We start from the raw sequence: 72089 nt of genomic DNA, 5'->3' as shown, positions 1-72089 counted from the left end.
TTTCTATAAAATCAGATTGAGGCAAAACTGTTTAAAGGTTTGTACAACCTCATGATACATAGGCAGATATTTTTCTTTTTCCCTGTCTTTCTATCCCTATTATGTTTTCCAAATATCTGCATCAGCAATTTGCACAACATTTAGAAGAATGTGATAGTGATAATTTTGAAATGCGGTGATATAAATCTTACAACATTCTGCCGAAGTGCACTGCTGCTCAGTTCAGCTCATCTGTTGTTTGTTCTGCAGGTGTACACAAGCACTACTGGATTCAACCACATATTATCCAAATCTCTGTACAGAAAGTCCCTTTAGATCTATGCTAAACTTAAAATACAGTTAGAGTACCCTTTAATTGGCCTTTCTCCAAACGACAAAGACAAAAGGACCATTTAAACCACAGTGAAGCATCAAATCTGAGACTTTACTTGATTTATGACAGAGGGTAACAGAAAAATGTCATCTGGAGGAGACTTCAGATATTTGGAGGAAAAATCTAAGGTTTAACTAGACTACATTATAAGTTTTTCAACTGAATGCTGAATGTGTGGCATTAATCAAACACTTCACAGTGACCAGGTCACACTGTCTATTCTGTAAATTATGTGAGTGGCACCATCATGTTAAGGGGTAGTTTTTTAGTACATCCAGGGGATAACATTCATGTGAAAAGATGAATAGTGCACAATGAAAAAATACTAAACCAAAAAATAATCCTCTCTGCCAGGAAACTGAATCTGGTTAAAATGTTTGCGTTTGAGAAGGGCATGAACAGAACAAAACTACTTTTAATGTCTCTGAGCTAAGTCCTGTCCGAAAAGTGTGGCAAGATCTCAAACGTAATGTCTACCATCATTCCCTAACTATCTGATGCAACAACAAAATGTGTGCATGTTGTAATGGATGAATGTATAAATATTTCACCATCATTGTGTACACAGCTAGTAAAGATTTATCACAGTTGATTCAAACAAAATATGGAATTTAAATATATACATTTAAATTTTTTTTTATATTTTCTTCCTTTTTTGGAATTATCAAATTGTGACACACAAATACAATTTTCCAGTCTTGTACTGCATATCAGTACCCCAAGCTGTAAGACCTGTACATGTGAAAGAAGGAATTTGACTAAAACAATTTTCAAAGTACTTTAACCACTTACAATTTAAATATAATATTCTTTATAATTACTCTGTTTTAGATATCTGTACTGCTTAAATGGTAGTTTTTAATGCGTATTTGAAAGTTACAAAAAAACAGTGTAACTTTTAGTCATGTTTACTTGTTGCACCTTTATTTACATCAACATACATCTATTTGGATGTGAAGAAGATAAGTCTGATTGTGTAGTCAAATGGCAGGGATGGACATAAAAAGTTAAAAGAACTCCAGGGGTAAGAAACTGAAGAAGAAATCCCACATATTGCCATGACCTGCTTATATCACAAAATACAAAATCTTGACGTGAAGTGCCTAATAACCAAGGCTGTTGCTAGCAACAACTCTTCACAAAATGGTGAAGCAATAAATAAATACAATATTCACATGCTCCTAAATGTTATTAATCAAACTTTTTACAACACTCACAGTCCTAAGTTTGAACTAAATTTGTTTGTAATTGAAAAGATTGATCAGAAATACAGTATATACCAAAAATTAGCCAGCAAGTATTTCTGACAGATTTTAAATATGAGAAAGTGCTACACAAATTAAATAATGATAGAGAAAATACCACAAGACAACTGTTAAGCTATGTCTAGTGCTTTTCTAGGCTACCATGCAAATCCAATAAGATGTACAGAGTAGTAGACACCGCACTTAGTGAATAAAAAGGGAATATTTAAATCTCATAAAAGAAGACACCACAATTAAAAAGGCACAAAAAACAAGTGGGTTTTCAGTCTGAATGTGAATGCTAAGACAGAAGGAGCCTTATAAAAGACCAATCAAGTGCTAGTATTTCCATGGGAGGATTTAAGAACAGCAAAATGACCTGCATCTTCACATGAAATGTAATACTTTATATATTAAGGCCATGAATTTATGAGAGAAACTATGTCTGTAGTACTAGGGTGTTGTACCGTGTTAGCCATTACGAATGTAGTGTGAAGTCATATGTTTTAGCCAATAAAAGGTGTCATTTTGCTTGATAGAAACTATGGTAAAGTATTTCAGCCTCTGATCTAGAGATGTAGGATCGGGCAACAAAAAAAAAATTACCTGAATTAAATCAAAATACAGTTTAAACCAGTATTTCACATTTTATTTAATTTCTTTTCTTTCCTGTAATGTAGCATTATTTGGGAAAAGAGAACAGCATCATATCAAACAGTCACAAGTTGAGTAAAGAACAAGTGACTGTTGTGCTAAACGGAATAAACTGCTACTTTAAATGTGGGATTATTTTTCAACTATAAAATTACCATTTCATAGGCAGTTTTACTCCGGAAGCCAATTAGAGTTGTAATGTTTAGCTTCAGTGCAGTAATGTGAGATGTGCTTCATCACTTGCCCATTATTTCCAGTCAATCCATTAGGCACTGCTCAATTGAGGGGCTTCCTTTGTGAAAATTAAAGGGCTCACACTTTGGACACCGAGGGCCTCCATCCATCATCTGACTTCGATGATACTGTTACCTGCTGGGTGCTGTTTATGAAAGTATAACAGCGCATGCTCCGTACACCAAGTAAAAGTACATGAGATATACACAAAGGGGAACCGTTTGTGCTACTGAAGGGCTCTGCACATCAAGAAGATGACACACTGGTCACTGAAGCCTAATAGTACCGAGTACCAGTTATGGACAACTGGGGGTGACATATGTCCACCCTGCCTAGGGTTGCAAATGGGCTTTGACTGGCACTGCTTGGCACCATGCAGTTGCAACAAAAAGACAGTAGTGGACATTGAAGTTAAAAATGGGCATGCATGTATTAGAAAGCACTCAGACACACCAGTGTTAGGCCGTGTTTCAGACTGCTGTTGAGGAATGATTGGCAGATTTAGAATAATTAGAAGTGTTATAAAGAATGACTCTTAACATACTGCTTTGTGCTAATCTGCTATATGAAGAAATAAATATCTTAATTTTCATTATGTCTTTAAACACTTGGTAAATGCATATTAATACTGTGACATTATCCTGAAAAATGCTCATTTTAGTTAGCTTAACCTAGAAAGACAACACATTTCATATTTTTTGTGCATTACATAAAGTTATGCATCCAAAAACTAAACAAAGAGACACATATTGGCTTTTTCACATGCATGTGTTATGTATTAAAATAATCTTAGATTTTACATAGATTAATGTGATTTAAGGTAATTTTGTAATTACCTTAATTAGCAGTAAATTAGTTGTAATTACCTTAATTAGTAGTAATTGTGTTTTTCTTGACCCTTTGAAGAGAGTCACTTTAATTTTTACTGAAAAGCTTGCATGATCCTTTCTATTACTTTATCATATTGATTATGTTTATTTTTTATTCATATGAATTAACAGACTCACAATTTCTTATTGAAATCCTAAATTAAAAGGGTAAGTCTTTATTAAAAAATGGTAAGCTTTTTAGCTTAAAAGAGTATATTGAGTTTATTTTTCCTTGGTGTATTGTTTCATAATAAAAAGCGTACTTAAGTGGTTTGAACCCGCTTAGTTTTTCCTTTTAAATGACATTTTTCATTGGATTATCTTTGATATATTTTTTGTTGTGTTTATTGTGATTTATACAAAGAATATAGTGCAATTTATTCATAAATTATTACATCCCAAAGGTGACAACAGGCAATCCTGAGGTAAAATATTATTTAAACAGAGGGGATTAAAATATTATTTCAACAAAGGGTATCATACTAAATGACATTAGTTTTACAATCAATAAATAACTTGTCCACTAATGTCAGTTATATTACTCAAAATTTGTTTCTTTAATCTTTCCACAGCAACACATGTATATTGTGCAAACTACAGAGTAAAGCTAATAGTACACTACCACAGCAATTTTCAATAAACATGTTGCTCTTCAAGAAAAGGATACCAGTGTAAAGTAGTGAGTTTGGATAGAACTCCCAATATTTAGAGTTTTAATTATTTACAGTATTTGTTTATTTTTTTATTGCACACATCAAGGACAGCCAACTCTCAGTGTTCTGTGGACCGCTTAGGAACTCTGGTCCTGTGTTGCAAATAAACTCGGTGTGCCATCACCTCCTTAGTAGGCCTTGCGGTCACCTTAATCCTCCTGGGTGCCATTTGGTTACCTTCCCTGCCCAACTTGTTTCTTGTTTCTTTGCTAACCACACCAACCATTTCCATTTTGTCTTCTTTGCTTTGCAGTGGAGTGGGGGTTGCTGTTAATGTAAAACAGAATTTAAAAGCAAGTCTTCAGCTGGATGATAAGCCATATATTAGTAAGGACATCTGCATTGATCTGGAAAGAAGTACAGAAAGAGGCCTTATTTTAGAAATGTGCTATAGACACCCAAATGAAGACAGTAATTTCAATGTGCATCCTTTTAATAATATTTAAAAGGCAAGTTTACCTGGGGATATTATATTCATCGGGGAGTTTATCTTCCCAAATATTAACTGGGCTATCCTTGCAATTAGTCGTGCAGAACAGCAGGAGCTTTTAGATGTAATCAGTGACTCTTTTTTAACACAGTATGTTAAAGCACAAACAAGGGGGAAAGCCTGTCTAGATTTAGTATTTTTCAATAATTAGTATAGAATTGAGGGTGTAGAGGTGATTGTACTGATAGGATCAAGTGATCATAATATAATACAATTCTTAGTGTTTTGGAAGAGCATGGATGCAAAGACTAAAACTTAAGTTTAACTTTGGTAAGATAAATTTTGAACAGATGAAGAAAAATCTAAAAAGGATAAACTGGCATAAGCTACCAGGTGTGAAGACAGTCGAGGAGCAGTTGAATAGATTAAAAATGATTTTACATTAAACACAGAAGAGGGCACATCCCAAAATTTGGAATTATCAAGATATTTAAAAAAATGTGCAGGATGTAAGTAAGAAGTTAAAAAACAAGGGGCAAAGGAACAAATAGTTGTACAGGGCATATAAGACTATTAACTCCAGTGCTAACCATTGGGCATATGACAGCATGAGGGAAAAAGGCAGTTGGAAAGGAATATAGCAAATAAGGCAACAGATAACCCAAAAACATTCTTTCGGTATTTTAGTAGTAAAAGAACAGTCAAAGAGTGGTGAATTACAACAGAAATGGTAAAAAGCAATTTCAGTTTGCAGACAGTGAAATTGTACATGTTCTAAACTTGCATTTTTCTGAGGTCTTCACATATGAGGAAGTGGAGAACCTCTCAGCAGTAACATGGAATACTAAGGAGGCACTGAGGGATTAGGAAATTGTAGAGGGAGAAGTACTGCTGAGATTAAACAGGCTAAAATTAAACAAATCACCAGGGGCCTCATGTATAAACGGTGTGTACGCACAGAAATGTTGCGTACAAACTTTTCCACTCTCAAATTGCGATGTATAAAACCTAAACTTGGCGTAAAGCCACGCACTTTTCCACGGTACCTCATGCCCTGGCCTACGCAATTTCTCCGCTCGGTTTTGCAGACTGGCGCCACCCAGCATCAAAGCAGTGCTACTGTTCCTGTGTGGCCACCCTTTCTTTCTTAGATCCACATTCCTGACGCGGCTTTATAAATACACTGAAACTAACTGCATATTGTTTATTAGTGTAATGCATCTGATTGTAATTAACCTGCAGCAATATAATGGTCCAGGGAATAGCCATAGTATTCTGAATACCATAACTGCTTTAGCGTTGTAACTCTCACTGCATCTTCTTCTTCTTTCAGCTGTTCCGTTAAGGGTTGCCACAGCAGATCATCTTTTTCCATATTACTCTCACTGCACCACTCAGAGTATTTATATCACTGTATCTGAGTGGGGAATCACAGCAGCAGCTGATCGGAAAGAGAATTATCGGTACACAGCATCAAGCAGACGCTGCCTGAGCCACGGCAAAACGCTTCAGAGACTTCCCTGTACGGACTTCGCGGTTTAGAAAAAGATTCACAACAAGAACTATAAACGCACTAAATCAGTCCATCAAGTGCTCCTTGTAGAACTGTTTGGACTTATAAATACAATTACCTCATTGTAAACTTGCACTACAGTTATAATATTGCACAACCTGCGCCACTTTATAAAGCGTGTATTTACATATGATGACGATATCATTTTTAAGATGAAATGCAGCAAAATATGTTGATTATATTATACAGATAAAACTTTAACTTCATTTAAATAATCTGTATTGTTAATAATTAAACATGTGAGGACACAGTGCCACAGCGCTAGCTAGTTCAGGGATTGTTCCTGCATTGCGTTGTATTCTTGCTGGTGCTGACGCGACACTGGAAGGATAGATGGATAGAATAATTAAACACGTACTACGAAGATATTTCAATGTTCCTTAAAAGTTTTGAAGAATCTGCGTTTTAAGCTTACAGATGGCTTCACGTCTATTACATAGCTGATTGTGTGGCGATTGGGTTTTTGGAGAAATAAAAGTAAAGACAGGAATTGGAGGTTAGTACGTTTGAAAGAGACAGTACTGCTATGATAAATTATTTCATTGAAGGTCGCGCATGGCGCAGCAAGCCTCTTACGTGAGACATGAACAAGCACTGCTCCACCGTGTTCCCATGTTTAATAACATGTTTTCATTCCTATCATCATGAAAAAGATATCACGTATACATCTCAGTATTTTAATTATTCAGAGAGCTGTAATATCACGAATGTAATGGATTATGTGTCCTGTCGGAGAAAGAGAAAGCCCATTTAAGAAGCAGGTAGTGATTCACACACATAGAGCACATAGAAGATCAAATACAGAACAAAGCTTTTAACGTGCCACTTTAGTTACAATGGGATTTGAGAAACTAGTAAATTAAATGACTTTAAGATGAAGTTTATGATGTTCTACTTTAATGGCAAAACAAACTACGTGATTAAAGTGGAAATTTCGAGATTAAAGTTGACATTTCGTGCTTTTTTCCCCACTGTGTGCCTATTTTTTTTGTCTGTACCCTAATAAGCTTTCATATGACACTCAGACGGTGGGCTACGACTCGAACTTTTCACGGCGACTTTGATATGTGATTTCTTTTTTATTTCGGGCACTGTGCGACTTTGTGAACTTGAGCCTTCGAGTTTCTCTGACACTGTCACTCGATCAACTTCCTTTTGTTGATTATACCACTGTTTAAACCAACAAATAGAACGTTTTTCCTTTGACTCCACTTGGTATTTGCTGAAATTCTTATATTTCCCCCTGTGCTTTTCCCATTGTCTTTTAACAGAAGCTATTTATATTGATTTGCATATTCAAAGAGGCGTAATTCTGGGAGGAGTTGGGGCGGGACTTAAGGCGCGTGCACGTGCGTTACTTTTCACGCTGATCGGGATTTATGTAGCGGAAGAACGTGGAAATTTGCATATGTATAGATTCCTGCATCTGGATTTTTCTGTGCGTACGCACATTCCCGCTTTTGTGTTTACGCCATGTTATAGTGTGAGTTCTGCACACGGCATTATACGTGAGGCCCCAGGTCCAGACAATATTTAACATCAAGTTCTTAAGGAGGTTAGTGAGTACATATATAACCACACATATTTTAGGAAGTCACTGCGCACTGAGGAAATTCATATAGACTGGAAAAAGACTAATATTATCCCATTATATACTGTAAAAAGTGTGATGGGGCAGATCCAGGTAACTATAGGCCGTAAGCTTAATGTACATCCATCCATCCATCCTCTTCCGCTTATCCAAGATCGGGTCGCGGGGGCAGCAGCTTGAGCGGAGATACTCAGACTTCCCTCTCCCTGGCCACTTCTTCTAGCTCTTCCAGGGGAATCCTGAGGTGTTCCCAGGCCATCCGGGAGACATAGTCCCTCCAGCGTGTCCTGAGTCTTCCCTGGGGCCTCCTCCCAGTTAGACATTCCCGGAACACCTTACCAGGGAGGCGTCCAGGAGGCATCCTGATCAGATGCCTGAGCCACCTCATCTGACTCCTCTCGATGCGGAGGAGCAAAGGCTCTACTCTGAGCTCCTCCCGGATGACTGAGCTTCTCACCCTATCTTTAAGGGAAAGCCCAGACACCCTGCGGAGGAAACTCATTTCAGCCGCTTGTATTTGCGATCTCGTTCTTTCGGTCATTACCCATAGCTCATGACCATAGGTGAGTGTAGGAACGTAGATCGAATGGTAAACTGAGAGCTTTGCCTTATGGCTCAGCTCCTTTTTCACCACGACAGACCGATGCAAAGCTTGCATCACTGCGGACGCCACACCAATTCGCCTGTCGATATCACGCTTCATTCTTCCATCACTCGTGAACAAGACCCCGAGATACTTGAACTCCTCCACTTGGGGCAGGATCTCGCTCCCAACCCAGAGAGGGCACTCCACCCTTTTCCAGCTGAGGACCATGGTCTCAGATTTGGAGGTGCTGATTCCCATCCTAGCCACTTCATACTCAGCTGCGAACTGATCCAGAGAGAGCTGACGATCACGGCCTGATGAAGCAAACAGGACAACATCATCTGCAAAAAGCAGTGACCCAATCCTGAGTCCACCAAACCGGACCCCCTCAACGCTCTGGCTGTGCCTAGAAATTCTGTCCATAAGAGTTATGAACAGAATTGGTGACAAAGGGCAGCTCTGGCGGAGTTCAACTCTCACTGGAAACAGGTTTGACTTACTGCCGGCAATGTGGACCAAGCTCTGACACCGGTTGTACAGGAACCGAACAGCCCTTCTCAGGGGGTCCGATACCCCATACTCCCGGAGCACCCCCCACAGGATTCCCCAAGGGACACAGTTGAACGCCTTTTCCAAGTCCACAAAACACATGTAGACTGGTTGGGCAAACTCCCATGCACCCTCCAGAACCCTGCCAAGGGTGTAGAGATGGTCCACTGTTCCGTGACCAGGACGAAAACCACACTGTTCCTACTGAATCCGAGGTTTGACTATCTGACAGACTCTCCTCTCCAGGACCTCCGAATAGACTTTTCCAGGGAGGCTAAGGAGTGTGATCCCTCTGTAGTTGGAACACACCCTCCGGTTCCCCTTCTTAAAGAGGGGGACCATTACCCCAGTCTGCCAATCCAGAGGCACTGTCCCCGATGTCCATGCGATGTTGCAGAGGCATGTCAACCAAGACAGTCCTACAACATCCAGAGCCTTGAGGAACTCCGGGCATATCTCATCCACCCCTGGGGCCCTGCCACCAAGGAGTTTTTTGACCACCTCAGTGACCTCAGTCCCAGAGATGGGGGAGCCCACCTCCGAGTCCCCAGGCTCTGCTTCCTCATTGGAAGGCATGTTAGTGGGATTGAGGAGGTATTCGAAGTACTCCCCCCACCGTCCCACAACGTCCCGAGTCGAGGTCAGCAGCGCACCATCCCTACCATATACAGTGTTGACACTGCACTGCTTCCCCCTCCTGAGACGCCGGATGGTGGACCAGAATCTCCTTGAAGCCATCCGAAAGTCGTTCTCCATGGCCTCCCCAAACTCCTCCCATGCCCGAGTTTTTACCTCAGCAACCACCGAAGCCGCATTCCGCTTGGCCTGCCGGTACCTATTAGCTGCCTCCAGAGTCCCACAGGACAAAAGGGTCCTGTAGGACTTCTTCTTCAGCTTGACCGCATCACTCACCGCCAGTGTCCACCAACAGGTTCGAGGATTGCCTCCACGACAGGCACTGACCACCTTACGGCCACAGCTCCGGTCAGCCGCCTCAACAATAGAGGCACGGGGACTCTGTCAGAAGTTCCCAGCAGACCCTCACAACACGTTTGGGCCTACCAGGCCTGACCGGCATCGTCCCCCACCATTGAAGCCAACTGATCAGTTGAAAGCTCCGCCCCTCTCTTCACCTGAGTGTCCAAGACATGTGGCCGCAAGTCCGATGACACGACCACAAAGTCGATCATCAAACTGAGGCCTAGGGTGTCCTGGTGCCAAGTGCAGATAAGAACACCCCTATGCTTGAACATGGTGTTCATTATGGATAATCCGTGACGAGCACAGAAGTCCAATAACAAAACACCGTTCGGGTTCAGATCAGGGGGGCCATTCCTCCCAATCACGCCCTTCCAGGTCTCACTGTTATTGCCCATGTGAGCATTGAAGTCTCCCAGTAGTATGAGGAAGTCCCCAGAAGGTATGCCCTCTAGCACCTCCTCCAGGGACTCCAAAAAGGGTGGGTACTCCAAACTACTGTTTGGCACATACGCACAAACAACAGTTAGGACCTGTCCCTCCACCCGAAGGCGGAGGGAGGCTACCCTCTTGTGCACCGGGGTAAACCCCAATGAACAGGCTCCAAGTCAGGGGGCAATAAGTATGCCCACACCTGCTCGGCGCCTCTCACCGGGGGCAACTCCCGAGTGGTAGAGAGTCCAGCCCCTCTCAAGGAGATTGGTTCCAGAGTCTAAGCTGTGCGTCGAGATGACCCTGACTATATCTAGCCGGTACTCTCAACCTCAAGCACTAGCTCAGGCTCCTTTCACTTTAGAGAGGTGACATTTCACGTCCCAAGAGCCAGCTTCTGTAGCCGAGGATCGGACTGCCAAGGTCCCCGCTTTCGGCCACCACCCAACTCACAAAGCACCCGACCCCCTTGGCCCCTCCCATAGGTGGTGAGCCCATGGGAAGGGGGACCCATGTTGTCTCTTCCGGCTGTGCCCGGCCGAGCCCCATGGGTGCAGGCCCTGCCACCAGGCGCTCACCATCGAGCCCCAATTCCAGGCATGGCTCCAGAGGGGGGCCCCGGTGACCCGCATCTGGGCGAAGAAAAATGCCATCCAAATTTTTTCTTCTTCATAGGAGGTTTTATTGTAATCAATGTACATCACAAGTAAATGAGTTTAAGGATATATTAAGGAAAAGATTGAGCAACACATGTGAAGAACAGAAGTTTTACTGAACAGTCAATATGGGCTTAGAAGAAGAAGAAGATAATTTTTTACTACTCAGAAGCAACAAACGTATATGATCAAAGTGATACATATGATATTACTTATCTTGACTTTCAGAAAGCATTTGATAAGGTCCCACATGAGAAGTTGGGTATTAAACTAAAAGAGGTAGGAGGGAGTTGAGGGTCTAAATGGGTACAAACTTGTCTAAAATACAGGAAGCAGAGGGTTATGGTATGAGGAAAGGTAAGAAGTGGTCAATTGCGGGGCCACTGCTGTTCTTAATATATGTAAATGATTTGAAAAGGAACATAAATAACAAGCAATTTAAGTTTGCAGATGATACCAAGCTAGGTGATTGCCAGATAATCTAATATTCTATTGAATCATTAGGGATTGATTTAGACAGCATATAGTCTCGTTCAGTTTTATGGCAGAGTAAATTTAATGTATATAAATATAAAGTATTAAAAATAGGAAGTAAAAATGTTAGATTTGAAAATTGATAGTACAGCTTATGAGAAGGATTTAGGAGTTGCAGTGGACTTGTCGTGATCAACTTCCAGACAGTATTCAGAAACCATTAAAGTGTAAAGTGCAAGTCAAAGGAGGTTATGGTCAAGCATTGCGAAACACTAGTGAGGCCTAATCTGGAGTACTGTGTGCAGTTTTGGCCTTTGAGCTACAAAGAACGACATAGCAGCGCTAGACAAAGTCCAGAGAAAAGCGAGTAGGATAGGATTAGCTATCTTTGTTGGAATGAATGGTCTATTCTTCTGTAACTTTTGTAGTGTTCTAATGTTCTTGAGCTATGTGTCTCTGCACACACACTCATTGATCTTATGGTTGCGGAGTGTAATAGTGATTATGCACCTTTGCATGGATCTCAGCTGTTGGTATGAGAACCACAGATAATAATATGTCTCTGAGTCATAGACAAGAACCAGCAGCACACAGGAATGGAAGAGGCAGTCCTTGAGTTTCATCAGAGTGCTTCTCTTCACAAAGAAATTATTTTAGCAGTTAAATAAAGCCAATGTACTTGGATTCTTTGCATTGTCTTGCATTCACTGATTGAGATACACTGGCTGAGATACATGAAGCTCAATACAATGTATGCTTGTTGGCAGTTGATGACAATGCTGTGTTTGAAAAGAGATGTAAAATCGAGTTCCTGACTCTCTGCAGTTATAAAAGATACCTGGGCATCTTTTATAAAGAGTAGGGTGTTTCCTATGTCCAGACTAAATTACCAATCACAGCCTGGTCATTTTGGCCTCTTAATCATCCTTCGTCTCTAATTGGGTAACTACCTCTCTCACCTCTTCACCAACTAATAACTAAAGTGTGTTCAGTAGCCAAACTTCATGGCCGTTAGACCATGTTGTGTTGCGTCTATTTTCACTGGCTAAACCTTGCAGTCCATTGAATTCATCATAATTTGAGCTTGTGCAGGCACTCTATTAATTCACAGTTGGCTTATGCCTCTATTCATGATCACGATAAACACAAACAGCTTAATGACTTTTTTGCAGTTGGAACACAGGCAGGTGAAGTGGACTTGGTCAGGGCCATAATGTTAAAGAGAGATGGGAACCTAACCAGCAACCTTGTGGTTTAAGTCCATTGACTTTACTGCTGCACCACATTTTCACCTTAGGTGATTCAACAAAATATGTTTGGATTTGAATGGATGTAGTAGTGTGAAAGGGACAACTAAATTCTCTTGCACGTGTGTGCTATTATCTCATTTCTTGGTACTTTAGGGTACTTAGAAGGATTAATTAGAGGTCTATATTCATACCTGAAAATGCACCAAATAACATCAAGTACACTTTAAAAAGTATTATTTATTTTTGAATTTATAAAGAAAGAGAAATATTACCATAACATGACAGACAATTTGGAAGAACAAATATTTTTTTTAATCTTACAAAAGTTTGCAATATACATTTTTTTGCAATAAAAATGTCAAAATTACTTTTGTCAAGGTCAGCAACAGAACAACAATGTTGTTATCGAACAAGTTATAAATTATACATCATTCAAAGTTTTCCATCACAACATTTATTTTTTGATTGCTTTATAAATGGGTTTTGGTCAGAGGCCAAACAGGTCACCTGAAAGTGAGAAATGAGGAGAAATATGAGGATTCAAAGTTTTAGTATAACAAGGAATAAAAAAATAAAAAACAGAAAGAGCACCATCTAGGCACTTTGCCAACCAAACACTAAATAGATTAATTTTAGTTTATTATTTTATTGTGCTCTTCTCTCAAGACAGACTCAGAGTGTTTACACTGATTTATAAATATAAAACTGTAACAGATTAAAACAAAAATTAAATGCAACACTTAGAGATATATGTAAGCCTTCAATCATGTCTTAATAAAGTAACAGAACATTCTATATACTTTGTCTTGGCTGCTACCCAAAGAGAAATTTAGGAAACATCAATTGATTAAATGAATTAAAACTTAGATGTAATCAGGATGGAATGAAGAAAGTAACGTCAAGGCATTCAAAATATTAAAATGACAGTGCTATTTAAAATAAAGATATAGCCTAGTATGAATAAGCAGAGGACATAAATGATCAAAATTTAAAATGAACAAACAAAAAGCGTTTTTGGTTTAGCCTTAAAATATTTGCTGACTCGGAGGCCCTCGCTTCACAGATAGCTTCTCTTTGTGAGGGAGTAAAATAAAAAGGAGTGGGTCCCTGAATGATTTCTCACTAGTGACAGAGGTGAATTGCAAACTCAAGAAGATGGTATAAAACTTGTGGCAAAGAGCAAGCACTTATCAAGAAAGTGTAGAAATACAAACATCCAGATTATTCTCTGAAGTACGGATTAACATGCTTAATTATTGAATAGTTATGAGCGAACTCCATGGTGTTTGCTTCATCTCGAGTTTGGAGAAATCACGTGTTTGCGTGTCAGGTGTCTGGTCACACTCACAGGTAATCAAACTTAGACACCATTAAAATATCTGACTACGCCATCCAGTTTTATTAAGAGATTGGGCACTCTTGAAATTTACTGATAATAGCACACAGGTTTCTTTAAATTGGGCAGTGAGCAAACACACAATGAAAGACACAACAGTAATTTCAGGAAAAGCAACAATAACTTCTATTACACAAGACAATAAAGTAATTTAAAAAGATAAACAAACAGAAAAAATCTAACAATATCAGGAACGAAATTCCTTTTTTAAAAAAGGAAAGCACACAGTCCACACTCTAAAAGTTCATTAAAAACAAGAATTGGAGGATACAAAACTTTAGTGGTGCAGAGTCCAGTTTGCGCACTGTGTTACCCCAACCATTAATTGTACAACTGTCCACGGATACACTCTGTTCACCGGACACTCATTTCCCAACAGAAGTTTTGTCAAAATCGTAGAATCCCCGTCAGCGTCTCTTCGTCGTTCTTTTTTTCCACTCTGGGCTCCTTGTGTTGCTGCGACCTAGGCACGCCTCACTTCTCGTCCACCAGCTTTGCTCGGTCCTTTCATGCGGCTTCCCTCTCTCACTGGACCCACTACCGTCTTCTTGTGGAGCTGTCCCTGGAAGTAAGTGTTGCCGTCCTTGTGGCTCACGTCATGCCAGCCACATACCCTTGTCTGCCTGCGAGCCCCTGTGCTCTGTCCTTGTGTCTTGGCAGCTTTCTCAGTGGACCGTCCCTCTCTGACATGTGAATATCGCCAAACTCAGCAAAATGCATTGTAGTCAATGGGGAAGGATTTATTGAACAAGATTTGACTGGATCATAATGGTGCGATCATCTTTAAAGTGTTCCTGAGGGCTAGGAAAACATCCATCCATCCATCCATTATCCAACCCGCTATATCCTAACTACAGGGTCACGGGGGTCTGCCGGAGCCAATCCCAGCCAACACAGGGTGCAAGGCATGAAACAAACCCCGGACGCCAGTCCACCACAGGTTGTGCACATACACACACGCACACACACGCACACGCACACACACACGCACACGCACACACACACACCAAGCACAATTTAGAATCGCCAATGCACCTAACCTGCATGTGTTTGGACTGTGGAAGGAAACCGGAGTACCCAGAGGAAACCCACGCAGACACGGAGAACATGCAAACTCCACTCAGGGAGGACCTAGGAAACGAACCCAGGTCTCCTTACTGCGAGGCAGCAGTGCTACCACTGCGCCAATTATACTGGACTGAATATTGTGGCCAAAAAGGTGACCTGATCTGTGCAGCAGCAGAACCAACCACTGCAACACCATGCCTCTGTAAGATCAAAGAAGAAAGAACGCAGTCAGAGATGTGCAATCACATATGGTATCAAAATAGGAAATGCTGAAATCCTAGACAAACATCAGAAGAAATACATAGGTCTTTTAAAGGGAGAAAATTCAAAGTGGCGTGTTATAAATGAAGCTGTTAGCTTGTTCTGTTTTTTGAAGTCATGCCGAAGGCTCTTCAAACTGTCTGTGCTGATGCTTTGGACTGTTTCTTGTATCAAAAGAGATAGAAACGTCTTGTACAAAGTAATAGATCTTTCATTATTATTTCATAGTCTGCTGTATTTCATCAGGCTCCTTAAAGTTTTGTGTTTTATCTCCATGCGGCTAATTATGCATGCATAGGACACGTTCCTCCTTCCCCTATACTGACGTGGAACTCGAAGATCAACCTGAGGTAACTCATTAATTTTGCTGTATATCCTTCATAAAAATAAAATGTTTAGAATCTGCATTACTTACTTATCTGTTCTACCACTAACAAAGCATTATATACCTGGGGAGTGGTCCCATCCAATGTTGGCTGTTATAGCTCTGGAGGATGTCGCACTGGCCTTGCAAAGCTTTATGGGGAGCTGGGGAAAAAAGTTCTCCTAAACTGGCCAAATTATTAGTAAATAATTTGACAAAGAAGGGCGAATGCGAATTCTGCTGTAAATTGCTGTCTGCAAATAACGCTTTGGCAAAATTCACTGATCAACACTTTTATTGAAACTCAGAGGGCCATGCCCATGACAGCTTAAAGAGAAATTTAAAAACCAAGCAAACCGCATATGATAAAAAAAATTCAGAGAGAAATCATAATTAAAGTAACAAAAACTTATGATCAATCACAAATGGCATCCTACAAGGTTGCACACTTAACAGCCAAGTACAAAAAACCTCATACAACTAGTAATATCCTTATTTGTCCAGCTGCCATTGCATGATGATAAATTTGTTTGGTAGATTGATAACATCCATCCATCCATTTTCCAACCCGCTGAATCCGAACACAGGGTCACGGGGGTCTTCTGGAGCCAATCCCAGCCAACACAGGGCACAAGGCAGGAACCAATCCCGGGCAGGGTGCCAACCCACCGCAGGATTGATAACATACCCCTTTAAAAATGATATGGTTGTGCAACATATTGATGAAATGGTGCAAATTAAAAAGTTGGTGCTTCACTTAGACAAATTAAATGATTTAAGTTGTCCAGTTGCTTATATTTGCTTCCTGTTTTGCAGAACACATGCAAAAATGTGTACTAGCCAAGATACATTAAATAAATTTGATGAATCTGTACATGTACAAAGTCTGAATTTGGCAAACCACATTACCATTTAATCTGATGGTACAGGTGCAATTTATAGGAAAAAGGCTAAGAGTAATGTTTCTTAAAGAGGAATCCAGGATTGCTTTTATCTCTAAGCTCCTGAATGAAGACCTTAAGATAATATTACAGTTAGCTATAAAATTTGAGGAATCACGTAAAAGTATTTTCCACCAGCTCAAGCTGTTGTTCCAAAGACATATTGTAGGTTCTGAGTATAAATCCTTAATTCTACACACAGAAGTCAGAGTTTGTTCTGAGGTAAAGATCTCAGACATCTGTTTGAAATGAGAGGTGAATTAAAACTTTCTTCTTGATAGCCATTCACCTTATGCTCCACACCATCATGCTAAAAACTTTGTAAATTTGTAACATTTAGCTGAGATTTTACAGAGGCTACATAAAACTAACATTTTAATATTGGTTGTCAAAACAGAGAGCTTTAAGAAGAAAGAGAAGTATATTGAACACATGAAATAAAGAAGTGCTAAAATGTCCCCAGAATTTGACTAGTTTTTGGAAGAACATGGACTTTTTTTTAAGCAATGAAATACACAATCACACAACATCTCAATGGTCTTCATACCTGTTTTGAAAATTACTTTTAAAAAATTGATTAATAACTCGATCTGACAACCATTCTTAGTCAGGGGCACCACCAGCTTGTCATTAGGATTCTCTTCTAGCCTTATCCAGTGACCTGACACTGAAAATTGCTTATTTTGGCTTTTGGCATTGAAATGATATCCAGAAAGGTGACAAAAAGCATGAACATAATTTCGCAAATTTCGTACCCTTGCATACTCACAAAATTCACAGTGCACTTTTTTATATGTCCATCTAGCTGATGGACAGTTATTTTTGTTTTTCATTTATGTTACTTAGCCTGTACTTTGTTTTTGATGTATTTTAAAAAATCTTATATGTAATAGTTCTGTATTTAGTGAGTGGTATGATCTCTTCTTGAGAGTTGTTATGGCAGTTGGTGAGAAGTGCTGTGCAAGAACAAAGTAGTTTGCACTATTGTATTGTATCTCTGAGGTGACAATGACAGATCGGCCATCTAGCTCCATGAACAGGATTACTTGTATCCTGTTTTGTGTCTTGTATTTACTCAATTTCTGGCACCCACTACACACCCAACCTACCTGGAAAGGGCTCTGCCTCTGAATTGCCTTTCCCAAGATTTCTTCCATTTTTTCCCTACAAGGGTTTTTTGGGATTGTTTTCTTGTTTTCATAAAGACTCAAGGCTGGGGAACTATCAAAAAACAGGGTCTGCTAAAGGCCACTGAGGCATTTCTTGTGTGATTTTGGACTACAGTATATAAGAAATACTTTTTTGTTGTTGTTGATATTGAGAATGATCTTTGAACTGTGATTGCACATAATTGTGGATGATAAATATTTAAATAGTGTACTGTGTTTTCCTCTGATAGTGTTTGCTTCTGAAAAGAATTTTATAAAATTAAAACTGTTAGATTACACTACTCTAAAGGCACCTTCACACTTTATCATCTGATTGAGAACATATGCTACGGTTTGCATTTGATCCCAGTGGAAATGCATGTTTAAGTGCTTGTGACTCCGATCAAATGTATCTCTCATAAAAGATGTGCTGGTCCCACATAGCTATTACATCTGATCTTTTTCAGACATGAATACAATCATAGAGTGAAGTTTTAATCAAGGTTTTAGGTGGTTCTTTTTGTTTTTTATTTTTTGAAAACTAACTAGTCCTCTTATTTGTGCATTTTCACTATTAAGCCACTTACATATAAACAACTTCAATTAAGTTCACTAAAGTTATATTTAATTAAAACGTGTGTACCAATGTGCTGATTAGAATGTTACTAATACAGAAGTACATTCATATACGTTGCAATTACTATAAAAGACAACACTTTATACACTATATGCCTTAAAACAAGAGATTGTAAAAGTCTCTTTGACTGTGGTGGGCTGGCACCCTGCCCGGGGTTTGTTTCCTGCCTTTCGCCCTGTGTTGGCTGGGATTGTCTCCACCGGACCCCCGTGACCCTGTAGTTAGGATATAGCGGGCTGGATAATGGATGGATGAAGCCGCTTTGAAGCAAAAACAGTCTCACTTTCCCAAGCATTCATAGGAAATTCAGTAAGAGTAGAAACAAAAAATCATTGAAGAAGAAATACGAGAGCACTTCATATGGAACCTGGATGTCTTGGAAATGTTATGAAGCTTTTTTTTTCCTTTGCAGTTTGAAATGGATTTAAATGAATAAAAGAGATAGCATTACTGTCATATTCTTTTGAATCCCCTTATACAGTAATGGGTAAGAGGAAGCTGGAACTTGTTTTGACAGAATGAGACAGAAGGCAGAATGCATCTCCAGATGGAAGGGCAGTGCATCCCTAGACACACTCATTCACAGAGCAGTACTCATTTGTACTACAGTCAACTTGACAACATGTCTTTGGAGTCTGAAAGGAATCACACAAAGCTTCGTATGACAGCACAACTCACTGCAGTGCACCACCTGATTAAGAAAAGGTGGATATTACCAGTAGATATTATCAAGGACACTACATTCTCTATTATTATTATTAGTAGTAGTAGTAGTAGTAGTAGTATTAGTATTGTTACTATTATTATTATTATTATTATTATTATTATTATCTTCCTGTAATATTATTATCTTATTTTAGATGACATGCACACAATTTTAATCTTTCTTAACTTTTATGTTGCCTTTCAGTTCTACGGCAAGAAAAGAGTTTTTAAATGGAATTTGTGATAGAAAGAGAGAGAGTGGGGAAGATGTTGGGATTGGGGAATTTATTGAATTTCTTTTGGAAAATATATGAGATATCAAAGTTATGACACTGATCTATTATGTTTCTGCAGCAAAATGCACAGAGACTAATGCACCTAGCATATTTATGTTTATTGGACTGCCGATACAACTGAATGATCTGTTAATATATTGAATACATCTAGATTTTGTGAGATATCTTGGGTAAAGGCTTCTGGTGCACAGACATAAATTAGCATGTTTTCCAAACACTTTTGGTCCTGTGGAACAGGGGTCACCAACTCCAGTCCTGGAGGACCACTGTGGCTGCAGATTTTCATTCTAACCCTTTTCTTAATGAGTGGCCTGTTTTTGCTGCTAATTAACGACTTTTGAACTAATTTTAATTGACTTGCTCTTGAAAACTCAGCCAAACAACAATGAGATACAAAATGAGCCAAAACAACTGGTGTCCGTTGTACAATATCTGAAAATAAAGAAAGATGAAGGTCTCAGGAATTTCAATCTGCTCAGGTCAGGTCCCCAAAACATTTTGACAGTGCTCTTAGTAAGAGAAAAATCAACAATTTCAGAAATGTCTGCTAATGCACCACAAGAGCAGCAACAAGCCACGGAATTAAAGAACAGGTTTAATTAATGACAAGAATTGGCACTTCATTAAGCAGCTGGTTGGAGTGAAACTGGTTAAAGTTTCAGGCCCTGACTTAGCTGGTCTTCTGTTAGCTCCCTCACTTCACATTTCATTTCTGTTTGGGTGCCATTTAAGAAAAGAAATGAAGCAATTCAGAGGAACGATGAAGATATTCAGGCAAACAAATCTTAAAAAAGCAATTCAATTAAAATTAATTCACAAGAAGTTAATTAGCAAAACAAAAACAGGGCACTCATTAAAAAAGGGTTAGAATGAAAACCTGCAGCCATGATAGTCCTCCAGGACCAGAGTTGACGACCCCTGCTGTGGAAGATGAAGTTGATGATGATATACTTGAAAATGATAATAGATAATAACATTATTGGTAACAGGCATCACCAATTCTTCATTGTCATGTTTGTGCTTAATATATTTTGAGTGTGTTAAAGCTCAAAGGTACTTTGATGCAGATATATTGTACTGTAAGTATAATTAGATTAGGTTATTTATATAAACTTTGTTAATCCCGTGGGGAAATTCAGATGCATACGGCAGCAGAAACATACAAACTAGGATAATGTGTCAAACCAGTTGAAGAAATGATTCAGTTCGTTAGCTCTGTTCTTGTTCCCTTCCTCTGCATGTTTTACAATCTATGTGTAGCCAGTGATAGTCCTCATCATGTTCCACGCTTCCTTCATGTTATTTTGTTGTAATTTGTGGTCAAGTTGTCTCTGTAGTGAATTTTCCTCTGAAATTTGTGAATTTGTGATTGCACCATCTTGAGTTCATCCTTATCTCCAGACCTGAAGGCTCACTTCTTCATACACAGAACTTTATTTGTCCATTCAATGTTGAAATTTATTTGTCCTCAGGGTTGAAATTTGGATTTTTACAGAATCTCTTTAAACAATTAAATACATAAATAGACAGATAATTAAATAAAGCACTATAATCAGAATACACACCAGAATGACTAAAAAGCAAGAAAATTAAAAAGAAAGGAACCTTCTGACTTGTCAGTCACAGACACAGTGAAGCATTATGCAGACATATTGCTGTTGGTAAAAAAGAAGCCCCAGTAGTTTTTCTTAACACACTTCTGCTGAATAGTTTGTTAGCTGAAAGTCCTCAGTGTATCAGGGACAGGATGTGCAGCATTGTTCATAATGGCACTCAGTTTTGTTTTCATTCTCTCTGTCACTAAGACCTCCAGGAGCTCCAGAGTGTGTCCCATAGCTGGACCTGTCCTTTTAATTAGCTTGTTGTTTCAGTGGACCTCACTTGAAGTGATGTCACCAGCCCAGCACACCAGAATGTAGAAAATGTCACTGGCCATCACAGAGTTGTGAAGGAGATGTGAAGGATGTCACTTCCCACATTAAAGGAATGCAGTCTCCTAAGGAAAAAGAGCTCCTCTGTGTTTTAAGACCAGTCCAGGTATACTTTGGTCTTCATGACTAAGCGAGTTTCACACTGAATGGATGGAAGTTACAAATCTGCACAATAGAAAAACTGTGCAGTCTTAATTTTTTTCTATATGGTCTATTTATTTACCGAACTGTCACAAAGTTTATGACTAGTTGACAATATTTTCTAATACATATCATGACAATGATTGGTGATATTTATATGAGAAGGCTGTTATTCACAATTAACAAGCACTTTTGCCGATCTCACAATAAAAGACTTTTTTATCTGGATTTTGCATATTCCATATTTTTAATCTGTTGAACAACAGTTTTTCACTTTTTCCTGTTTAACATGTTTATTTGACTACTATGTTGTTGAAAAAGTATAAAAAAGTGCTATTTTTAGGGATTAGTTTCACTGCACAAATGACATATTCATGAGACTCCTGTATGTTGCAAATCAAAATTTTAGATTAAAAGTGTTTCTTATCATGTTTAAATGAAGTTTCAAATTTTTATCTTTGTATTGTAGTTTCTAGTGTAGAAGTGAAAGCCAAACCTGTTGTTTTTCATTTTTCTGCATACTGCAGGACTGTACTAACCTGTAGAAAGGTGCCAGACTTTTTGGCTTTTGGAATGATGGTTTGGAATATCATCTCAATGGTGTAAATACCTGTTTCATTCATTTTCATTAATAGATGCAAATATTCTCAATCTGTTCTATATTGAAAATATTGAAAGAAATGCTGTTAAGTGAAGGTCGTTGCAGTAGGTTAAGTGCTTGTTTTATTAATTGAGTATTTAATTTTTAATTAACTTTTCAAATGTCATCAACATTATAATGTATTACATTATATTATTTATAGAATTTATTCTTCAGACTTCCCAGTGAGTGTGCAATTTAAAGTATGCACTCAAACATTTAGTGTTGCTTTTACAAGTCTGCTTGTACATTTTTACAGAAACATCTAAATCCTCATGTGAATTTTTGTTATATATAAGAAACGTTTTTTTCCATTCTTTGCAAATGATAGTAATTTCTTGTTTTAGTAATGACAGGTTAAAAATATATATCAGAAAAGAATCCAAAGTTTTCAGTAATATCTAGTGTAATTGTATGTCTTAAACTGATTATCCCATTTGTCTCCTATTTAAACCCTTTCCTCTATAAATCTTTAAAATGGAACTATGACTACAGCTATTTTTCTTTGCATAAAAATAAATAATAAAATTTCTTTACATAATAATAATAAATGATCAGACACAAATCCAATACAGGCTGAGCTTCTGGTCATATGGGTTCTGAGCAGAAAGTGGAGGATCCAGAGGGCAGACAACGGAAGTGACGTCAGCCACTCATGGACAGTTTAGAGAGCTGTCCTGAAAGCAGTCCAGCATTGTTATGGCTGTATGCTTTAAGTCATTGTTATGCTGAAAGGTAAACTGCCATCCCAGTCCGTGGTCACCTATAATCTGGAGCAGCTTTTCTTCAAGGACTTCTCTTTATTTGGAAGCATTTATCTATCCCTCAGGTCTGACCAGTCTCCCTGTCTGTGAAGAACTCCCATAGCATGATACTGCAACCACCATTCTTCATCATAGGAATGTTAATTAAGCAGGTAAGGAGCAGTGGCTGGTCTTTGGCAGATATAGCACTTGCAGGTCTGCCCAAAGAGTTCAATTTTTGTATCATCAGATCAGAGAAACTTTTCTCTCATGCTATTAGAATCCTTTAAATGCCATATGGCATTTAGCCACTCTGCCATAAATATGTAGTTAATGGAGCGCTGCTGATATGGCTGACCTTCCGAAAGGAATGCATTCTTGGTCAACTCCCCAGTCATGGCCTTTTTTGTACAGTTACTCAGATGGTTACCCAGATGGCTAAAGTGGGAATGAGATGCTTGATACTAAAGTGTCAACATCATGTTGACCTTTAGAAACGTAGGTGTTCCAAAGCGCAGATATGAGACATGTTTCAAATGCAATGTCACGTGATTTGGAGGTGGGGTAGAACCACAATATCACTGACATTGAAACAGTCAGAAGCCGATTTGATCAGCTACTCGGTTGACAGTGTTCATTAGCTCAAAATTAAAAGTAGTGGTCCATCCCAGTTTGTGTGGAACACAGACATATAATCATGTCACAATTTTGAGTGCCACAGCAAATAACCTTATATTTCAGTAATTGATTTTTGATACATTTACAAATCTTACTGAAAACATGTTTTTACTATGGCATTATGGGTTATTGACTTCAGATTGATGGGCAAAAAAGGAAAACATTAATATAAATTTAGAACTAGAACAAAATAACTAGAAAAAATATTACAAAACATTGCCGAAAGTGGTCTGAAAACTTTCTCAAGCAACTCTCTCTCACTTTCTTTATATATATATATTGTAAAAGATGCGCTATATTGCGCCTGACCTGGCACAGACTCACCCGGAGGCACGTGTATAAAATAAAGAAGCTTATTTTTCTTCACCTGTGGGGCACGTCTTCCCCATAAACCCCACAGGCACAACACAGTCCAATCCAAAACAAGCACAAAACACACTCCCTTCTGGCAACACCACTCCCCCCGTCAAGCTTCGTCTTCCTCATCCCAACTCTGGCCGTTGAGTGGTGATTGCTGGCCCCTTTTATAGCCCACCCGGAAGTGCTCCAGGTGCTTGATCACCTGTTTCTGATTGCACTTCCAGGCGGGGCTGAAGATTCGTCCAGCCAGGCTCAAGGACCCATGTAGCACCCCCTGGCGGCCACTCCAGATCCCAGCAGGGTTGTGGAGAACTCCATCTAACATGGAGCCCTGCAGGAAGCTGAGATACCACCGTCAGCAAGGGAGGGTGGCACCAAGTGTCCCAGGGGAGGTATTGAGCAGCCCATGGTTGCTCCCCAGGAACATACGACGAAGGGGCATCATGGCCGGGCATGGGACCCGGCTGTCCGCCACTATATATATATATATATATATATATATATATATATAAATATATATATCCATCCATCCATTTTCCAACCCGCTGAATCCGAACACAGGGTCACCGGGGTCTGCTGGAGCCAATCCCAGCCAACACAGGGCACAAGGCAGGAACCAATCCCAGGGTGCCAACCCACCGCAGATATATATATATATATATATATATATATATATATACACCACACACACACAATCACCACCTACTTTATTACGTACACCTTGCTAGTACCATGCTGGACCTCTTTTGCCTTCAGAGCTGCCGTAATTCTTCACGGCATAAATTCAACAAGGTACTGGAAACATTCCTCAGGGATTTTGGTCCATACTGACATGATAGCATAATGCAGTTGCTGCAGATTTGTTGGCTGCACATCCAAGATATGAATCTCCCATTCCACCACATCCCAAAGGTGCTCTATTTGACTGAGATTGGGTGACCGTGGAGGGCATTAGAGTACAGTGAACTCATTATCATGTTCAAGAAACCAGTTTGAGATGATTTGAGCTTTGTGACATGGCGTGTTATCCTGTTGAAGTAGCCATCAGAATATGGATACACTGCAGTCATAAAGGGATGGACATGGTCAGCATCAATAGTCAGGTAGGCTGTGACATTTAAACAATGCTCAATTGGTACTAAGGGTCCCAAAGTGTGCCAAGAAAATACCCCCACACCATTACACCACCACCACCAGTCTGAACCGTTGATACAAGGCAGGATGGATACATGCTTTCATGTTGTTGAGCCTACCATCCATGTCGCAACAAAAATCGAGGCTCATTAGACCAGGAAATGTTTTTCCAATCTTCTATTGTCCAGTTTTGGTGAGCCCGTGTGAACAGTAGACTCAGTTGCCTGTTCTTAGACAGAAGTGGTACCCGGGGTGGCCTCCTGATGCTGTAGCCCATCTGCTCCAAGGTTCAACATGTTGTGCATTCAGAGATGCTCTTCTGCATACTTCAGTTGTAACAAATGGTTATTTGAGTTATTTTTGCCTTTCTATTAGCTCAAACCATTCTGGCTGTTCTCCTCTGACCTCTAGCAACAACAAGGAATTCTGGCCAAGAGAACTGCTGCTTACTGGATATTTTCCCTTTTTCGGATGGGTATGTTTGAAATTCCCACTAGAACAGCAGTTTCTGAAATGCTCAGACCAGCCCTTTTGGCACCAACAATCATGCCACATTCAAAGTCACTTAAATCATCTTTCATCCCCATTTGGATGTTTGGTTTGAACTTCAGCAGGTTATCTTGACAATGTCTACATGCCTAAATGCATTGAGTTGCTGCCATGTGATTGGTGAATTAGATATTTGTGTTAATGTGCAGTTGAACATGTGTATCTAACAAAGTTTCCAGTAAGTGTATATATTAAGAGGTGGGAATTGACAAAAAAAAAAAAAAACAAACTAATCATATCATTGTATGTACCTAATCTCAGTTAATCACTTCTAACATTAAAGCATGTAATCATAAAATAAGTACTTAAATAATGACATAAATACACACTGAATGAGAAAAATAATATAGAGTCAACCCAAAAGAATATAAAAAAATTTAATGGCATAGCTTACACTTAAAAATTACCTTAAACCTGAACTTTTAATAAAATACTACTTGACTGAGTACAATCTAAATTTGAATGCCACATCTCACAGATGCTCAATCAGATTGAGATCTGGAGAATTTGGAGGACAAGTCAACACCTTGTCATGTTCCTCAAACCATTCCCCAGGCACGTTTTAAAGTTCGTGGTGAAAGGGCTTTTTCCGTCTGTGCACCTAGGCTCTGGAACTCCTTACCTTTAGTGGTTAGGCAAGCCAGATCAGTCGCCACATTCAAATCACACCTAAAAACACACTTCTTCACATTGGCTTTTAATTCTTAACCAGTCTTATTTCCACTTGTTTTTTGCTATTTCTCTGTTTTATTGGGTCCCCTGACCTGTTTTTAGTGTCTCTGTTTTAATTCTCTCTTAATGTTTGCTTTTAATATTTTGCTTTTAGTCTTGCTTGTTTTAACTGTACAGCGCTTCGGTCAGTTGTAATGCTGTGTTTTTAAACGCTTAACAAATAAAAATGGTATGGTATGGTATTCCTGAATAGTTTTTGCAGTATGGTGGGGTGCATTATCCTGTTGAAAAAGCAATTGTAATCAGGGAATACTGTTGCCATGAAGGGGTGCATATAATCTGGAAAAATGCCATGACATGATTGCCAGAACCCAAGGTTTCCCAGCAATATATTACCCAGAGCATAAAACTGCCTCTGCTGGCTTGCTTCTTTCCATAGTGCATCCTTCTCCATCTCTTCCCCAGGTATAATGCACACGCACCTACTGTAGCTGTAGGTGATTTCAGCACTGGACAGGAGTCAGTATGGGCACTCTGACCGGTTTGCAGCTACGTATCTCCAGATACAGTAAGCTACAATACATTCAGTGTTCTGACACCTTTCTATCAGGGCCAGAAATAAGTTTTTCAGCAATTTGTGCTACAGTAGTTCTTCTGTGGTATCGGAGCAGACAAGCTAGCGTTGTGTGTTCATGATCTTGTCACTAGTTCATCAGTTATCCTTCCTAGGACCACTGAATACTGGTAACAACCCATAAGACCGTCATTTTGGAGATGCTCTGAACCACCTTCCATTGCAATGAGATAATTAAGATTATTCACTTCACCCGTCTGTGGTTTTAATGGTGTGGCTGTTCAGTATGTATATTATTTGGGTTTCTCTGGGCTTTGAGTTGCACAAATGAAATTAATAAATTGTTCTTTTTAAAAGCAATGTTTATTCTTGAAAGTAGTAAAAACAAGTTTAGTCTTAAAGCAAGAAATAAAACAGAAAAGAAAACTAATCTTAAATAAAACTAGACTCCATTACAGGCTTAATAAAATTCTAAAGTATCTTCTTCAGAACTTCCAAACCAGAAAGTGGTAAGGATGCTACGATTGAGGTCTGAACAGAAACACAGAAGTCCCACTGCTGAAGAAAAAGCCAAGGCATTAGCAGGACTGACACATTTAAAGGTCTTGATGATACATTTCTAGACAGTTAAAGAAGAATGAAGTACTTTAAAAATGTTGCATAGAATTCAATTTTTTTTTTCCAGAAATTCCAATCACTAATGTAACAACTAATGCAACTTTCTAATGTATGTCATACATGATGGAAATAACAAATTGCCGCATGTATAAAAGGAACAATATTTTTTACCCTATTGTATATTTAACCCTTTCAACTATTTTTCTAGTCTGCTATTCATTGCCAGGGTCACAATCAGGTGAAACCTATTGAGCTCAAGGTAGTAGCAAAAGACAAAAGACTGCCAGTACATCACAGGGCATGTGGATACTCATACCAGTACATTTTAGACATACAGTGGAACCTCGGGTCACGACCGTAATTCGTTCCAAAACTCTGGTCGTAACCCGATTTGGTCGTGACCCGAAGTAATTTCCTCCATAGGATTGTATGTAAATACAATTAATCCATTCCAGACCATACGAACTGTATGTAAAAATATTTTTTTTAAAGATTTTTAAGCACACATATAGTTAATTACACCATAGAATGCACAGCATAATAGTAAACTAAATGTAAAAACATTGAATAACACTGAGAAAACCTTGAACAACAGAGAAAACTATCACTGCAAGAGTTCGCGCTATAGCGCTACGAACCGCTCGCTAAAAACACTTTTTTTAATGAGTTTTAAGCACAGGGAAAAAATTAACATTTCAAAAATCCGGAATTTAATAAACAACCAAGAAAAGTAACATTGCAACAATGCACGCTACGAACAGATCACTGTAAACAGAAGTGAAGTGGAGGTTAAAATCCAATAGAAAAAAGTCTTCATTAAATACAACGAGGTTAAAACAATACTCGAATCAGTCTCTTTAAAAACAAGCCCAGTGCATTCTTTAACTGCCTTCTCGGCCTTATGCGGCCCTCTCTCTCTCTTGTGTGTGTGTGTCTCTCTCTCACTCTCTTTCTTTCTTTCTTTCTTTCTTTCTTTCTTTCTTTCTTTCTTTCTTTCTTTCTTTCTTTCTCTCTCTTGCATGTGTGTGTGTGTGTGTGTCTCTCTGTCACGCACTGCTCAGGGAATGCACAGGGAGAGACTGAACAAGTGCGGAAATCATCGGTATGCACAAACAGAAAGGGAAACTGGCTTGTTCGTATACCGAGTGTGTAGTCATGAACAGATGCAAAAAGTTTGGCAAACTTTTTGGTCGTAACCCGATTTGTACGTGTTTAGAGACATTCGTGAACCGAGGTTCCACAAGTTAACCTAGCATGCACCTCTTTAAGAGTGGGATGATAACAGTGTACTTGGAGAAAATCCATTGGAAAAGATACAAAGTCCACTGATAGAGGTGACCATGTCAGAAATCAAACTCACTTGTTGAGAGACAGTTAGACACACTGCACTACTGTGCATTCCTCAAAGACTAACCAACGAGAGATGTCTAATTTGAACATTATGAAAGCAGTTAAGCAGGGACTAGATTTCATCAAGAAAAGTATTCATCTCATGGTCAGTTCTTCATCTTGAGAATTGACAGTTGTACTGGATTATGGTCTGGAAAACAATCATGGCTGGCATTACAGAACGTAGAAAATGTGCAGTGGTATTAGATGAAATAATATCTGGAATGAATTAGGCATGGTGAAACAAAAGAAGAGGGAATGATTTTTTTTTCTGTTAGCATAATACTGAGATGAGAGACCATCAAGCAAAACAAAAATTCCACAATGAAAAAAAAAAACACATTCACTTTATCAGTATAATGTCAAGAGAGAATATTATGGGATGGGTGCCGAAGAAGCTCTTTACCTCAGAAATGTGTAAAAGAGACCTACAGAATGCTTTTTTGTACCCAGACCTATAACTTGTGTGTGTTGGTTCTAAATGTAATCATTGTAACTATGAAAATATTAAAACTACTGAAAACCCTAGCCTTTTTCAATTCATTGTTGATTTTATAGAAAATTCTTTCATTTTTTTTCTAAGCATATTTTGGCATATCTTCAAAGAATAGTTGTAGTTAGCTACCATAGTTAGTCCAAAGTGTTAGGTGGAAAGAGCTTTCTGTCTTGCATATTTGTGTTATGAAAATATTTCACACCAATGAACAGTAATTCAAAGTGATAAAATGATAGATGTTTAAATTACATATTATAATATTACTTTACATATTTGTAGTTTGACCATTAGATCAGTGGCTTGAGAAGTTAAAGTTAAATTCATATTCTGAATTAGTGTGTGTGGTACATATATACACACTATTGTGCTTTCCACACAGGTGCAGAAATTATATTTTAAAAAATAAAAAATAAACATGTCAGAATGCTGGCCTATGGGAATTCTGTGTTAATCTGTTCAGGGTAATACCACCTGGAAGATAACAGATTTCAGCAACACTGGTGCCAAGACTATGTGGCATGTCTGATAAAATGAAAACAGAGAAAATGAAGTCATCTCCCCGAAGGAAATGTTAAGGTCAGTAGGGAATATTACAGCTAATAAGGTTAAAGAGTGTAAAATAGAAAGGTGGGAGGAATAACTGGATGCATCTTCTAAACATAAACAGAAAAATAGTCTAAACAGAGCAGGGACTATATGATGCATTTGGGCAGACATGAACAATGAAACATTTGCAAGTGATGAGGTCAAATCTATGTATACTCTGCAACTGGACACACTGATAACAGATTTTCTGAATAAAGTTATAATATTAAATAGTCCAAGAAAATGCAATACTGCATAGAAATGGATTTCTGGCTGCAATCTCTGTAATAGGGAGAAGTAATAAAAGGATTTGCATATCAAAGAGTACAGGGCTAAAAGTGAGGCAGTCCGTATGTTTCCATAGTCAGGCAAACACGGATGTAAAATAATGAAAAGAAGGTGGCAGGGAGTTAAACCACAATACATTTCATGTGCATTAGTATCAAATATTCAAGGGAGTGCAAAATAATTCATTAGATTATATATTCACTCTTCAAAGAGCACTGTAATTGATTTAGCTCTGATTCTGCCTTACAGTGCAACAAAGTCAGCAAATTTTACTTTATGAATTACTGTTTTAGAAATGTCACTGAGCATGTAACAAACAGTGCAAAGAATGTAGGTGGAGTGCAACAATGTAAAAAGAATGAAATGGATCACTATCCAGTGAATCTGGCATATTAATAAAGTGGTTTATGCAAAATATTGTTAAACTACAGCTTTAACAGCTCTGGACAGGTGGACATAAAATCCCTGGAATGCTGCTGAGTTTGCCATTTCTCCTATTCCTGTAGTCATTGCAGTGTAATCATTTGCAAGCACAGTGACCAGACACACATTATAATGTAGTGCTTTGTAATGATGATGTAAAATAATGGTTTAGGAATTTAATTTTTAAATATGATGTCCTGCTGTTGACTAATTAATTTAATAAGGCGTACCCCCAATACATAGAAGTATATTGTAGTAAAACTACTACAGTATACTGAAATTACAATATTTGACTTTCTTTGTTTATTTACATTATTGGTATGAGAATATAAGAAAACTTGTAAAAAATGGATTCATTAAATTAATAATGTAGCAGCCAAATGTACTGTTCAATTCAGATTTGGACAAATGCCTGGATGGATTATTCAAATACAAAAATGCATAATTCTTCTGTGCCCCTCGATTATCAACAAAGAAACACGCATATAATTTAAAAAAACTGAAAACATTTATTCTTACAAAATAAAGGAAAAGAAAAAGTCAGTGGGATGTGAAAAAAGTACAGTAGAACATGCACAAAAACATTAAGGAACATCATTTTCCATGCTGGCGCTGAATATTAAGCATCTTTATTGTGGTGTAGTTCCTCCTTACCTTCCTACTCCAAAATCCCAAAATCCTCACTGACAGAATGATTACAACATCTCAGTTTGAGAGGCATTTCCAAAATAACAGATCACACCCAAGTCACTACAGCCTCCTGGGTGTACCACATCTTCTCCAGTTAACCTATTTAAATTGTCAGTACCCAATCGCGTACCCATGTCCTACCAGACAGACATCAGGTTACTGCTTCTGACACACTGTATATACTGTAATGAGCAAGGAAAGGAAAATGGTGGGTCTTCATTTACAACTTCCATCAGGGGTATAGAAACTTTCCTCTGAAAAGGCCAGAATTACACACTAAGAGTCTTAATTTAAATATTGTCACAAATTAAAAAGAAAATTAAACATTTGTGTCTTTAATATTCGCACACATACCTTATCAGCTTACTTTTTTAACATTCAGATCATCTTGGGTTGCATTTCTTCCTACATTGGTTCTGTTTTAAAATCTGGACAATTACTTAAAAAATCAGATTGATCAGCATTATCTATCCATTTTGTTTAACCTCCTTATTCTGTGTTAAGTCACAGAGAGCTGATGCATTCCTCAACAGTACTGGGAGCCAATACTAGATACAATGCCAGTTTAATAAAAGAAACATTTGTATCATGTCAGTCTAGAGTAACCAATTAGCTTAAAATGTGGATGAAAACAAGAGGACTCAAAGAAAGCCTACATACCGTAAATACATCCACAAAGTGAATCCTCATCCATGGAAACTTTGAGACTGCAATTCTAACCAATGCACTTAGTGATATTAAGGGACATTAATTAATTTAAAAATATTTAGCCAAACTGTAAAATGTTTATTTGCAATACAGTATACATAGGAACAGGTAAAGTATTTATTATTTGGTATGGATTTCTCTGTAACTTAAAGAGTAGCATTACATAAAGTGAGGATACATGCAGTTATGAGCTAAATAAACAATAAATGGATAAGCAAATAGATAGGTAGTGTAGCATGTAGTGTGTCCAAAAATAGTTGCGGTGTCAACTGGGAAAACCTCATTTAATTTGAACAAAAAAGTTAGAAAATGAAAAATATGTGCTTGATGGCACTACAATAAACTGCTGACTTGATGCTTTCTGTGCTGCCCTGTTGCCATTTTTAAAGACTTTTCATCTGGAGTTGTCCCTGCTAGGCAAACTGTCAGGTCCAAATGAGATGCCACCTTACAAGAATGTCTCCTTTTTTACACTGGACATACCAGACGCGGTGAATTTCTCTGGCTTCGTGGCCCTCAAGGAGTGGTTTCTCAATGCTGTGAGGGAAGAAGGAGACAAGATTGCAAGCAACAGTGCCCCTCTCCTGCTGTGGTGATACAACATACTTCAAGTGATCCCGGAAGGTGATCCTCTGACACTCAAGTGTGACGATAGATAGATAGATAGATAGATAGATAGATAGATAGATAGATAGATAGATAGATAGATAGATAGATAGATAGATAGATAGATAGATAGAAAGAAAAAAGTGAATCGGAACAGTGTAAAAGCAATGCTAAATGTTTACATTTCAATATAGCAAAGAATATAGTGAAAAGTCAAGCAAAATGACACCTTTTATTGGCAAGATGTCTGAAGAAAGGGCCTGAGTTGACTCGAAAGCTTGCGTATTGTAATCCTTTTAGTTAGCCAATAAAAGGTGTCATTTTGCTTGACTTTTCACTATATTCATAATGGCTATCACAGTAAAACACCCTAGTACTACAAATATAGCAAGGAAAAAATACAATACCAAAAATAAGGAGTTAAGATGATTTTGCAGCCCCTTCAGTGTGGTCTCAGTTTTTTAAATATGCTATTTTATCTGCTACCTAACGAAATCCTAAATTTTCAGATAATTCCACAACAATATAAACTGGACCAAATTTTTACTTAGGGTAATAATCTCTTCCAGAGTCAGACTGTTGCTGCACATGAGGAAGAAATCCTTTATTTTGAATATATTTGCACATTAGATCTCAAAGCATATATGTTCCTTTCCAGTTTCATATTGGGATATCCAAAGCCAAATCAACTCACCCAAATATTAAAAGTAATGTCATAATTAGACAACCTAGTGTTATGTGCTGGCAAGAAAACCTTTTAGTGCTAGTCTGCTTTTGTTGACGGTGGCATTATAGCTAATACTAGCCTAGCCTGGCCTGGCCTGGTCTAGATAACCATTGCTGAATAAGGTGACTCCAAGCTTTGATCATAATGCACTAGAAGAAAAATACAAAAACAAGATGAGGGGCCAGCATATGCGAATTACACAACAGCAACACTGTTTTCTAAATACAGTAATACCTCCTCCATTGCGGGGGTTGCGTTCCAGAGCCACCCGCGAAATAAGAAAATCCGCGAAGTAGAAACCATATGTTTATATGGTTATTTTTATATTGTCATGCTTGGGTCACAGATTTGTGCAGAAACACAGGAGGTTGTAGAGAGACACGAACGTTATTCAAACACTGCAAACAAACATTTGTCTCTTTTTCAAAAGTTTAAACTGTGCTCCATGACAAGACAGAGATGACAGTTCTGTCTCACAATTAAAAGAATGCAAACATATCTTCCTCTTCAAAGGAAACAGAGAGGAAAGCAAACAAATCAATAGGGCTGTTTGGCTTTTAAGTATGCGAAGCACCGCCGGTACAAAGCTGTTGAAGGAGGCAGCTCACACCCCCTCCGTCAGGAGCAGAGAGAGACAGAGAGAGAGAGACAGAGAAAAACAAAGTCAAAAATCAATACGTGCCCTTTGAGCTTTTAAGTATGTGAAGCACCGTGCAGCATACTTAAAAGCTGCACACAGAAGGTAGCAACGTGAAGATAATCTTTCAGCATTTTTAGACGAGCGTCCGTATCGTCTAGGTGTGCGGACAGCCCCCCTGCTCACACCCCCTACGTCAGGATCACAGATAGTCAGCGCAAGAGAGAGAGAAAGAAAAGGAAGTTGGGTAGCTTCTCAGCCATCTGCCAATAGCGTCCCTTGTATGAAATCAACTGGGCAAACCAACTGAGGAAGCATGTACCAGAAATTAAAAGACCCATTGTCCTCAGAAATCCGCGAACCAGCAAAAAATCCGCGACATATATTTAAATATGCTTACATATAAAATCCGCGATAGAGTGAAGCCGCGAAAGGCGAAGCGCGATATAGCGAGGGATCACTGTATATGTTTTTTGTGTGTGTTTCAGTGGTATCATATAAGGCTGGTTATTCTACCGGACATATTTGTTTGAAGCAGTCTCTCCTGGTGTATTTCAAACCAGAATAAATCCTCCTGACAGACAGAAGCTAAGGGAATCTGTTAAAAATTGTTAAGGTTGAAATGTACTTCACACAGAGGTACAATGTGCATAAAGTAATGCTATTGTAGACAGAACTGATTGGACCAGCAAGTGACATCTTTTGACATGTAGCATCTTTTGGCTAAGAAAAGGTGGTATAGTGCTTATCAATCTTGGTATAATACTATATGTTTCTTTTTTCAATGAAGGATCAAAAAAGTAATACATTTTAATGTCCTTAATAAGATTCATCTTCTTCCTTAAGATCTGTTTTGACTAAAGTGGCCATCTTTATCATCATTGGTATTGTAAGTAAAAGTGCCTGATATTTAAGGCTACATTCACACTGCAGCTCAGTTCTGATTTTTTGCACTTAATGTAATACAAATCTGGTCCTTTTAGAGACAAAAGAACACATGGAGTGATAATGTTTAAGATCAGATTTAGACAACTTCTATAACTGGCCGCATTAGGACACTTGAGTGGAATTATCTGGAAATGTACACTCCTTAACCAATTTTACATCACTGTATGTGACCTTTGTCATATCTTTGTGATGAAAATCAATACATTCATCATGTCAGTGCAAACAAACCAAGCTGGGGGAACTTAAATATTTGTGGCAACTGTCATCAGCCAATACCACCTAATTGCTGTATTTTTTGTTGGAAAGGACATCCTTTGCGTATTTTTCTGAGAAAGTGTTGTGAACCAATGTTGATATAAGTAATCGAACATCCATCTCGACATTCTTAAATTGCCAAACCACTAATTTGCATCAAAACTCCCTACATCTTACCCCAGCAGCCCCCTCTCCTCTCTTGTGTTCACCGATTTCTACATACAGATAGAGCAGTGAAAACTGAAAATTTTATGTGTGATTTGAGGCTTTCTATTTCTCCTCCTTGTCATTAATGAATTCAGAGACATGATGTTCTTGGCATTCATGGTAGTCTGTTAGGTCACATCTGTCGGGAAAGTAAGTGTCTATTATTTTTGTTCACATTCAAGCTGTACACAGTGTCACAAACTTGACCACAAGTCATAGCAAGGTTTGGGGCAGCCACCCGTTTAATTGAAATCCTGGCTGCAAAATTGTAAAAATGTTAAACAGCGCTGATGTACAGAAAACTAAGTCTAAAACCGAACTGAGGGCATAGAGAAAAGGTGGAGGCTTTTAAAGGGTAAGACAGGAAGTGAGGTCAAAGGGGTCGGGCTCAAGCCTGGAGTGACATCACAGGAGCCGGAGCCGGCAAGGTCTTCTTCCATAGGCTCAGACCCGGAAGTGTCATCAAGAGGGCAAGGGGGAATCTCCTGTGAATGGTCTGCAGGAAAGGGAGAAAAAGAGTCAGTGCACTCAGCCACATCCTGGTCTGATTCGGAATGTCCCTTACTCAAGTCCTTTAGCTGCCTCCCATGCGCATGTGTGTGGCAACAGTTAATACTGGGTTTAAACCACTTGCAAAATTAATTTGAACAGTGAAACAAAAAATTTGGTATGAAGCAAAAATCAAAAATTGAATCTCTTGTATTTGCAGTATGAAGTTAGCCTTTGAGTGGCATTTCTTATCACTATGCCTAATGCTTACTCCCATCTACAGTACATAGAGCCTCTAAATGACAGCCTACAAACACTTCTTAATTGTGAAGACAGTTTTCACCTTTGTTTGTTACAGCCGAGCTTTGAATCTGTATAAAGTATGATCCAGCTTTAATTCGCTAGAGGCCAAGTCATATTTCTGAACTTAAAGACAATAATAATAATAACATGAAGGAAATCATTACCACTTAGGTCAAACAGGATCATTTTTATGCTTCTACTTACAATATTATTCATCAAAAGTCTATGAAAAACATGGTTTGCAAAAGAAGCGTTAATTTAAATGACTCATATACAAAATATTTATACTTTATTGCTTATTAGTACCAGTTGCAATGGCACTGATTTGGTGAAGAATATACACAATACCCAGTTTAAAGAACAACAGCAATTATTCTCACCAGACATACTACTTATTACATCACTTGCTTAATTAATGTACAAGTGTCTATTCCATACTATACACAGGAAGACCTTAAGTGTAGTGGACTCCAGTTTCAAGGTGTTAAGAAAATGCATTGCACAGATTAAAGGAAAGCACTTTTATGAAACCTGGAAGTTTTGACTTTCAGAGACCGAAGCAAATTACTATATGGAAAGACAATGAACAAGACTTGGGTCTGTTAAGCTCCTTAAGGCTTTATGATTTAATCTAAAATAGTAGAGTGAAGTTGAAGAGGGGAGACGGCATAACGGTTTTAGAAGTGGTGCACAACACTCTATCCAGCTGCTTCATCTGCTTGGCAGAGATGTTATCAAACCAAGCTGTCATGGAGAAGATCAATACACTTCCAATCCAATACCTGGGAAAGAGGGTTATTGCTTCTTATATATCCTATAACACTCCTAACTACCATACTTTAACTGTCTCAGAAGGAACAGTGTTTGATGAGCTTTACTGACCATGAAATATGTTTAACCCTTCCATGTTAAAACATTAGAAATGAGCTTGAAATACCTCTACAAACTGTCCATTGGTCTATAATGTTGAGAGTATACCTTTTATCTCACCTAAAGTCCACTAGCAGTATTTTTGTTTTACCAACATTTAGTAACCTTTATATATAACATAACTATTATATATATGAACATGTCATAATACTTTAGCTTATGAGTCCATTATAAGCAGATATTAATAGTCTGCATGTTATAAATTATAATATAAGTATTATAATGACAGTAAGGATTTTCAAGGCTCATATTATTTTTAGGACGGCACGGTGGCGCACTGGGTAGCCCTGCTGCCTCGCAGTTAGGAGACCCAGGTTCGCTTCCTGGGTCCTCTCTGCGTGGAGTTTGCATGTTTTCCCCGTGTCTGCATGGGTTTCCTCCAGGTGCTCTGATTTCCTCCCACAGTCCAAAGACATGCAGGTTACGTGCATTGGTGATTCTAAATTGTCCCTAGTGTGTGCTTGTTGTGTGTGTGTGGGCGCCCTACGGTGGGCTGGCGCCCTGCCTGGTTTTTGTTTCCTGCCTTGCATCCTGTGTTGGCTGGGACTGACTCCAGCAGACCCCCATGACCCTGTAGTTAGGATATAGCAGGTTGGATGATGAATGGATATTATTTTTTATGATAGTATATTATTGTTAATAGCATTGTTAATATAATGTTAATAGCTGTTTTATAGTAGATACCTAAACCTAAGTGTGACCAAAAAGTTTGATTAAATAATAATATTGAATAGAGTGAATATTATTGTATACTTACTGTACACCGTAACAGCCTCCTTAACTCAAGGTGACATACAAGATAAAATATTTACAATATGAAATATACAGTATATTCATTTTAGAAGTGGAGCACAAGTTAAGTTATTTAGTATAAGCAGCCTTGTGGTTTAAAGTCCACTGCCCTAATCACTACATCATGCTGCCTACCTGCTGGGCTTATTGAACATTATTGTGGTTTTTGGTAACTCTTTGTCATTGTACCTGGTTGACTGAAAAAATTGCTTATTCTTACATTAACTGGAACAGTCAGCATATTAGCAGACTACAGAACTGTTCATCATTCAAATAAATTAAATCATAATAAAGGTTATCATTTAATCTTTTACATCAAGCACAACTCATTGGTGACACTGCTGTTGAGGGAATGAGGTTAGGTACTATTTATACTGATACACTAATTAATTAATGTTCTAATTGCATGTTTCATATTACCCCAGAGGTGGCATATCATCTTTAGGGACCACAGTGTTCTCATGCACTAGTGTCATGAAGTAATTACATATTAAGTTAATAATCTGATTTAATGCCTTTTTGATTTGTTGTACTGGTGCCTTATACTACAAATATTTATACCAGACAGGCCTTGTTTTGCATATAAAACTGTCTTAATTACATTGTATAACAGATATATTGAAATAGCAAATATTTTTGAAACACAAACATGTGAACTATACTGGTTTTTGAATTACTTTACCTCAAGTGAATTCTCTTAAATACCTGAGGTGTCATTGCTAGTGTAAGAGTGATACCAGGCTAAGTTTATTTCAATTTTAAGAATATTAAGAATATATTTAATGAAAATTCATGCATACCTGTGATTATGAAAAACTGCTATACAATATATATATATACTGTAAATAGCCAGGAAATTCTCCCCAAACATTTACTAATGACTTTACCAGATCCATTTTTCTTAGAAAGCCTTTCAAAGATGTATCAAAATACTGCATAAGATTAATTTAACAAGAAAACACAGAAGGGCAAACTCTGCCAATCCTCTTTGTGCACATTTCTTTGCATTATTTTAGTTAGTGTTATTTCCATAAGCCTTTATTTTGACTGTAGAATGCAATTGATTATTAAGTGTCAAGTAAGAGAGAAATTATTTAAAAGCAAAAGGGTATTCCTTAAATGATATGTTAATAATATATTATTGTATGGCATTGCTTTTCAAAATCTCAATAATAATATTTTAAAATCCTTGAGATCCTTGGGATCCTTGAGAGCAGCACTGTCAGCTATACTATGTTGGATATGCTGCTGTCTCCAAATAAACCTAAGAAGCAGATGTTCCTAATATTGTAACGGTTTTGACAAGTTGCATCAGCCTGGGGATGGCATCACCGGTGAGTCACCAACAGTATGAGCTGGAATTCCATCATTCAAATAAGCAGCTTCAAAAAGAGCTGTTAGGGAGCCTATAAAAAGGGCAGCCTGCCACAGCCCTACACAAACTCCAACTAGTTTTTATTAGGAACGCAAACTCATTAAAAGAGCAATGTAAAGAGCAAGAATTCATTGTGTTAGCACCGGAAAGCATTGCACAGTGCTACAATATCCTTCTAATTACTACATCATGTTTGATTAAGTTTTAACTTGCAATATTTTGTATATAAGAACATAAAAACAATTTTGACAAGGACAGGCTCTTCAGCATAACATCTTGCATCAATTGCTCTTCACCTATCTTTTGTAAAATATAATGCACTTATTCTTTGTGGGTACCCAGAGTACTATTAGTCACCACATTACTTAGTAGTATCTTCCACATATCTATGGTTCTTTAATTAAAAAAATATTTGTACAAAACTTATTCTTAAGCAGCACTGGAGATAATTAATGATTATGCCCATGATTCTTTAAATATTTTAATGATTGTTTGACACTATATGTGTAATGTCATTTTGTGCATTTGTTTTTAGGAGGATTTCCATTTTTGGAAATTTGCATTGTTAGGATGCTATATGGACACATGACAATATGGCGGTCATGTAATGAAAGGTTATTGCTCTGTCTGAAATGTGTTTGAACTTAGCTGAAAAAGTGCTACAAAAATCACAAGAAAATTTTGTTTTTGAGCACAATTTTAGTTAGAATCTTCTGTCAGTTTAGTAATTTACCCTAAAACTGAAACAATCTCTTGACCTTTAATCTCACTAATTTGGCCATGTTTGACATCTCTTGCTTAATATACCTTAAAGAAATTTCTGCTGCTCAATAAATAAATTTGGTGTTGCAGGACTTTGTCTAGACTCCTGACAATCATGAAAGTATATTCTTGTTGAAAAACTCACTTTAAAGTAAGAACTGGAATCCACTGTACCTTCAAATCCCTTCAAACTTTTGAATACAGTGATCCCTCGCTATATCGCGCTTTGCCTTTCGCGGCTTCACTCTATCGCGGATTTTATATGTAAGCATATTTAAATATATATCGCGGATTTTTTGCTGGTTCGCGGATTTCTGAGGACAATGGGTCTTTTAATTTCTGGTACATGCTTCCTCAGTTGGTTTGCCCAGTTGATTTCATACAAGGGACGCTATTGGCAGATGGCTGAGAAGCTACCCAACTTACTTTTCTCTTTCTCTCTCTTGCGCTTTCTCTGATCCTGACATAGGGGGTGTGAGCAGGGGGGCTGTTCGCACACCTAGACGATACAGACGCTCGTCTAAAAATGCTGAAATATTATCTTCACGTTGCAACCTTCTGTATACTTATAAGCTCAAAGGGCACGTATTGATTTTTGACTTTGTTTTTCTCTCTCTCTCCCCCTGCTCCTGACGCAGGAGGTGTGAGCTGCCGCCTTCAACAGCTTTGTACCGGTGGTGCTTCGCATACTTAAAAGCGAAACAGCTTTTGCTTTCCTCTCTGTTTCCTTTGAAGAGGGAGATATGTTTGCATTCTTTTAATTGTGAGACAGAACTGTCATCTCTGTCTTGTCATGGAGCACAGTTTAAACTTTTGAAAAAGAGACAAATGTTTGTTTGCAGTGTTTGAATAACATTCCTGTCTCTCTACAACCTCCTGTGTTTCTGCGCAAATCTGTGACCCAAGCATGACAATATAAAAATAACCATATAAACATATGGTTTCTACTTCGCGGATTTTCTTATTCCGCGGGTGGCTCTGGAACGCAACCCCCGCGATGGAGGAGGGATTACTGTACTTCTATTGTATCTTCTCTTGACAAGCATTTGCTTAATCTAATAGATTCATACCTCATACCCACATTCCAGGTATCAATATAGTAGCTCTCCTCTGGATATTCTGTAGTACTTTTACATTTTTATTAAAATACAGAGACATGAACTGCATGTAATATTCTACAAAAACCCTTACTAGTGCACCTATTGACAATTATGGATGCCTTTATTCTGTGAAGAACCTAGACTCGGAATTTTTACAGTACCTACCACAAGCATATCACAATTATAACATATCTACAACAATTATAAATATATCCTGTCTAGTCTAATAAATATATTTACATGTGTAAAGGTAACAGCTTCGTGTTATTTTACATTTAGAAGTGACTTTTGCATTGCAAAGGGTTTATAAGATCTTGCAAAAAACTCAAACTCATTTTCCTTGTTATACAGTATGTCAGAGTACAGTACCTCACTTGCAATTTTAGAAAAAGTGCAATGTTTTTTTAATTCTTCTCTGTAATTTAGCAGTCAATTGTTAGTATTATACCAGTGGTTTGCTGCATTTATCAAGATTTACAGAAGATTATGATTTTTTTAGAGCACACTACATAATGGTATTTCTGTAAGAGTACCATAATTATAAACATGACATCATTGAATTGCTATTGAGAATTTTTATAGAAATTATTTTTCAGTATTGTTCTTGTAGTTTTCAAGTTATAATCACAGTCAATGTCTTAGAAAGTTATACAGCAAAAGGTAAATAACCAGTAGATTATAAGATACAAAGACTAGTGATATCAGTACGAGAATGTGAAGAAAGAAATATTATTTCTTTAGGATTGTGGAGAAAATGCTACAAAGGAGGAGAGGAATTGTTCCCAGTATTGAAATGTTAAGTTATCCTGGTACAAATCAAGCATGGTGATGTACTCTGGTAAGGCTTTAATAGGTTTACTTTGAAGATCGTAAATTCTTGCCAGGGTGCAAGGACCTTGTTAGGAGAAAAAAAATGTAACAATCGTATTTCTATCTTTCTTGCTTAAGTATATGCTTAACTTGATTTAAAAAAAAATATTTATTGAAAAGTGGACCATTTTCATTTATAGTAATTAGTTGGATGATGGTAATGTTAAAGAGTGTTCCTGGGAGAGTTAGACAATAAAAAAGTATATTGCAATAATAAAGGGTCCCTAGTTTTCTCCTCAACCCACAATAATGTCACAGAAAACAAAGAGATATCAAAAATATACAGAAATGGTATACAGGGTATTTAGTGTGTTTTTATTGTTTTAGCTTTTTGTTCTATGTTGCTGTTGGAGCAAGTGATTTTTGCTTGGTGATGAATAAAATATGCTATAACTAGAAAAAGTATCCTCCCCTACCCAGAACTTCTCACACTTTATTGTTATGCAGCATTTTTCTTTTTTGCCATTGATCAACAGAAAAAAAAACTCTTCAGTATCAAAGTGAAAGCAGATCTCAGCAAAGTGCTCTAAATTATATACCAATATAAAGCACAAAATAAATAACAGCATAAGTATTCATCTCGTTTAAGTCAGTATTTATTAGATGCACCCTCAGCAGCCATGACAGCCTTGAGTTTGTGTGCAGAAGGCCTCTATCAACTTTGCACATCTGAACACTGCAGTTTTCTTGCATTCTTCTTTGCAAAGCTTGCCAAATCTCTGTCGGGTTGTACAGGAACCATGACAGCTTTTTTCAAGTTCAGCCACAAATTCTCAGTTGGAGTGGACTCAGAGAGCTCAATTTTGGTTTCATCACACCATAGAATCTTCTTCCAGCTGAACTCAGAGTGTATTGTGGAAAACTCTTCCTGATATCATGGGCTTTTTTTTTTTTTAACGGTGGCTTTCTGTTTGCCACTTACCCAAAGGGCACTGGCTGGTGAAGCATTCGGGCCACACTTAATTTCTGCAGAGACTCTCCAGTTTCAGATGTTGTAGTTTGTACCTCCTTCAGAATTCTCAGGTGTTCTGGTGGTTTCCCTCATTAGTTTCCCTCAGGTTTTGTAGAAGACCTGCCCCAGGCAGATGTGCACCTGTGCCATGCTGTTTGCATGTCTAAATGATTGATTTAAGTGGACTCCAATAGATATTCAGTGACTTGGATATTTTATGGTCTCCATTCTCTGACTTGTGCTTTTCAATCACCGTTTCATGAAGTTGCTCAGAGTGTTGTTTTGTCTATTTGTGTAAGTTAGGCCACAATACTGTTCTGCATAAGTTGAACCTTCTACATACAGGTGCACTTATACTATAATCAACTGATACCCTGCGACTTCACACAGGTGATCTCCATTGAAATATTTATGTGACTTCTGAAATGGTCAAAACCTAAAAGGTGATTTAGGTTTTGCATATTAAAGTGGGGGGCGGCACGGTGGCGCAGTGGGTAGTGCTACTGCCTCGCAGTTGGGGGATCTGGGGACCTGGGTTCGATTCCCGGGTCCTCCCTGCGTGGAGTTTGCATGTTCTCCCCGTGTCTGCGTGGGTTTCCTCCGGGCGCTCCGGTTTCCTCCCACATTCCAAAGACATGCAGGTTAGGTGGATTGGTGATTCTAAATTGACCCTAGTGTGTGCTTGGTGTGTGGGTGTGTTTGTGTGTGTCCTGCGGTGGGTTGGCACCCTGCCCAGGATTGTTTCCTGCCTTGTGCCCTGTGTTGGCTGGGATTGGCTCCAGCAGACCCCCGTGACCCTGTGTTCGGATTCAGCGGGTTGGAAAATGGATGGATGGATGGATATTAAAGTGGGGTAAATGCCTAAGCAATTAAATATTTTTTTTGCATTATATATTTAATTTAGATCACCTTGCAGGGATCTGTTTTCACTTTTACACTAAACAGTCTTTTTCTGTTGATTATTGCCAAAAAAGCTCAACCAAATTCACAGTGATTCAATGTTGTACAACAATAAAATAAGAAAACTTCCAAAGAGTGAGTACGAAACTTTATCTATATATTGATATAAAATGATTCAATTGGATATTTTTCTTCTTCATCTTTTCCCACTACTGTGTTGGGTCAATGTGTCTGATCAACTATTTCTTTCCTCTCCAGTCAGACCCTTTTCCTTCAAATCTTTTACTTTATCCATCCACCACCGGTTTGGCCTCCCTTGCTTTCTCTTCCCCTGTACTTCCATTCCCATCACTCTTTTGCCCACATAGTCATTGTCTCTCCTCATCACATGTTCATACCACTTCAACCTACTTTCCTGTACTTTCTTAGATATCTATTCTATTTTTGTTGAACCTATGATTGTCTCATTTCTTATTCTGTCCTTTTTTGTAACTCCGCACATTCCTCTCAACATTCTCATTTCTGCCACATCTAACTTCATCTCCTGCGTTCCCTGTACTACTCATGTCTCTGCTCCATACATCTCTGCTTGTATTACTACTTATAAACCTTACCTTTAACCTTTGCTTCAATTCTTTGATCACTTGGATATTTTTCTTAGTAGGGTTTAAATACAAATAAAAAGGAAACGTTCACAGACCTTTGCCTGTGTGCTACGTAAGATAACTTCCTTCTTTTTAACCACATCCCTGTATTAAATGTTCTCTCACCTTTTAGATATCTCTCTCTTTTTCTATCCCTCTCCTTACTCCTAAAATAACAGTCTTCATCCTTTCTCACTTCTCTATTCTAGGCACATGTTGAAAATGAAGGCAAGTAACCTTAGAGCCTCACATTTGGTTCGCATTCTAAACCAATCCAGCAAAACACTAGGGTTAGCAGTAATCCTCTTTTGCTACAGCATTGCCAAGCTAAAGCTGCATATATTGATGATCCCTGTGTCTCTATATCCTTGAGCTCTAAATTGTCTCTAAATGATTGGATCTCCAGGAACACCACCATTAATTTTAGCACTGCAAGTCTACTCTAACCAAGTAAATCTGTGTACTGTCACCTTTTAGCCCGGAGCAATTCATTGAGAAAAATTTCTGACACACTATTCACCACAACCAAGCATACTGTCACCCATCAGTTCAGGAAACCATAGCGTACCTTAGCAGCATCTAGCACAAGTCAAAAATAAATCTTGGATAAGACATCTGTCTATCAAAGGGCACACATTCACACTCATCATGAGCCAGACCTGTCAATCAACCTAACATATTTTTGACATGTGGAAAATGGAGCGCCTACAGAAAACACAACCTTCTAGAATATGCAGACTTCACACAAAAATTGATACAGCTGAAACTTTAACCTATCTGAAGAGTGCTATTATTATTATTATTATTATAATATTTGGCCGATAGTTTTATTTTCAGCAACTTACATAATCTAAAAAATAATTTAAATGTTCAAAGATATCTTATACAGTTTGAACACACAGAGATTAAATGACTTGTTCAGGGCCACCTACTTAGACATAAGAAAGTTATAGTCAGCCCCATAATTTAAAGTCTAGTACACCATACTGCCTTCTGGTGCTGTGGGAATCAACAGTAACTACCAAGCTATGAAGTTACATAGCCTAAATAATAATAATAAAAGAATAAAAAGAATGAAATGAATAAGTGTATAATTCACATTTTCCCACATTGCCATCACATTTGTTAGAAAAAAAGGCATGTTTCTCAAACTCAAATGTCAAAAACATCATAAATTTCTGAAGTTAATTTTAAAAATTTCAGTCACTTCTCTTTAAGATGACTCAATAGTGTACATTTGCACATAAAGTGTTAACTTTAGACACTTAGAATTTCATTTGGGATTCATTATGAAAGCAAATCAGCTGAGACAAGTTCTCCTGTTTAAATAATGCAATGCTTTCCAACAACTGCTGCTTTGATCAACTAGTGTCTCTTCACAGTTTATGTCAATCAGATACAAGATGCTGTATATCTTGGCAATGCTAAATTGGCCCTAGTATGTGTGTGGTGTGTGGGTCTTCGGTCCTGCCTTGCTGGAATAGGCTGCTGCACCCTGTGTCCATTCTCAGGATTAATCCGGCTTAGAAAATTTTATGGTATGTTATGGTAAAGCTATAAAAAATATATAAAAAATTTGCATGGAGCCTTTTTATAATGAAAATGTCACTCAACATCTCTTATAACTGCAGAACAAAACCAGAATTGATCTTTTTAGTTGGGACTGTGGTAGATTAAATGATTCTCCTTTTTTACCTGTATCAGTGGTGAAGACTGAACCAGAAGTCTTGTATAATCCAACAATATACAAACACCATTCACCTCTTCATAAAGAAACCTTTTATGTAAGGGATTTAAATAATTATTTCAGGTTATAGCCATTTTCCCTTTTCTATAGTTATTGAAGTTAACTGACCTTCAGTTGCGACCTGTCTAAACAAAGCAAGCAACACTCCATCCTTATTCTAAACCTGACCTTTATAGTACAGAATAGTGAAGAGTCAGAGTTTATCATCACTCAGATTTATTATGACAAGTCCCCATACAAGGGTAACTACTCCTTCTTTGCTCTATTTTACTACTCCTCTACATTTTTCATAGATCCTGTGGAACAAATGTTTCACTTAATGGAATCTGTCATTCCTGTAAAAACACTGAGTCTCATTTCTCAGTTAATTTTATTATTCTATTTTATATTATTGTGATAGGCTCCAGCTGACTTGTGACCATATTCTAGATAAGTGGTGTTAGAATATGGACAGATTGATGGGTTTTATAGTAAAAATACAACAAAGGTTATTGTAGGTGTGTAACTTCAGTGATTGAAGCTGCTATGGCAGACTAGAGGCTCTCTTGAGTGAGGAGTCAATTCCTTCAACTACAGGTTGCCACTGTTGACATGGAGAAACTTTTAACTGTGGGACTGGTGGGCAGAATTAGGTTATGTACTATTACATTGTTGTAGAACTAGACAACGTTTGGAAACACTTCAGTTTAGGCACTGCAAAAGTACATCCATTACTCATTTACTATTCTGTGACAAGACCTTAACAAACACTTCTTTGGGTCTTCATAACACTTTCAAAACATTAGTAAGGTGATTATTCATCCGTGCAACATGATCAGCTAACAACACTTCACTTTGGAGTGGTCTGAGGAGGCTCATCTGAGACATGTCTCTTGATATTACATATTTAGTATAAGACCTGTGAACCATTCATATTAACAAGTAATTTACCATCATGTCAACATGTCACACTGCACAGAGATGAATAACCCATCTACTGATGTTTTATAAGTGCTATGAAGTCCAAAAGAAGGCTTTGTTAAGGTCTTGTTACAGAAGAGTAAAGGAGTAACAGATACATTTTTGCAGTACCTAAACTAATGTATTACCGAAAGTTTCACCTCAGCAACATTGAAGTGGTGAAGCCTCGATGATAATGGGGTTGTACTGGGGTGTTGTACCGTGTTAGCCATTATGGATGCAGTGAGAAGTCAAGCAAAATGACACTTTTTATTGGCTAACTAAAAAGCAGATATATATAAAGAGTTTGAATTTGTGAGTTGCTTTGGATAAAAACAGATTAGTATAGATTAGATTAATTTGTTTAAATAATTATATTAACAATATTTAAGGTATAAAAGTATCTGGTCTGGAATCCATATTTGGTTTCTTAAAAATGAAACAAGCTTATTATGGAGTGATCCCACTATATATCTGGTTTACAATGCAATTTGACAGATCTGTAATATCACAGGATTCCTTCTGCTTTCTCCCTCTGAAAATACTGCAGAGAGTTAAGCATTAATTATATTTGTATTGTCTGTGCGGGCAGTGTAATTTAGATAGATGTGTATTTTTCTATATAATACAAAAAGGTCACTGAGGTCAAAGAGGAGTAAAGCATAGTTTACCATTGCCAATGCATAATTAATGAAGAATTAAAATAATAAAAGATGCTTAAATACAAATTTATACTATGCTAATGGATTCCCTAGATATATGTTGGTTTTATATGCAGTATTTTATCTCTTACAGACTCTTAAGAATCTTTTAAAATAAAAATCATACTTTTAATAAGTCTTATGAAAATGGTATTTTGTTAGTATCTGAAGTAGCCACATTTACCTTTAATGGCTGAATCAGAAAAGATAACATTTTTACTCTTACTTAAAAATATGAAATCCTTAAGGAAAACATTACACATATGATGTATTTTTCCCCTACATTTTGAAAGAGAAATAAAAAGAAGGGGTCAAACTAAACTACTGTTTGAAATGAATGGTGTGTCAGGCTTCTATTTTAGACTGGCTATGAATGACACCATGGACTATATAATGATAAGGTGTACACTGCTGAAAGAGGAGAAGATGTCAGCTGAAGCACAGCAGAGGTTCTGTCCTTTAAGAATATATCGAATCATATTAAGGTATAACATAGCACAACATTGTAAAAGCCATTTAATACAGTTGTAATACTGCACAAAAATGATATGGTATGAGAAAGACAACCCAAAAAGAAACAAAAAGTTTAAAAAGTCACCTACAAAAACTTGAAAACTTGTGTAATCATAATCTGACCTTGCTCTATTCTGGTTTAGAGCCATTGGCACTCACAGGAAGAATTCAGGGACTGTTTTTATCCTCATGTCATAAGGCTATACAACAGCTGCTCATAATCATAACTGTATTACCTCATGCATATTATCTGATGTTGTCTTGAATGTATAGCAAGCTTATTGTATTCATTTTTTGTCGCTGGTACTGTACAATGGTCATCAGTCTGTGGGAGATATACAAGTAACTTGAGTGTATTGTGTACTCCTAACAATAAATGTAAATGTGAACAAGGAGAGCATGTGGTGTTATGGGTCCACAGCTCTTCCAGCAAAGGCCAGTTCGTTTTAAATAAATAATCGCGGCGCTCGCGGTTTATCTAGGGGGCGTGGTAAGTGTAGCGAGCCGCAGGGCGATCTGCGGTGTGGGCGTTTCTCACCTAAGTGCACAGGTGAGAGACTGCCCACATCCGTGATTGTTCCTGTGGCTAATGGGCTGCAGTTGCTATGTCCTCTCTGCATATAAAGAGAAGCGTGAGCTGGTTAGAAAAGGGGAGAAGTAAAATGAAGGAAAGAGAGAATGGGAGGCAGCAGGAAGCAGGTAGAGAAAGCCGGTGTGAGGAAGGAGAGCGAGCGAGAGCAGGCTCACATTAGAGAAAACAGGCAGCTGGGAAGAGAGCCCACGTGGGGAGTGTATGGCTGACACTCAGTGGGGCTGAGAAAGCGGTCGCTCCAGCTGAGCGACTAAGTAGCTGGAGTGACCAGTAGAGGTATTGACTTGGCCGTTGCTAGGAGCGGGAGTCGAGGAGGCTTTGGGCTGGTGTAGCCCCAGCGTGAGCACCTTGGCCGCTGGGAAATATCCCAAGTCTCGGTCCGGTTGGGAGCCCGACGAAGCCAAGGATCAGAGGGCTACCGGACCTGCATGAACTGCATCTGTTCCTGCAGGTAGGCGACTCTCCTGTCGAGCAGCCCAAATGGGAGTAGCAGGGGAGCCGCCAAGGTAAAGGAAGACACTGGGCTTTATAACCTTAAAGGATTGCTTCTTGATGGATTTTTAATCTCGTTATTATTAGAAGAGTTTTTCTATTTATTGATTTTAACCTCCTCGTTTGTTCATTTGGTTTTTCACTTGCTTTTTGAGGATTATTTATTTATTTAATGAAGACATTTGAACTGCACTGTTGCACTTTCGATTTGTTGTTTAAATAAAAGCACTTTTGCACAATTATACATCATCCCCTTGCTCAAGTGTTATTGCCTCACTGTCTAGCTCATCGGTGACATTACCGACGGTGTTGGGTTCAAGAGCTCCCTAACAGGAGATGGGAGCATGTTGCAGAACCCGCATCGTCACAGAGCAGCAGTGAAATTAGTGCTTGTGTTTAGAATGAACAATCGAGAAAGCTCAATGTATGCAGGAGACTGGCAGTTTTACTAAGTTCCATAAAACAGAACCATGGTGGGCACCATGATGTGGCTCTTTTGGCATAACTGTTTTAATCAGCTTTTAGTTAACTGATTTTAACCTATGAGTTAGTATTCATGAGTCATGTCAGCCTTTATCGACCCATTTCTGCCACTGGCTGTCTTTGAACACGGAACGACCTTAGGCTGGATGATTTTTGGTTAGTGGACAATTATAAAAACCATAGCTGACCTGCTGTTCATGAAACAGCCATGCTAGTGTATCTGACACCAATTTATCCTTCTACATTCAGAGCCACATACAGATTTAGTAATCCCTGTTCTGAAATGCATATAATTCAAACAAGCTTAATGGACAAAATAGCCTCCTCTTGTTTATGAAAGATTCTTTATCTATTGGTACCTGTGTGACTGATTTGAATGGTACTGATAAAGTAATCATTTACATGGGAAGGTCAGACTTGTCTAAAAATTGGTCACTCATTGCATTGTATACCTGTCTTGACTTCATCACAGTTATTATACAAATTCAAATATACAGCAATAGGATATAACGTACTGCATTACTGTTAAACTTAAACCTTCAAAATATTTAGTGATTAGAAAATGTTGACTCATATTTTGTATAGCCAACTGTGCCAATTAATTTTTCTTGGTTTATTACCGTAGTTATTAAACGGTTATGCTCTTCAATGCACATGCACCCTATTACCTTTGTGCAGTTTTATATTTATGTACTGTATTTTTTTCTTTTTCCATTCTTTTATCTTTAAACTATAATCCCATATGAGTCGAATCTCTTTTGTTGAAAATTCACAAGTATCTAAAATGATTAACAGGATGATTAAATTGTCAGCCTGCTTTAAAGAGTAACAACAACAACATTATATAGCACATTTTCATACAAATGAAGTAGCTCAAAGTGCTTTACAAGATGAAGAAAGAGAAAAAAGACAAAATATATAAGACAATAAAATTAGGCAATACTAATTAACATAGAATCAAAGTAAGGTCAGATGGCCAGGGGAGACAGAAAAAACAAATAAAAACTCCAGATGGCTGGAGCAAAAAAAAAAAAACTTTGCAGGGGTTCTGAGTACCACAAAACAGATACAGCCAAAAGTCATAAAATTTAAAACAAAATACTAAATGAGACAAGATATTTAGAAGACTCCCTGAATGACTGGCACAATGGCAAAAGTTCAGAGTTTGAGCACAGCAAAAAGGGTGTGCTCCCCTTTTGTTATTGATTTCTTCTGCCAGAGGTAGCATTTTGTTGATAACACCACTGCTGCAGGCCTGACAAATAATAAGATGACAGATGCAGAGCACATAAAAGTAGAATTCATTTTCAGAGAGCATGATAACACCTGATTCAGTTCCTCCCGAAGATGTGGCTTCCAGACACAGGTTGCAAACTTTTAAATGAAAACAGAACCAAAATTAACATTCAAGACTCCATAATCTGTCATGGCGTCTTCATTAACAGTCTTATTGGCAGAATCAGGAGTTTAAGCTGTCTTGCTGCCAATGTCTTTTGACTCAGTAGTACAGTAGAGAGTATCAGGTGATTTATCCATGTAACTTGGGACCCTTATTAGGAACTGAGACTAGGATGAGAACTGTAGGCAGGCATAGAAATCCCACTGACTCTGAAACATCTTCTGCAACAGATAGCTCCAAAATAATTTGCAGAATGATCTTAAAAGTGTATAACCACATAATCTTGCAAGACTTTGCCATGGCACAAGCACCACTACAATGGCAAAGAGTGGGGCTACATCTCACATCAGGCCTCCAGAAGAGACAGAGAGCCACTGACAGCAGTAAAGTTCCTGCATGTGCAAGTGTGGGGATGTTGGGAAATGCCACATACCTCTGTTTGCATTAAGAAAGGTCCTGCTGAAGCTCAACAGTCTTCCCTTAAGCTGTCTGGATCTGCAATTCATATGTCAAATACTTTCAATTTATAGTTATTTGTAGAATTGATCTAGTTATTTGACAGAGAACATACCAATATTAACACAATAGATATGATTTTAGCTTACACCTAAGAAGTTTCCCAGAAATAAATTAAGAAAATGCTTTTGCCAGATGTAATTTTCTACGTAATTGATTTGACTATTTAGCTTTTCAACTCAAAAGTACCATTTTCCATTATAAAAAAAGATTATATCTTCTCTTGGCTGCAAAAAAGAAGAAAATGACTGTCAATTTCAAGCCCAGAGTAAAAGGAGGAACCAGAGAGCTTTGCCATTTCATGCTTCAGCAGCCATCAGCACCAGCACCCATGTGCTATGAAATCCAAGTCACATTTCAAAGAAAATTTCATTCTTTGTAGAAGGGGATTTCTTTGGGATATTACTTCTGAATACATTTGAGCAGCTTTTATATTTGGTCCTTTTTGGTTTTGTGTACTCGACTGGATATATATTTTCTGTCTGTGATGACAGGGCCTCTCAGATTATACGATAATGGTATCTCTTAGGAAGATGCTTTTTTCTTTTCAGAAAAGATTAATTTCCATTCAGTTTATTCCTATATGGCACTCTTCTGAAAGGACACACTTACAGCTTATGCACAGTTTCACAAGTATTTAATGGTAAGACAAAGTAATTACACTAAATGCAACATTTCTCTTAATGTATCCAATGACAAATGTAAAAATGGACAAAGAAAAAATAACACATTTAAAGGTATACATCATTTTTGAGACCATAACTGTGGCAGAATCTCTCCATGGTGTGGTACTATCAATATCAATGGCACTATGTAGGTCAGGAGTGGGACCAAGATAGAAGTTGCAGCAATATTAGGTACCACAGCAAAGTAACAAAAGAAACAGAGAATGGAGGAAAGAAAGAAATTATGTTATGAAGTGCTTCATTAAAGTGACTGCATTATTGGATGAGTTCCCTTTCTGTAGATATTGAGAGAAGAACTGTGAAATGACTATTCTAAATTACTGTAATTGCTCAGAAGGTCATACTTGGATATCCAATGAATGCCATATTGGTAATTAGTGTTTCTTTTGTAGAAAATATTTCAATACCTCCCTTCCATTCCTGTCAAATAGTTAATGGCACTTTGAAGTATGACTCATTAGGGATCTTTGTCATATCTATTTTTGTTCTGTTAAACCCTTGGTTATTTCTCACATAGAAGTTGATCTTTAACAAACTGATTGGCCCTTATGATGCTTCATGCACTGTTTAAGTAATTACAGTTATGTCCATAAATATTTGGACAATTACACAATTTTCATAATTTTGGATCAATGATTTTGGCACATCAGAGTACCGGTGCATGCTTCCCAACATGACCTGACCTGACAATGGATTTGAAACAAAGCAATCAAGATGTAATTGAGGTACAGACTTTCAGCTTTAATTCAAGGGGTTTAACAAAAATATTGCATCAGCTGTTTAGAAAAGACAGACATTTTTATACATGACCCCCCTGTTTTCAGGGGCTCAAACGTATGTGGACAAACTAACATAATCATAAATATACTGGAGTATGTGAATTTCCCCTTGGGATTAATAAAGTATCTATCTATCTATAATGATCATTTTCAATATTTGGTTGAAAATCCTTTATAGTCAGTGACTGCCTGAAATCTAGAACACTTGGCCATCTCTAAGTGCGGGGTGATACTTTGCCAGGCCTTTACTGCAGCTGTCATCAGTTGCTGCTGATTCGCTGGACATTCTGCCATCAGTTTTGTCTTCAGTAAGTAAAATGCATGTCCAATTGGGTTGAGGTCAGTTGATTGACTTGGCCTTTGAAGAATATGCCACTACTTTGCCTTGAAAAGCATTTGGTTTTCTCCTTTTGTCTCCAAGCAATATCTCACTTATATGTCTAGCAAAGTTCAGTTTGCCATGATTTGTTTACCACTTAACATTATTAAACCCGCTTAATCCAATTCATGGTCATTGAAGTCCTTTGCCTATCCAGGAAGCACTGAGCTGAAGGCAGTAAACAACTGTGGACAGAGTGACAGTTCATCACAGGATTTTGTAATTACTAGTTAATCTGAGCTGCATATTTTTGGATATGTCGTAGGAAAGCCCATTCATACTCCACATAGACAACAACCATGTGAAGGATTCTAATCCAAGACACGGGATCTGTGAGGCAGCAGCATTGTCCACTTTACCACCATGCTGTTCATAGTTTGTTTTATCGTAATGAAATTGAAATTACCTCTGTTTCGCTGAATCTTAAAAGCAGCATGTGTACTTACGTACAGTATATAGTTAATGGTTGTTGTATAGTATACCAGTTCTTCTGTTGATGTATTGTAGTTGTGGATCTAATGCTTTGATCATGTACTCAGTGAAGTGCGCTATACAAAAATACTTCAAAATTAATGAACTGAGCAGGAATTGAGGAATTACTGTAAAAACAGCAGGGGAAAACAGGTGCATGTCAATCCATAACTCATCTAGTATTCTTCCCCTTGACATAATTTTTAATTTAACTTCATGATTCCTAGCCTATTTAAACAGATGTCTTCTAAAATGTATTAAAATTGAACATATGCTTAATTAGTTTGCTTTTCTTACATTAAGCCAATAACAAATATATAAAGGAGGAACAACATAAAATTTGGTGTAAAATTTAAACATCATGAGAAGATACAAGAGCTTAAGTAAGTCCACGAATTGAGAAAATACTCAACAACTGAGTGCAAAATCTGTAGTAACTGTAGCATTTTTAGCAATGTGAAGAATCCTTAATTTAAGTGATTAGAGGGTTCTTCTTTCAGGGATTCCCTCATGTATTGTTTTTCCTCTTAACTCTTTATACTTGCAAGATAATTTCATAGACTTTTTCAGTTCCTTCTATCTCATGTAAATCTTCACTTTGAAGGAATATGCACATACTGCATTTGCTAGACATGGTTTACTTGGTTGGCTTTTTAATGTGTGATGCTTAAGGCATTTATTCAGCTACATGCTTCAAAAATCTTACATAATTGGTAGGAAATATAACAGTGCTATCAGCCCCTGTTCAACAACACCTGCCTCTAGTTCTTTTCTTTTTTAATGTTGGGAAGACCTTTTTTCAGGTGCAAGATGTTTCGTACATGTAACAGTTACATACTGAATAAAATATACAAGGTGGCCAAGATAATGTTAATACCCATGGAAATTAGAGCCTTGGGCCACTAAACACAGTAGAGAAGATGAAAAGTATAATTCTCCAGGCAGTTCTTTGTTAATACTGGAAAGTAGCAGAATTACTCCAGGGAGGACCTGAAATGTGTTACTAATTTCAAGGCACTTGCCTTCATGTACATGGAGGTTTGGGAATACCAGCCCTATGGGAGAAATATTAATGGTTCAAAACCTGTAGTAATATTTAACTATTGTGACAGTAGTGTTAACACCGCAATGCTGCAAATAACAGAAAAAAAATCCAATAAATGGCTACTTGATCTGTGAATCGTGTTTTGTATAATCCTGAAATAATAATGAAGACATTGTTCTTCCTGGAAATAAAAAGAAACATTTACAGTGACAAGTGGAGAAGCCAGGTAACATTACAGAGGTCTTGTGGGGATGGTTATGTACAGCAGCCAATGAAAATAAAGGATAGACAAATGCCTCTACAAACTATTGCAACAGACACTATTTATGTTTCTTGTCATAAAGCCCACACTTCACAGAAAACATGAAAAGATGGCATTTATGAAGATATCAATTCCTAAAACTTTGCACAACCAGGCTCAGCAAGTGTCATCAGTTAAGTTGTTCCTTTGTTCCTGAATAGTGTGGTTGTTGTGTATAGTGTGATTACTTAATTTTTCATGAGAATTCTAGAAGAACTGAATAAGGTATACATCTTTTTTGGGGTTACGTTACTTTAACAATTCTATTCTGATCCGTGTTTTTTTCTAGGAGAGCTCCTGAAGAAGTTGAACATTTTTTTTAGAAATGTTTTTAATGCCATTTCATTTGACCTTGGATGTCTCAGTTTTGAGCAGGTTTGTTGTAGTAGTTGCTATGATGTTTCTGTGGGTGAAGTCCTGGGTCATGCAGTACAAGTCATTAGGAGTCAAGCATTTAAGCTTCAGAGTCAGTACACTCTGTGTAAAGCAGGTGTGGTGTTGTTGCTGCATTAACTACCACAACTTTGATTCTTTTCCTTGGTTTGACTCAGAAAAAACATATAGGTTTAAAGCATTCTTATTTTCTGGGTTATGTGCCAAATTAATTAATAGGATCAATAAAAAATACTATATACACTTAGATCTGGTAAATATATATCAAGATACATCGTTTTCACACTTTATAACATGCTAGTGTGGCTCCACTTGGTGTCAGCATCACAAAATAATAAACTCATCAGTATTTGATGTAGTACAGACAATAATAAGAAAGTATGTCCCTGGCGTAAGATGTAACAAAACATCTTTACCTTTGAGGAGGTCAAATTTTGACTTAGTCCAGGTAATTAAAATTCTAAAGGCAACCATATACTTACTTCTTTCTAAACTTTCAGTTACAATATCATGTATTTGGGGGCATCTGTGAAAACCGAGTGGTACATTCATGAAGATAACAATGATGCATTTTCTTCAAGCATAACATTATATAGATTTCAATTTTTCACTGTGCCTAGAAAAACAAATCAATGTGGGTGCAGCAAAAACACTGTACAACCTAGATGGATAGTAGCTCTTTTTGATTGGAGTCTGGGCCTACACTATGCCTAGATATCAGGTGACTCTGTGATATCTTGATTTTCACTTCTGAGCTGGCTGGTCTTTGGTCCTGCATGGTCTCTACATGGATGGATGAATGAGGAGACACTGAGATGCTGGTGGAACATATATTTATGTTGGCCTTGTGTTTCCTTTTCCTTAGACCTATGGGCCATTGTGGGTTAGAAGCATGTTGTGTGTCTTTGAGCCAGTACTGATAATGCACAACCTACATTCTCAAATCTTTTAGCCATCAATGTTCTACTTGTGGTTGAGGGGAGACCTAGGCAGTACATGTCTGTTGGTCTTTGCAAGCCCTGACTTGTGGTTGAGGTGTGACCCTATGTAAGGTAATTGTGATTACTTCTGACTGAGCATGGCCTAGCAAAGCAAACAATTTTACACTATCTAGTAATTGAACAGTTTAGTGGAAATTTGTGTAGTATAAAAAAATATATATTTTTTCTAAATCATGTTTAAATCACTATAAAGACATCCATCCATCCATTATCCAACCTGCTGAATCTGAACACAGGGTCACGGGGGTCTGCTGGAGCCAATCCCAGCCAACACAGGAACCAATCCTGGGCAGGGTGCCAACCCACCGCAGGACACACACAAACACACCCACACACCAAGCACACACTAGGGCCAATTTAGAATCGCTAATCCACCTAACCTGCATGTCTTTGGACTGTGGGAGGAAACCCACGCAGACACGGGGAGAACATGCAAACTCCACGCAGGGAGGACCCGGGAAGCGAACCCAGGTCCCCAGGTCTCCCAACTGCGAGGCAGCAGCGCTACCCACTGCACCACCATGCCGCCCCTATAAAGACATATGAAAATATAAAAAAACACTAAAAACACTTCTGTGACTGGATGCAAAACCTTCAAAGTTAATTAGTTGGTCCAAATGAAAATTGGCACAGTTGTTAGAAGGAACTCCATGTAGATTTTTTACTTTAATTATAATGATTTTGCAACTGTATCATAATTGGGTTAGGAGAATGTACACATTTTCATTTTTCTGCTTCTTCTGTTTCAATCCACATGATAAAATATTTGCCTTAAATATTTTCCTGCTACAATCGCAGCTTTATGTATAGGGAATTATGTGCTGGAAAAAAATCACTCATTTGTGTATGTAGTTTGAGAACACTGTGAACACTTAGTGCCATATATTAGTTTGTATTATTATGCAATAAAGTGAGCTTTTGTCTCAGTTAATTTGGTTTGTGTAATGAACTGCTGTCTCTGCTGGTTCCTGCATTACACAAAGTACAGCTGGTACACAGGCCCTGTGAAAATGTACTAGATGAATACATTTGGAAACTTACTGTTAATATTATTATCTTCAATGTAAACTGTCCAGTTAAGGGTTTAGTACAATAATATATAAAATTCAAACTTTAAAGAAAAATAAATCTCAACTTTTTATGTCAAAATAATACAGTAGTCACATGACCTCTTAATGTTAACGTACTGTACAACATGGCTGCATAAGTTTACAGGAACACATTATTGAGTCAATTTATTGTTATTAACATTTTGAACATGAGGTATAAGTTAAGTCGCATTTCATTGAGCTGGTCTAGAAACGACGTGTGAGAGAACTCATATCTCAGTGTGCAGCCACAATAGACCTAGCCAACTCGTTGACAAGCTTAGCTGTTGTTTCTCAGTTACCTACTACAGTGCTGCCATCTAGCGGATAGACACAGAATTTATTTATTTATTTTTTTGGTGGCAACAGCTTGCGCAGAATAGTGTTATAAATAAACAATCTAAAGTAATGGTTATCGTGAAAAAGGTATAAATCTGCTGATGTTTTGAAACAACTACCATTATTGCAAGATAAACATTTTGAAGATCATGAAAGTGGTCAAGATAGTGACAATCAATTGAATGATGTTGAAACTGCCCTGTAGCCTTTGGTACTAATGCAAATAGTTGTCCCAACTGTCAGGACAGCAGAACATGTCCTAGCAGGTCTATGATTGGAAACAACTTGACAGTCGGGACAGGATCTACAAAACTGCTTGACATCTTGGCCCATACTCAGCCAATAAAAGTGTTTTGAAATGCAATCCCTTGTCTTCTCTGTGCCAAGATGGCCCCCAAAGACATGGCTGTGAGCAATTTTTAATACCATCTCTCTATGCCCACTCAGGGCCACCAACTGCTCTTCCCTTGTGTAATCAGAAATCACCTGATATAAAAAAGACATCCTTAATCAAAAAGTATGACGTTTTGAAATTCGGGCCATCCCTCATTCTATAGTAAGCATCATTTGCGACATGTGCTTGTTTAAAGTTTAGGCTGCTATCGACCTGTTGCAGTCATACAAACTCTGCTGGAGTGTCTGTCCTGCTTCCCCAGGGCCCGACACCGCACCCTGCTCTTCTACAGCCATTGTTTCTCCAGGGTCCATAGCTGTTGGCTGGCTTATGGAGGTTGAAGGTGCGAGTGCCTGATGTGAAGGGGTCTCTTTAATAGAACTTCCAAAAATATAACCGTGTAGTCCATATTCACTGACTTTTTTACTGCAATTTGCCTTCCATATTGTGGTCTTCCACCCTCTATCTAAATGCTTTGAAATAGTGGAGAATTCTAAATAACTTAGTTTTCTCGTGGCATTGTTTTTAAATCTTTCTGACCAAATTCATTAACATGCATACATTTTTTCTATTAAACTGTAGTAGTTCTTAGTCCTAGAAATAAGGCTGAATATACTTTGTGATTTCTCCTTCAGTAGACTCCCAAAGAGGCCATCTCTCAGGTGGATGAATTCTAGGCTACTCTCTGAAGTTTAATTAAGCAGGGCAGGAAAAAATAGTAACAGCATGATCCAGTTCTTAAAATTAGTTCACAGTTACTGAAATGTTTGACATAGCATGAATCTATACTACTTCTGTTCAGACTTTCATATGGTAAGATAGATGCATTGTTCCCAAAGAATATGATTATATCTACTATTCCTTTGTAATAAAGCCAATTAATTGGTTAGTTGAATGGAAGGAATATAAGATAAAGAAATTTTACTAGTTGAAATGATATAATCAATCATCAGCATTCTGAAATTGTGACTACTTCATAATGTATCGTATACTTTTTACATTTTGCTTTGTATAATTACATATTTTGTTATACCCTAATCCTTAATGTATTTTAAAATGTTCTCCTTTTATTAGGTATAAAATGATTGATTTCTGTAACCCACTATCATGGCCTGGGTTGATTTGTTATAGTGGTTTATATTTTCTTTCTTTCCATTTCTTCTTCATAAGTAGCATCCAGAGAAATAATAAGCTTCTCTTTCTTTTTGTTCCTGCCTAGTAAGCAGCATCCAGAAAAATAATAAGCATGTGCTTTAATACATGGAGGCTTAATGAAAATATGTTTACCTTCCACTGCAATGCCTCTTACTTATCCATGTATCCAATTTTGAATCCACCTTTTTGAAGCCTAACTCAAAGGCAGAACTTTCAATGTGGAGGGCAAGTGTGCATGGGATATCAGCTCTGTGCATGTGCACCTACGCTCACTCATATAGGGTGCAAATTATGCAACCATGTACACCTTTGGAATAATATAAAAAATTAAATACTTGACAAAAACTGACTACTAAACAGGGAGCATGTGAAAACTTGCCACAAATAGTGACCAGGCCAAGAAATGAATCCAAGTTCTTGAAGCTGATGGGCAGCAGCACTAACCACTGTGCCATTACTGTGTTCATTTTCCACTACATTTTTTGTTACTTTAAAAATACCACACAAAGATTCTTTTAATTTCACATCACTATAATAAAGAGTACCTTCTTTATTTGTTTTTATTAGGCTCAAAAGTTTAAAAAAAAAGAAATGAGACAAAGGTATATCACAAACATCTGTTTTTCGAGTATTATTCTGAATTATTCTCTCTATTACTTACTTCAAGTGAGTGCTCATCATAAAAATGAAAGTAAAAATAAAGCAAGTCTCAAGTTTTTTGCCTTTAGTCTATGCACATCTGTCCTCAAGTTATTAGAAAGATAAACACGTTTCCAGCTTATATGAGAGGATAGAGTTTTGCCCCATTACGTGCTCAAAGCGAGCAAGCCTTAAATGAATAGCTTCTTTTAAAATACACTAGAATACCGAAGTATTGCAATCATAAACAAACTGGTTAAACCATACGCGAGGACAAAATTATGAATTGTAGGAGTTGTTATCAAATTACAAGAATATCACCCAAACCAAAACTTCACAACCATGACCTGAATTGTGATGTGGGAATATCTTATGCTATGAGTTCAACACGGTTTGGAGTTTACTTCTGTAATCTCAGACATAGATCTGAAACATTATGTTGTCGCTACATTCACATTGCTCAATTCCGAATTTTTGCCTCTTTTGATAGTTCACATTCATAAGTACAAGTGACCTGTATCTAAATGTAATATAAATTATTCTGTCCTCTGAAACCTGCACACATATGTGCATTAATTCGTTTGTGCATGAGTCATCTGCGTCACCAACAACCAAAAATAATGTCATATTTGAGAGACGACTCATGGTATTACAACCAACAAAACACTAGTTGTTTGTGCATGCATCGCATTTTACACTGGATGATGGCAAACTGTTTGTCAGCTGTACATGATTAGGTCAAGAAGGCGAAAAAAGCCAGATAACTAGGTTTTGTTGTTTTTGCAGCAATTGCTGGCATTGATGCTCCAAGAGTTGTGTGGGTACAAGAAAGGAGCCAGCAATGGTGGGACCGTGACTGTTGTCACAGCTGTAGCTCTCCTCAATTGTTATTTTGCCATGCTGCTGGTATTGGCTCATAACTGACGTGCTCAGCCCATGCATATAGATAAGAAAACACATGAATTCAGACCTGACTGTTCACATTCATTTCACATGGCCATGAAGTCATAAACATAGTGCCTCATGTGAGGTGTTCTTTAGCAATCATGCAATGCATTCTAGTAAATCACTAACAAAATGCAAGTCTCTAAAATAGTGGAGTCATTCACCTAAAATAAATAACAAAAATATTAATATCTTTGTCAAACTAAATAATCCAAAACACACATATGGTAAACTTCCTTGAATATAAAACATTTAAGAATATTCTCAATAAATATGAAAATAAAAAAAATGATCTGAGGCAAAAAAAAAAAAAATACCATTGATTGTTAACTCATTTTCTATCACTGGTTGCATACATGACCTGAGTTCAGCACTGTGCCTAACCAATGCATTTTTGGATTTGGTATGTTCATGCAGATTTTCTCTGTATATTCTTATTTCCTTCTTCGCCTCAAAGATATGCATGCTATGTTAAATAACAATTGTTTAATGAACCAGGTTGGATTGTTGTTTTCTGCAGTGTGGTGCAGGTTCCAGAAAAAAAAAAAACAACACAATCAAAACGTGGATGGAAAAATTCATTATTTTGGAAATCATGTAATTTTAGATTAACCAAATAATAGTTTTATTGGTGGACTATCTGGTGTTGCACTTTGTATTGCTTGTCCTAACACTAAAGAAAAATTTAATTAAATCACTCTGTAATTTCTTTTTATTGTCTCCCTTATGCAGTACTACCATTCATTTTTTCAAACCTCCATTCAATCTGAGTCTGAATACAAGAACTGCAGTTACCTTTAATTTTAACAGAATGCACATATAAGTCTTAGCATCGGCAGTGTGAGTCATACTGTCTTCTTTAGTATTTGCTCTAGTCAACAAACATATCATAAGGCACTCCCTCAGCTGGCCAGGAAGTTAGGAGCCTCTGTTCAGTACCCTACAGCTGTTTCCACTTGGCCTCTTTCGTCCTTTGTGTGTTGTCCATAACCCAAATTTCTATAATAGTGAAAAATGAAGAATTGTGTAGGCCAGTGGTGCCTGGCAGACCACGCATGTTTCAGTTTCTAATGATGATCAATTTTTATGCCCTTATTATTGGACTATCCTGTACAGTTTCATTTACAGAATGTCATAATTTACCATTATGCATCAATAAAGTACTGTCTCTGCATCTACAGCTGATATCCTCATTGAAATCTATCAAATGTTGTTTTCTTATTTTACTTTATGGTGCCAAGCAGAGTTGTGTTGAGGTGCAGCAGTCTATTAGCCAGTGAAAATGCTATGAAGAAGCTGTCTATTCTTATGGTCCTGCCTTGGTCCAGTCTGATAGTGGTCACGGGACATTGTATCTTTGATTGCAGGTACAACAAATAGTTCTGAGCAGAATCAAGCACGGTATCAACTGTGGTCATCGCTGCTCTTGTGACAAGAATGGAGATAAACGGTATCAATTCAGAGAGGGAGAGGCAAGTTCGTTGTAACACGTGAATTTCTTGCCTGTCATTTACTTTCATTCTACACTTACCCAGATGTTTGTAGACACGGAATACACATACAATGCATACATTTAGAATAATGATACACTGTATTATTTACCCTGTACAACTCCAGGCACATCACACGCAGATAAGGATCCTTGGCTTGAGCTGGGAGAACTTTTTGCCCGAGTTGAGCTCCGTCAAGGTGGGGAATGAGATAGCAGTCTGCTTGCTGCTTGTGCTGATTGACACATTTACAAAACAAAAGATGCTGATGGAGAGGTGCGAATTTAAAGGTGGGCCAGGATTACGAGTTTTTTCGTAGGCTTCAGGGATTCTAGTATTAAGGTAAAGAAACAGGAGGATGAGATAGCAGTCTGCTTGCTGCTTGTGCTGATCGGCACATTTACAAAACAAAAGATGCTGATGGAAAGGTGCGAATTTAAAGGTGGGCCGGGATTACGAGTTTTTTCGTAGGCTTCAGGGATTCTAGTATTAAGGTAAAGAAACAGGTAAAGAAATATCTATAGGTCATAAAAGTTGTAGGTTTCAGTAAAACATGAAATTATTAAGACCTTCTTAGATATAGTGGTTACAGATGGAGCTGACCTAAGACAGGATATAATAGACTATTAAATTCTGCTGTTTTATATATAAAGTTTTAGCTTATGGGTCTTTATATTAGTGATTAAAAGGTAAACTTTAACTGTTTATTGCACAAATCTGTTGTATATATGTTAACCAAGGGTAATTTAGTGTATTTCATTCTACCAATCCCTATAATGTAGCAGCTCAACAAATTGGAGATTAAAACAGTAGCAACAAAGAAGCTTGCTTTATGAGTTAATATTCTAACTGATCTAGTCTTATTCTTATATTAGTAGTGAAGCACCTGGCCAGTTCACTCTCTTTTAAATCTTGTTTGATCTTGAATACTTAAGTGGGTTTCCTGAAATATGGCTTTTAACGAGTCTCCTGAAGGAATACTATTTTTCAGTGTTACTTTTGAGTTTATAACTGACATCTTTAATGTTCTAAATTACTAAATTGATAGATTTATCTGTATTTAATTAATATTCCTTGATGAAAGAGTTAAATTACACTGTTTTAAGTTGTTTTTGCTGTAGAGACATTTCAGAATCTGAGCCCTACAACCAGAAATTCTTTACAATAGTTTTTTTTTTGGGTAAAACTCGTCTGTCCCATATTTGTCTCCACAATTGAGGCCAGCAACAAGCTCTTTAAAGTCAATGTCCTGTGACATGCTACTATTCTTACAGATTGGTTGGCTTTTATTTGACTTGACTCATCTCAGAAGTTATAAATGTAGTGAGTCAAACTTTTATATAATCCCTCGCTATATCGTGCTTCGCCTTTCGCGGCTTCACTCCATCGCGGATTTTATATGTAAGCGGATTTCTGCGGACAATGGGTCTTTTAATTTCTGGTACATGCTTCCTCAGTTAGTTTGCCCAGTTGATTTCATACAAGGGACGCTATTGGCAGATGGCTGAGAAGCTACCCAACTTACTTTTCTCTCTCTCTCTTGCGCTGACTCTCTCTGATCCTGACGTAGGGGGTGTGAGCAGGGGGGCTGTTCGCACACCTAGACTATACGGATGCTCATCTAAAAATGCTGAAAGATTATCTTCACGTTGCTACCTTCTGTGTGCAGCTGCTTCGTGAAGCGACATGCTGCAAGTTGCTTCGCATACTTAAAAGCTCAAAGGGCACGTATTGATTTTTCTCTGTCTCTCTCTCTCTCTCTCTCTCTCTCTCCCTGCTCCTGACGGAGGGGGTGTGAGCTGCCGCCTTCAACAGCTTTGTGCCGCGGTGTTTCGCATACTTAACATCCAAATAGCCCTATTGATTTGTTTGCTTCACTCCTTTGAAGAGGAAGATATGTTTGCATTCTTTTAATTGTGAGACAGAACTGTCATCTCTGTCTTGTCATGGAGCACAGTTTAAACTTTTGAAAAAGAGACAAATGTTTGTTTGCAGTGTTTGAATAACGTTCCAGTCTCTCTACAACCTCCTGTGTTTCTGCGCAAATCTGTGACCCAAGCATGACAATATAAAAATAACCATATAAACATATGGTTTCTACTTCGCGGATTTTCTTATTTCGCGGGTGGCTCTGGAACACAACCCCCGCGATGGAGGAGGGATTACTGTCCTTTTATACTGCCTCTTTTGACCAAGAGAAGAATAGTGTTAGTGTCACCCCACCATTAAATTGGATGATCAAAAAAACTTGTTATTAATGTCCTGTTGTGCATGCAAGCATCGGGAGCCTCCTACACAGATTCTTTTCAAGGTAACACGGTGGATCTACCAGATGGGTGAAATACATTTTCTCTTGATATCCGTTTCTCTCCTTAGACTGTAAGAAAACCACTGAGACGACACCACTGTCATAAAAGAGCAGTTTCCCTGAACACAACATCATTGGACCAGAAGAGCCTCGGCTGACAGGTTTCTCTTGGAATTCTTAAAATTTCCACAAGGGCACACCACTTGTTTTAGAAAAAAGCGCTTTAAAAGCTACCTTTTTTTATTTGGTTATTTTCTTAAATGGTATTCTCCTGGATGGAGTGCCAAACCTTCATCTGCATAATGTGTTTTTTATACAGTGCACATGCCATGCATGCTAACCATGGGAAGTTACTGCAATGATTGCTTATTGCCATCACAATGAATTCAAGGACAAGGAAAAACTATAGAAGAGTCTCATTTTAAATTTCCTTTCCCCAGTAAGCTAATTTTACCTAATCCATGGGTGGGCTAGTCTTACCACCTATATCAATAATGAAAGGGAATATCACTAAGTGATTCGCGGAGGAAAGAAGTCTAAAATTACACAAAGTATTATCCTTTAAATAAACAAACAAAGAAAGAAAGGTCACAGAGAGAAGACAAAGTAGTAATGGAAAAGACTTTCAAAAAATATAAACATGTTTTGTCCCATTGGGCTCGCCTACCTTTGTACATAAATGAACATTCTTTGTCTGACCGTTGATTGCCCTACTTTTCCACCCTCTGGAACTAGGAAAAGCAGCTTTTTTTTTTTGGAAAGTGGAGATGCCACTATATGCATAAATATGCCCTATGAGTGATAGGCACCCCACAGGTTAGCTGTGGCTTTCAGCCTGATACTGTCTAAATTCGAAAGTTTGTCCACGAAATGGATGGATACAGTAAATGTATTTATTATGATGTATAACAATACCGTACTTCACATAAAACAGTCCATTTAATACATTTTAATTAACCCTCTTAAAATGGTAATAGATGCATAGACTATTTGTTACACAGCAAAACACATTTGAAATTAATTTTCTACTGAGATTTTAATATAGTTGACAACCTTTTTATAAGATAACAGGACTCAAGAATTATTCTTCATTATTCCAATTGTACATAAATAAATAAACATACACTTTAGAGAAATTCAATTACATTTTTAATAATAAACACTGCACATACAGTGGAATTTCATATTTTTAGACACAAAAAAGACTAAATACAATGACTATGTAATTAATATTTTAGGTTTTGAGATCACCTTCCTTTTTGTCATGGCAGGCTGTCAGATAAGCTTCTCCATAGTGTATTTGCTTTCATGTATTCACTTGAGTACAGTCCATGCAACTGACACTTTAAAAATGTTCAGTTTGAACACTGATGGAATTGTTTATACACAGGGTGCAGTATGTCAAACACCAGGATCCATCCTTTGGTAGTGAGATTAAATAGCGCAGGAAAGATTTAAATAACTTTTTAAGCAATAAGCAAAGAGGAACTCTGGATTATTATTGACATAGGAAATTAGTGTTTCTGATGTATGTGTGACTAATATTGAATTGATCCTGCCTTGTGCCCTGTGTTGGCTGGGATTGGCTCCAGCAGACCCCCGGGACCATGTGTTCGGATTCAGCGGGTTAGAAAATGGATAGATGGATGGATGGATGGATGGATGATAAGCAATTTACTGAAAGATTCCAGTGTCAGAAAATATATTTGAAATACACACAATCACACAAAGTGATTAAATGCAATTAAAATTTATTTCACCAGGGAAACCAACTGTGATATGAAAATATTCATATAAAAACGTCTCTTTTTTAATATACACATTGCTAAAGTTGACTCTTGTATTCAGCACTTTTAAACTATTTAAAATAAAACATGTAAATAGGATCGTCTGATGTGGAAGTATAAAAGTGATTCTATCATTAGAATAGTTCTATCTTTTCTAACATATTCACTGCACCTAACATTCTTTGAAGCATTCACTGTTATAAATGTGCACTAGTAAACAAACAGGTAACAGGCAATGATGCATTAACCCTTATAATAAAACTGACAGTCTTCCTTGTACAGCTTCAAAGGCTTCTTAAGAGTTTTCCAGTTGCATTTATTGCTGCACAGAATCGTGAAAATGTATGCTGATTTTTTGGTTTGACCAAAATTACTCATTTAAAACATAAATAATCTGTAATAATTTGTTATTTCAATTTTATGTGTGACTAAAAACCAAATAATTTGGAAACCAATTATGGGTAGCCTATGAAACATTGTTTTGCATACCCACCTCACAACTTCTCAGTTCTGAGTATACCAGCACAAAGTTTGCATATTTTGTCTGGATATACCAGTCCCCTCCCATAATCCAAAAACATTCAGGTTAGATTAAATTTCCAGTTTAAATTGATCGAGTTTAAAAGAGTGTACCATGCGTGATGCCATATCAGATTCCTGCTTTGTGCCCATGAACATCATGGACTTGTAGTGGCTGTTAGTGCTACTCCTACATGAAATCAAAATCAAATCACATAGCTCCAGATAAAATGGATTTGAAAGCTGGCCTAGACATTCTGTCTATGTCCACATAGTGTGCGGAGTATTTTCTAGGTACTCCTCACACATTTGAAAAGACATTGTGTTGATCCCACATTGCAATAAGTTAAGATTAGTCTGAAGGAAAGTGAGGTTACCTAATAATATGCAGCAATTTTCCAACAGGAAAACGTTTCATGGTGCTTTATAAGCAAACTGAGCAATAATATACTTTTGTTTACATACCTTTATATTTCATTGCTGTATTTTTTGGAGTGTAGCATAGACCTGTTGGATAACCTGTGCAGAGTAACACTGAACTGTATATGAAATCCCCTAGTCTCTCGTCCCTTCTGCCTATAATGAATTAAGTTACCCAAACTGCCTACCCACAGTATATATTGAGTTTGTGTTAGAAAAAACGGTCTGCACAGTAGTGTGAGCTAGTAAACGTTATCTAATCCTGTGTGGTTAAATATTTTTTTTCATTTCTTGAATACTGAACCTTTTGTTCAGTTATCTAAATTCACTTTATTTTATCACCAATATATTCATGAATATAACACCCTCTGCTTCATTTAAACTCAAAGTCTTAATTTTTCTGAATAGTAAAACTCACCCTAATTGGCATCGTTTAACATTGAGAGGAACTCTCTACAAAAAGCCAAACTAAATAATTTTAGCACTATAATATTGCTTCTAAATCAGTCATCTACTTGAAACAAAAATTCTTCTTTAGATTCAAAAGGGTTTTAATGTCCCTTGTCTGCATTAGGCTGAAGAGACTTTGAAATAAATTCTCATTACCATCACCAACAAAGTCTGTCATTTGGGAAATTAAAGACACTTGAGATGTTTTACATGAATGACTGCTGCTTTATTTCCTTGATGACTCGGGCAGTTAATTTTTTATCAATAATTTGCTCTCAATTATATTTTCCTCAAATCTTTCTAGTAGGTATTTTTGACCATTTAGAAATAGAAAGGTACAATTGAAAGTACAGTTCTTTTATGCAGAATTTGCATATCACAGTTAACTTAATAAAGGTGTAAAATGTAGGCTGTGAAAACGAAATTCTCAAAATTCTTAGTACACTTCCTATTTTTACATTACAGTATGCATGAATGGAGCTGTCACATTTCCAGCACCTGAATCATTAGTGAGTCTCTATTTATACCCTAGTTCTGCATTATCAAGAAGTCAGATTTATTTTTAATTTCATAAAATAAGGTCTACCTTCATTTACAGTGAATGTATGATCTTCAAGAACTAATCAATGAATGCTCATAAAATTCACACAAAAGCTTCATGTAAACTCTAATTTATATCAATCTGTCTGTACCTGGGAAAGTATTCTAGCAGACGTTTCAGGATACGGGAGCAGCAATAGTGCAAATGGCTAAGGGTCATGGAGTGCTCAAGCCTATCCCAACATCATTAAGGACAACAGAGAAGTAAACCCTAAATAGCACGGTAGGACCTTGCATTGTCTACTCACGTACACTCCTACAATGACTTGTGCATGGCCAATTTAGTAATTAAACTAGCTTGCAAGTCATTTAAGTTATTAGAAGAAGACCAGAGTACCTGGAGAATACCACACATGCTTGTTCCACATAGCTAGTTACTGAGCTCCGATTAGAGGCCCATTATCTCTACAGCTGCAAGACAAATAAAAAATTTAAACTCAAGTAATTATTATCATAGAATCGTGTATGGCTGCTGTTCATGGTCCCACACTGATTTTTCTTGATGCAGTAGTGTTATTTTGTTCTCAATGCACGCTATATTTTACCTCAGGAATTTGGGTTATTTGAGACAGAGACAAATTTGAGACAGACAGGTATTATCTTAATGCTGCTATCAACACAGGGAACACTCTCAAGTGTCAATAATCAATTATATATATATATATATATATATATATATATATACATACAGGATATATCTAAGAATATGAATTGAACAAATCATATGTGTGTTCATGCTGTAGTCCGCGTTATTTACAACTATTGCCAATTTTTTAAAACTGATGTTTTTAGAATAGCTAACAGCTGTTCTTTTCTTTAAGTGTATACCCACCCCCCTTGTGCTCTATTAGCATTTGTTTAAAACAGATAGTGTAAAGAAAATGATTCATTATTTTCCAGCTGCAAAGAATCAAAAGATTTTTTTTTCAAGCGCCTCCTGCCAAGCAAACTCGCATAGAGATATTCTTTCCGGCATCTGCTAATTTGCTTTCTTGATGAAATATTTAATAAAGATTATGTCACTTCCTCTGTATTAATTTTTGTTTCAAAATCCCAACAAAAGTAGTCAAAGTCAATATGGGGTCTCCTTTTTTTGCAAGTCTCTAATGAGCACTTTGTGTGGAGGTTCTGCTGACATTCTGGTTTTAAAATTAAAAGGAAATGAAAATTCTTTTCATTTGTGTATGAGAGGGTGAGTTCATTTTATAGGTACAGCAAGTATAATTTGCTTCAGTTTCTTTGGCTGCTAAGTAGCTTGCCAGTTAGCATTGCTTTAAAAAATGAGTTTTGGAGTTTCAACTGTGTCCTTTAATTTCACCATTAGGTTCATTGGCATTCTATATATGTTGTGTAATAGTTGACTTAGGTGACTACGTTGATGTTCTGATGGGTCTGGCTAAACACTGGCAGTGGACACCTGGAAAAAAAAATAGATTTAAACTACCTTCAATATGCATGGTACTATGAAAACTATTAATTACGAAAAATGCTCAACTGACAATAAAACAAACATCTTAGCCATTCACTCACTGTGTTTGTAGACTTGGGGTGCAGTAGTGCAGCGTGTACACTACATAGGTTCTTGCTCGATTCCTGGGTAAGGGTTATTATATGAGAGCTTTGCATGTGCTCCCATGATTAAATAAGCTTCCTTGCCACATCTGCTACATATGTTGTTGAGTGTGAAGTGTGGCTTGGTGAGCCCTGCTCTGGACTGGCATCCAGTTCCAAGGCTTTGTACCCATTGCTACCAGAATAGGCTACAGCTTCCAACCTCCTGCTAATGTGAAAGGTCATTGCAGAAAACTGATGATGGGATTGATATACTATTCCATTTGCATTACTATTTACCTCTTCAAGTGACCTGTTACAAGTTTCAGGAGATTTACAGGTTTGAAAGATTAAAAGCTGTCTAAGGAAATATGTCATGTGTTAGTGAGATGAGTTTTAAAGATGCCCTGAAAATGTGTATTAATTCAAAGGGCAAATGTATAAACATCTGTCTCTGCAGGCAAAAGTAACAGATATAAATAGAAATATATGTGCAGAAGAAGGAAAGTAGTGACTTATCCAGTGCTGAACAGAGCAATTTAAAATGCTTTTTAGGTATTAAGATTTACAGGCTTCTGTGTCCTAGAGGTCAATTAAAGTCTCACAAAAGCTTTCAGCACAGGTCACAGAGTGACTAATATAAATAAATCCTGTAATCTTATCCTATTTGAGATACAAAGCGCTTGTGCATGCAGTGGAAGTTGGTGCTCTGAAAGGCCTTTAAATTAGATAATATGCAATTTAGGCTTGGTATTGTGCAGCTTCAATTTCTTTCATTAAAGTACGTTACATGTGGTGGGGAATGAGATAAAGCCAGGGTAGCAATTAACAACAGAAGGTTTTATACTGAAGCAGCAGCCACACAGATGTGAGAGTAACCTTAGTTCTGCATAGTTCTGAGATTGCAGTGGCCTGCTGATGAAGAATATCTTTGCTGCATTTCAATCACAGCAGCCCCATGTCTTCTTTTACAAATGATATACTAAGGTACAGTATGTATGAGGTTACAGGTGGCAAGTGTTCCCCACCTGCCCTCTGTGTCAAGTAATGTCCTTAGGGAACAAGAGAAAGACTTTTATTGAACGTGAAAAAAACATTTTTTTGAAAGACCTCCCTAATTATTTAGAAATTCTGAAGAACAGAAAACAAAGCAGTGCAAATTGCATTTGGGTTATATTTAGAGGAAGTGTGACTATGTGTTTTCCTATCATTAAAAATGTTAAAGAGATGTAATATTTTTATGATACAAACTAAGGGCTGATCGGTAATGAGATATACTGAAGTTGTTGCTGTTTCGCATGTTGTAATTAGGATTACATTTGCATTATTATGTTAATCATCTCAATGTAATGGCTTCAAACATTTACTGTGCATATAAGCATAACCTTAATGCTTTATAATTGTAATTGAAACAGTAGGTTTCAATTGT

Source organism: Erpetoichthys calabaricus, chromosome 1 (assembly GCF_900747795.2).
Source record: "Erpetoichthys calabaricus chromosome 1, fErpCal1.3, whole genome shotgun sequence".
In the NCBI taxonomy this organism is placed as follows: domain Eukaryota; kingdom Metazoa; phylum Chordata; class Cladistia; order Polypteriformes; family Polypteridae; genus Erpetoichthys; species Erpetoichthys calabaricus.
This window is presented reverse-complemented; position numbering follows the sequence as displayed.